Here is a 72,089-nt window from a genome sequence, read left to right on the forward strand (position 1 = left end):
TTTCAACTTGTGGTCTCTGGGCAAGATGGTCACCCTGAGTAATAGAAAAGATAGGAAAGAGAAGGGAGAGAAAGAAAAGCATTGCCTGTGGCAGGGTGGGGAAGGTGAAGAACTCAGGGAGGTAAAGCAAAAGACCCACCCCCTGCAGCCACACTGAATCAAAAGTTCAGATGGGCGCTTTTCAGTTGTGAAGGCATATTTTCCAGCAGTCCCATCAGCTCTCAACTTTCTCGTTTTTGGGGAGAAAAAAGCCCCCCATATCCCACTATCCTGTACATGCCTAATCCTGTCACCCACAGCAAAGGGTGCAAGGCAGATTATTCCAAAGATAATAGCAGTTAACATCCTGTAGTGCCAAACTCATTCTTAGCCAAAAGGGAATTTACTGAGAGGAGCCTCTAACCCCCTAAGTCTTAGAAGGGAACCTAATTTTCCTAAGTTGGGCCTCTAACCCAAGGTTGGTCAAGTGTCCTTGCCTTTTATTAAGAGGGGCCTCTAACCCACTCTGTCTTATGAGAGACTTTAACTCCTCTAAATTGGGCCTCTAACCCAATCGCGTCCTTTACCTGGGTACCCCACCACTTACCCAAAATGGGACAATCAGTGCTGCAGTTTATTTCCTTTTGGTCGGGTTGTTTCTTCAGTATTGTCCCTTCGAGGTTTGTCAAAAAGATGTTACTAGACCCCACCACTTACCCAAAGTTAGTCTTTGGGTTAGGTGTTTCTGCAGTATAGTCCCTTTGGTGGTTGTAAGAAAAAATTCAGGACAAGTCCATAAAGTGAAAGCAAGATATTAGGAAAGTAAAGTAATAAAAGAACGGCTACTCCATAGACAGAGCAGTCCCAAGGGGCACTGGTTGCCCATTTTTATGGTTATTTCTTGATGATATGCTAAACAAGGGGTGGATTATTCATGCATCCCCTGTTTAGACCTTATAGAGTAACTTCCTGACATTGCCATGCCATTTGTAAACTGTCATGGTGCTGGTTGGTGTAGCAGTGAGGGCAACCAGAGGTCACTCTCGTCACCATCTTTGTTTTGGTGAGTTTTAACCGGCTTCTTTAATGCCACCTGTTTTATCAGCAAGGTCTTTATGACCTGTATCTTGTGCTGACCTTGTATCTCATCCTGTAACTTAGAATGCCTTAATTGTCTGGGAATGCAGCCCAGCAGGTCTCAGCCTTATTCTACCCAGCCCCTACTAAAGATGGAGTTGCTCTGGTTCAAATACCTCTGACAGTTCAGGTTTTTCTACCTAGGTAATGGCTCCCATGGAGGCTTCTGCTCATGGAATTTTGGTCTGGAAACTTGTCATTATCTGTATTTGCCTCTCTCCCCAATTCTGGCAGCAGCTGTGTGTCCTGTGGCCTCACTTCTCTAAAGGAATTAAGACTAATTGTTGATTTTTCAGTTTGTTCAGTTTTTTACTTATTGTTAACATGGAGTGGTGACTTTTAAGCTCCTTATATGTAGGATTGGAAACTGAAAGTCCCCACATTAAGTTTTCATCAATCAAGTCGTTAAATCTTGTTAAATAGAACATTTTGTGATATTTTAAGCCATGATGTGGGAATGGGGAGAAAAGAGCTGCTAGCAGTATGTAGGAGTAAACTTAAGGAGCTCTGGGAAGTAGCAGTGAGCTATGGAAAAAGAGGAAGAAGGGAAAGGTGGAGGAGGAGAAGGGCAGGCAACTTATGAGTGACAGTTTGAGTATTGGAGACTCAGGAGTATGTTTGCAGATACAGGTAACTAGATTGAATTTAGGGCATAAAATGAAACTTATTAAAGGATTTGTTGGGGGCCTGTATTACTTTTTCTTGCTGAGATGGATGGTTAAAAAAATATATGTGTTGGGATCTAGACAAAGGGAATGCTGATGTTTGTGTGAGTATAGTGGAGCTGAGGTGTTAAGACAGAAGCATCTGACAGGCAGTGGAACCTGAAATAGAGTGATGTTTGTATCCCTGCTGTCCAACACAGTTCCTGGCACCGAAAGGCTGCTCAATAAACATTTGTTGAATGAATGTGTGAGTAATAGAGCTTAGTTCACACTTTCTGAAAAGAACCTATAATTAAATGTTTAAAAATTAATTCAACAAAAATAAAAAGTGACCTCCGCTTCCTATGTATGTAAGGGTTTTTTTTTTTTTAAGAATAAAAATGTGAAAAATAAGCAGCCAAAGGTACCTGGGTAGAAACCAGAATCTGAACTGCTGGACTATATAGTGTCAACAAAGAGTCAAACTCTGGAAAACATTTGATGAGATTTATTCTGAGCCAAATAGGAGTGACCATGGCCTGTGATACAGTCCTCAGGAGATCCTGAAAACAAGTGCCCAAGGTGGCTGCGGTGCAGCTTGGTTTTATACATTTTAGGGAGACAAGGGACTTCAGTCAAATACATGTAAGAAATATATGGGTTTGGCCCAGAAAGGTGGGACAACTCGGAGTGGGGGTGGGAGGGGGGCTTCCAGCTTATAGGTAGATTGAAAAAATTTCTGGTTGACAATTGGTTGAGTTTAAAGACCTAGGATCAATAGAAAGGAATGTTTGGGTTAAGATAAGAGGTTGTGGAGACTAAAGTTTAATCATGCAGGAAGCCTGCAGGTTCAGAAAGAATAGAATGTAAATGCTTCTTATCAGATTTAAAGGTCTGTGTTGATGTTAAAGCTGGAGAAATATAATGAGGCATGTTTGACCCCTACTTCCTGTCATGGCCAGAAAGTCACTCAGGATACATTTTTAAAGAGTGCCCTGGCCGAGGAGAAAGCACATTCAAATGGTTGAGGAACCTTGGTATTTTATTTTTGATTTACAATAGGAATGCACTGCACATTGGCCCTATTCACCATTATTTGGAATCTATGCTTATTTGATTTAGTTTCTCAATCCTTTTCCACTACCTTTCTTCCATTCCCTTCCTTCTACCCCTCTTCCTCCTTTTTCCTCTTCTCCTTACCCCTCTATTCCTTCCCTCTTTCCCATCTCCCCACTTCTCCCCCTTTTCTTCTTCATCCCTCCCCTCCCCTTCTTTATCTGTTTCTTCCTCTTCTTACTTCTTGCCTCTTGGCACTTTGAGGCAACTATCAGCAGTTCCTTATGAAGCTTGTGAGGTAGTGAATGTGGGTAGAGAAATATAGCTCGTGAGTTGCTATAGGCCAGATCTTGAAGGTCCTTGTATTGACACACTTTTTCCTTAAGTTATGGGAGGATTTTAAAGTAGAGAAGTAGTCTCCTCCGATTTGTGGTTTAAAAGATTACTCAAGTTGAGGTTGCAGTGAGCCATGATTGTGCCACTGTACTCCAGCTTGGGTCAGAGAGCAAAACCCTGTCTCAAAAACAACAAGAACAACAACAACTACAACGACGATAAAAAGAAATTTGATCGCACCTGTAATCCCAGCACCTTGGGAGGCCAAGGTGGGCAGATCCCTTGAGGCCAGGAGTTTGAGTCTGGCAACAAAGTGAGACCCAGTCTCAACAAAAACTAGTTAATTAATTAATTAAAATAAAGGATCACTTGAGCAGCTTTTAGAGAGGATGGATGGTTTGAAGGAGGGGGAAAAGGATACCAGCAGCAACAGGGAGACAGTATTTTTTTTTTGCTTGCTTTGTCGCCCAGGTTGGAGTGCAGTGGTGCGATCTTGGCTCACTGCAACCTCCGCCTCCTGAGTTCAAGCAATTCTCCTGCCTCAGCCTCCCGAGTAGCTGGGATTATAGGCGCGTGCCACCACACCTGGCTAATTTTTGTAGTTTTAGTACAGATGAGGTTTCACTATGTTGGCCAGGCTGGTATCGAACTCCTGACCTCAGGTGATTCGCCCACTTTGGCCTCCCAAAGTGCTGGGATTACAGGTGTAAGCCACTGCACCTGGCCGAGACAGTACATTTTTATAAAAGAGTGGTTTAAGGGGCCAATTTGGCTGGTGAAGCCCGGGGGCAGTAGGTGTTGGAAGACATATTTGAAAGCTGCCTTTAGAAAGCAAGCACATATTAATTACGTCAAATGTTTTGGGGGATGAGATGACTAATGAAGATCAACTCACTCACTCCCAACCCCTTTGGAGCTGCCACTGTGGGAAAATCACTTAGTAGGCTATTGTGGATATCTAGGCCAGAGATTATGATAGCTGGAACAAAAAGAGTGGCAGTAAGAATAAGAGCAGGCAGGTAGTAGAAAATAGACTGATCATGACCTGGTCTCATTGACACGTATGGAGGGCAGTGAATCTAAGGTGACTTCCTGGTTTGGGACTCAGGATCTTTCATCAGACAAGGAAAGCCAGAATGGAAGCTTGTTTGGGGGTAGTTGGTTGGAAGGAGACAAAAGATTAGCTAGTGATAGAGCGAAGGATCACTAATCAGAGTAGAATAACTTTTTTCTTGAGGCAAGGCAGTTGTGGAGAAAAGGAATCACACAGGACCTCAAGTGGAAAGTGTGGGAGCAGACAGTGTAACTGCCCAACGGGTTCACCTTGCCTGCTGCCTAGACAGAGCTGATTTATCAAGACAGGGGAATTGCAATGGAGAAAGAGTAATTCATGCAGAGCCAGCTGTGGGTGAGACTGCAGTTTTATTACTCAAATCAGTTTCGGGGGATTGAAATTTTTAACAATAATTTGGTGGGTAGGGGCTTGGGAAGTGGGGAGTGTTGACTGGTCAAGTTGGATATGGAATCATAGGGGGCTCTAAGTGAGTTTTTCTTGCTATCTTCTGTTCCTGGGTGGGATCGCAGAACTGGCTGGGCCAGATTACTGGTCTGGGTGCTGTAAGTGAAACGAGGGAAGTTCCCCTATCCCCCTTGCAGGGCATGCCACAGCGGGAGTGGCTCACTGCTTCACAACCTCTAGGGGGAGCATGCAGAGGGGCAGGCTGTGGGGCTCCGACCCCATGGCAACCTCTAGGGGTGAATATAACATTTGGGTGGGAAGGCAGGAGTGCCTATCCTCACCTAGGTCCATGGGCACAGGCCCCAGGGTGGAGCCCTAGCCACGGACCCGCCTTTCTCTGCCCAGCACTTTCCTGCCCCGCTCCTGTATCATAAGCTGGTGCATCTGAATGCAGGGTCTGCAAAACATATCAAACAGTGATCTTAGGTTTTAAAACAGTGATGTTATTCCTGGGAGCAATTTGGGGAGGTTCAGACTCTTGCAGCTGGAGGCTGCATGGCCCCTGAATTGTAATTTCTAATCTTGTAATCTTGTGGCTAATTTGTTAGTCCTGCAAAGGCCGACTGGTTCCCAGGTAAGAAGGTTTTTTTGTTTTTTTGTTTTTTTTTAGTGGGGGGCAGCGGGAGGGAGAAAGGGCTATTATCAATTTTGTATCAGAGTTAAACTATAAACTAAATTCCTTCCCAAGGTTAGTTCGGCCTACGCCCAGGAATGAACAAGGACACCTTAAAGGTTAGATGTAAGATGGAGTCGGTGAGGTCTGATCTCTTTCACTGTCATAATTTCCTCAGTTACAGTTTTTGCAAAGGCAGTTTCAATAATAGTACTCTGTTTCCTGCAGTTTCTCTTCCTTCCTTCCCTTTTTTTCTTATCAAAGTAATATATGTACACACTTACGTGTAAATAATACATGTAGTATATCATATATTAATTATAAATAATATAATTAAACTACACATTTATTTAAAATAACATATTTATAACATATTATTTAAGTATTAGTTGATTATATTAAATATAATTAAATGTCATATTAATCTTATTATTATATATCATTTATACATTATAGAAATATATATAGCACAGAAGGGCTTCAGATAAAAAATAATAGTCCCCTGACATATCACGTCCTATCCCCTACCCCATTCTCCAGAAGGAACATCTTTGAACCCCTCTGGGCATTTTTCCTGGTGTGCATATCCCTACCAGTAGTCTTTCTGTTCTCAATTCTAGACTTCACTTATTTACAGATGGGGTCTCGCTATGTTGGCCAGGTTGGTCTTGAACTCCTGGCCTCAAGTGATCCTCCCTCCCCAGCCTCCCAAAGTGCTGGGATTAAAGGCATGACCCACCACTCCCAGCCCTAGACTTTATTTATTGACTTCTTACTATGGTACTTCCTTCACTTCCTGTTTTAAACAAGTGGGAAGATGAATGTGTGTGTTAAAATTCCTGATGAATCCCTGGTTTCAGCAATAACGATAATTTATACAGTATTTGCTATGTGGAAGACACAGTTCTAAGCGCTTTGGATGTATTAATCATTTAATTACAAACTCGATTGCAAGAATTAACAATAAAAAGCAGGAAGGCAAAGACAATGCTCGGTCTTCCCAGTCAAAAACCATTACCGGTAACCAGCAGTAAAAAAGAGAAGCTCAGAGGCACTGAAATTGCAACCGGCTCCTTTAATTCTCCATAGCGGATGGGTGGGGCCAGGCCCACCCACATTAGAGAGGCTGAAGGCTCCCAGCGCCCTACCCCGCCCGAGGGGCGGAGCCTGAGCCAAGGCCACGTGATGATGACAGACGGCACTCTGGCTTTCCTGGAGCTGTCTCTATGGTATTCTTCCCAGCCCACCCGTCCCTTTGGTAGCGGCAGTCACGTGACAGACTCCGGGGTAAGGCAGATGCCCACGTGATCCTGGCCTGCAGTTGGGTGGCTGCGGTGAGATACCTGGGTTCCTGAAGGGCGGGTGGTTAGGTCGTAACTACTGCCCCCGCCGGCTGACTCTCCGAGCGGCCGGGCTCGGAAGCCACGAGCCAGCTGAGGCGTTCTCCGCTTAGTGCCTACGGCATGGGTCAGCTCTTTCTGCCACCTCCGCCTTCGCGGTCCTCACCTCTTTGCGGGTGAAGTTACCTTTGGGTTTCCAGACCTTGGGGGCCTGAGGCCCAAACTCGGGACGAACCCCTAACCCACCTCTCTTTTCCTGTCATTCTCCAACTCTTACTTTGTACCACGGAATCACTTGGCCTTAAAGCTAGCCAGCTCGGCCGTGCCTTGAGGCCAGGTTCGAGAGATAAAGGTAACCGTGGGGAAAGCGGCCCCCCAGTGGACAAAGGCGGAGGCAAGAATAGAGCAGGCCTGAGGGCCATAGGCGATGAGAATAGGCAGTTGAGGGGTGAAAAAGAAAACAAACAAACAACAACAACAAACCCTGAAGAGTACTGAAGATTTAGAAGGGACTGGAAAGGACTTGTTGCGCAATGGAAGAATCTGACTCTGAGAAAACGACGGAGAAAGAAAATCTGGGGCCGAGAATGGATCCACCACTAGGGGAACCGGAAGGATCGCTTGGGTGGGTGAAGGGTATTTGTGAAACCTGGAAGTGGGGGTGTTCAAATTGAAGAGAGTATTGTGAATTAGAACACTTCTCCCCACCCCGCACCATGATAAATTGCTTTGATTTACCAGTAATGTTGATTGGGATTATGCTTTGGACGACAGGATAAACTGGAAAGCGAATTGGTGCTAACTGATCAGAAACAACCCTTGGGAAGGGGCTGATATTCCTGGTGGTGGTGCTGGGGGAGTGTTCTAATTAAAGCAGTTATGAGTTGCTTTGAATTATCAGTAAAGGAGATTTGCTGTCACCAGGTTGGGGATGGAAAGACTAGAAAGAAGATTTGCATTTCCAGGTCAGAGCTTGAGGGTGTTTTCTGTGCCAATTTGTACCTGAATTTGAGACTTACATCTACTTTGTGTCTGTGATGAGTGAAATAGGGCTTGGAAGGACAGCTGAAGGACTAAAAAGATACTTCCAGATTTTAAAATTAGGAGGCTGAATGTTTTTTATACATAGAAGATATTCAATACTCAGTCCTCAAGTAGAGGATATCAATATATTCTGTTTTTTTAGAAATAGAAGATATTGTTTGATTAAAGCAGCTGTGTTGCTTTGATTAAGATGATGAAAAATTGAATCTTGAATTTTAATGGCTCATTTGTATTCCTAAATAAATCTTCCTAGGAGTTCTCTCTTGAACTTCTAATTAGGAGATAGAGAGTATACACACAGTTTTATAATTTAGGAAAATGGGACCTCTATTCATCTGAGGTCCCACACACACAGCTGTACTCAGCCGTTGTACTAAACATGCTCTTTTGTACCTCCATGTTTATTTATACTTCATTAATTTCAATTTCTAAGGGAATTGGATCATGGAAACTGTTTTTTGGTTTATATCTGCAGGTGGGTGCTACCAAATACAGCCATGAAGAAAAAGGTAAGACGTGTTAGATACGTCAAAACCATGAAGGTAAAGGTAAGAAGTTGATATTCAGGAACTTTGTGACATATATACACCATCTTTTCTGGACTATTGCAGGAGCCTTCTGTGTGGTCTGTCTGACTCTCTTCTCCTTGTATGCTATCAGATTTAATTTTTCTAATATGAAAATCCGACTGAGTCATCTACATACTTAAGAACCTTTAGTAACTTCTTTAAGCCCATGGAATAAAATCCAAATGATTTCATGGCCCTTTAAAATCTGTTCCTGACCAAACCCTGTGCCACACTTATGCACCCTATCACAGCCCTACAGAATTTATTGTTCTCCAGATTTACAAATTAATTTGCACTTTGTGTAAGCCATATACACACACCATACAGGCCTCTGTCTGCACATTTATTTTTAACCTAACTCAAGTGTTACCACTATAAGGTCTTATTGAGTTCTTCAGATAGAATTGGACACACCTTCCTTTGTGCTCTCATAGTACTGTGCCCTACGTTGGGGTTTAGGCAGAATTGCTAAGAGTGCAGCTCAAGCTAATTTCTTAACCTTTTGGGGCTTCAGTTTCCTCATTTGTAAAATGGTAGTAATAATATTAACTGTATCGTAAGATTGTTGTGACGTTTAAATTAGTAAATGCCTGTAGAACACTTAGATCAGTACCTAACATGATTAGCCTTGGTAAGTCTTTCATAGGCAATTGAAAGAGGTACACTGTATAAATTAATAACCGAAGGAAATGTACCATATTTAGCCTTAGCTTCATCTAATAATTCAGTTCTGTAACTACAGTTTGCTAAGAGAATGTTCTTGATGAGCCTGTCTGAAGTTGCTTTCATTGAGAATGCCTAAAAGTACAGAAATTTCTACATGATTAAGAACAAAAATTAGCTTGATTTAATCATTCTGCATTGTATACATATATCAAACATTGCATTGTACCTCCTAAATATAAAGAGTTATTGTTTTTCAATTAAAATTTTAAAGTACAAAAGCAAACTTTTTGTAGCAACTTTAGACTGGCTCAGCAGTGGCATTTCCTTAGTGAGATAAAGTTATATAGCTACATTTTTAGATTAAATCAAGTCTGAGTGTAGTATATTTTCATCAATACTTCTTATATTAGTAATTAGAAATTTGTATAAAATATCTTGGGATTGAAGGTAGAACATAGGTTCCCTTCATTTGAAAAGCAAGTTAAGGCTGGGCACGGTGGCTCATGCCTGTAATCCCAGCACTGTGGGAGGCTGAGGCAGGTGCATCACTTGAGGCCAGGAGTTCAAGATCAGCCTGGCCAACATGGCAAAACCCTGTCTGTACTAAATATACCAAAAAAAAAAAAAAAATAGCCGGACATGATGGTGCATGCCTGTAATCCCAGGCATGGGATGGCTGAGGTGGGGGGCTCAGGTGGGGTGGCTGAGGCATGAGAATCACTTGAACCCGGGAGGCGGAGGTTGCAGTGAGCTGAGATCATGCCACAGCCCTCCAGCCTGGATGATAGAGTGAGACTTGGTCTCAAAAAAAATAAAATAAAAAAGAAAGAACGAAAAGGAAAGCAAGGTAATTGGAACTATATTTCATAAATTCTAGATTTGAAAGGACTCTCAAAAGTCACTTTACTAAATTCCCTTTTAGTACGAGAGTATAGAACATCATTGACGAGTGCTCTCTGTGTGACATGCTGACATTGACAGGAAGGCTGCTTACCTTCATGAGGCTACCTTTTCCCTTGGACAGTTCTCACTGTCAGATACTCTCTTGCTTTCTATATTTGTTTTGATAACTTGCTTGTTCTTTTGATGTACATACTTTGAGCATCTGTTGTATGTTAGGCACTGGAGGTATGAGGGGACTTTCTCTCCCCTTCCAGAGCACAGAGTCTTCTGAGAGAGAAGGACAGACCCCCCAAAATAAGTAACTGCAATGCATTATAGTCTTTGCAATGAAATAACAGTGCCATGGGAGGACAGAGGTAAGACACTTAAGTCAGCCTAGAGCATTAGACTCAGAATATCTTCTTGCAAAAATGATTACTGAACCAAGTCTTGAAGGATAACTGCAATTTAGCTGAAGGAAGAAAAGAGAATGGATAGTTTACTGGCAGAGAGTACTGCGTGAAACAATGGCACAGATGCAGGACCTCCCAGACGGCTGGGAACAATCAGAGGGACTACCAGCAGTTCAATTAAGTGTGGCTGTAAGCTAAAAGTTTCAGGCCAGGAGGGACAGGAGATGAGGGATGAGAAGTAAATAGACTAGATCAAGGAGGGTCTTATATGTAGTCTAAGGACTTCATCCTGCAGGCCATGGGAAGCTTTTGAAAAGAAAAAGGAGGGACAGTAATAAATGGAATAAGAGCATAGAGGTAAGTAGAAGGGATGAGATCAAAGGCAGAGGTGGAAAGATTGACCTTGATCAGAAGGAGGAAGAACTTTCAGTTATGTTGCAATCCTCTACTAGGTAATTCAGTTAACAAAACATTGGGTTATGATAGAACAGGGTTTAGTTTCCTCTAAACTTGGTATTTTTCTAACCTGTTTCTGAACATATTAATGGTGCATCTTAATAGCATAAATTCAGTGTAATTCTGTCACCTAAAGGATGTATGTCCTGTGACAGGTAAGTACCTGGCTCCTGGAATTCTAAGTATCTCTGCATTCACCCTTCGTTGGGAAGAGTTTAGTTAGTTGTGAGTATGCGCACCAGGTTGTTGGTACTGTCAGTTCAGGAAAATATCAAATCCAGGAGAGAAATAGATCCCTTTAGACTTGATTTGCTCTAGATTGCTAACTTTTTTCCTTTCCTTTTCCCTACTTTGTCCTTAGGTGCTGTTGATGGGTAAAAGTGGGTCTGGTAAGACCAGCATGAGGTCTATTATCTTTGCAAATTATATTGCCAGAGACACACGTCGCCTTGGCGCAACAAGTAAGATGTTTTATCTTATTGTAAAGTCAGGTGATCTTAACTATTAATAATCTGCATAACACACTTGGTTTCAGTACCTTGGGGATGCAGAGAGGTTGGGGAATTTGTTATGGAGCATGTTTACCCTTTTTGCATTCGTTTTCAAAGAGGTGTGGCCTAATACCAGTTACTACTGCTTGCTGTCTTGGGGGAGGTTCTTTTCTTTCTAGGTTGTTTATGAAGTGGATTGCCCTTGTCCAACTTTTTGTTTATTCTGCTATTTCTTAAACAAGCATTGTTTGTTCGTCTTGTGGGGAGAGTGTTTTTAACTCTTATACAAAGGGAAATCCATAGGTATTAACAAGCATAACAGTAAAATATGCTAAGATTTTTTAAAGCAGTAGTTACACCTTGTCTTCGTTGAAAGGTAAATTACGGTGGTGGGAAGGAAAGAAGTTAACTTGATCTGTACTCTGCTACTTCTTTTCCTGGATACACATAGATGATCTCATTAGAGTTTTGGTTCTGACTTAGGGAATATGTTGTTGCCTTTTATAGTTTGAGTGTTAGTATATACTAATTGGGCTGCCATGGACAGTGAATGTAGGATCCTGGGAGAGCCCTTCTGTCTCTGGGTTGTACTGCCATTTCATTCTGCAGCATTCAAGCATTTCTGGATTCTGCTTGGTCCTTGATTTTTAGGGAAAGGCCACCCACTACTCTACACATTTCCTGAAGTTTCAAGAACAACATTTTAAAAACACAGTATGTTTCAGACCCTAGGAAATAAAGGAGAAGGAAACCTCATTTCTGTTATTATCGTGCTTGGAGTGTAAGTGTAGACTCTCATAATTGGGGCAGCTTTGTTGTCTAGAAAGCTGTTTCTTGAATGTATATATATGTATTTTTTGAGATGGAGTCTTGCGCTCTGTTGCCCATTTTGGAGTGCAGTGGTGCAGTCTTATCTCCTGGGTTCAAGTGATTCTTGTGCCTCAGCCTCACGAGTAGCTGGAATTACAGGCACCCACAACGACGCCCAGCTAATTTTTGTATTTTTACCAGAGATGAGGTTTCACCATGTTGGCCAGGCTGATCTCTAACTCCTGACCTCAAGTGATCTGCCCGCCTCGGCTTCTCAAAGTGCTGGGATTACAGGTGTGAGCCACCGTGCCTGGCCTATTTCTTTTTTTTTTTTTCTGTTAGCTTGTTCTCTTTCTGTTCTCTTAAGCCTCTACAAATATTTGAGGATAGTCAGTGTCTCAGTTTGTCCTAGCGATCTCTTGCCTCACAAATCTTTTTTTTTTCTTTTTGGAGACGGAGTCTTGCTCTGTCATCCAGGCTGGAGTGCAGTGGCATGATCTCAGCTCACTGCAGCCTCCACCTCCTGGTTCAAGGGATTCTCCTGGCTCAGCCTCCCAAGTAGCTGGGACTACAGGTGTGTACCACCACATCCAGCTAATTTTTTTTATTTTTAGTAGAGATGGAGTTTCACCATGTTGGCCAAACTGGCCTCGAACTCCTGACCTCAGGTGATCCGCCTGCCTCGGCCTCCCAAAGTACTGGGACTGCAGGTATGAGCCACCATGCCCGGCCATCTTGCCTCACAAATCATGTCTTCCTTAAGTTAAAAATGTCCAGCTCTTCCATCTATTTCTCATTTGACATATTTTGAAACATTTTTGGGGACTTGTTCAAACTTGTTTACATTTTTCTTATGGTATTGAGAGTTAGATGCAGGTGGAGTCTGATCAGGGCAGAGTGGGCCTATCACATCTCTTATTCAGGACATTACATTGCTGTTAGCACAGTCTAACATGTATCCTCCTTTTTTGGAGTAACTTTCGTTATGAGGAGACTTACTAAAAAACTCTTTCAAATAGTTCAAATTCCCTTTCAGATATGTTGTTATTAAAACACATACCCTTCTGGCTCTTGTGCAGTTAATATTTTGAACCAAAGAATAAATGCTTACTTCTATTAAATCATTTAGTTTTGTTTGTTTTAGCCCATGATATGTTCCTGTACCCTTTGTTTGTTAACTGTGAAATCCAGAACAAGTCCAATCCCTTTTTCCTCATCCATAAAAAAAGGGATTGGATCCTATTTTCATTTTAGCTACTTATTCTCTTATCTGATATATTAGTTATCTTTCCTAACTCTAATATCTGATACATTAGCTATCTTTCCTAACTCCATGGAGTTTGTACATTTGATGAATATCTCATCTAGTTTTCATCTAAGTCATTGACCAAAAGTTTTGGTCAGGATAGTGTCCTATGGCCTGTCATGCCTCTATAATTGACATCTGTAGCTCTGGCCTCTGGAATGTCTACCTGTCCAAACTTCTCTCTGCTTGATTTGATAGATTAAAACTTTTTTTTTCTTTCAAGTTAAATATCTGGGCCTAATTACCCTTATGATTTCAGTAGATTAGAGGAAGCTAATGGTTATTGAACAACTGTTATTTGTCAGACTTTTGTTTACTGTTTTATTTACTTTAGTTCTCATGTTAACTTCATTTTTATAGAGAATAAAGAAGGAGGTACAACTTAGAAATTAATATTACTCAGCTAGGAAGTATCAGAGCTGGAATGTCAATCTATGCTCTTGCTTTATTCCTTATGCCACATTCTATCTAGCTTACCCTCTGCTAACGATTCCTGGCAGACTTATTTTTATTTCTGTTTTAAATTCTGAACACTTTTGTTGAAGCATCTTTTTCTAGTCCAATTGCTGTTGCTGTTTTTATATAGCTGATCAGAGTTGACTTATTACCCTGAATCCAGAGAACAGTCTTGCAACCAGCATTTCAGAGTTATTCAAACTGCTTGAAATAGTTTTGACATAACCTAGCAGCCTTATTGTGAACAGAATTTTGCAAATTATATGAACCCCATACATTAAGGCAAACCATTTATTCAGCAAGTACTTTTCTGAAACTTTTTATGTAGCAGGCACAGAGAACGGGACAGAGCTCTTGCCCTTAAGAATATCTCAAGCAGGACCTTTATTACTAATACTTTGTTAGTAATCACTGTATCTCCTTACAGGTAGTGAAAGTATACTTTAAAATATTATGTTGGTCTTAAGGCTTTAGGATATCATCATTAGCTAGTTTGTCATTGCTAAAGAAATACCTGCGTTCTATTGCTAAACTTATAGACAAGTTCAAAATGCATATATAGTGCTCTGCTTTTTATTTGATAGTCCTCTTTATGTAGTTGCTGATTTTCTTTAAAAGTAGTAAGAGTACTTTTAAAATATTGCATTGATTTTAATGTTTTAGTGTTTTTCTAGTTTCTCATTGCTGAAAATAGTCCAGTTTTATTTTGTTAAACTTAGAGCCTGCTGTGTTTTGAAATTTGAAGTAAGAATACATGATGGTGATATTATTAACTTATTAGGGGGCTGCTAAAATGTATTTGTTGGAACAGTAAACTTGTCAATAAAAATGATTATGAAGTATTTTAGTCTCAAACACTGTTGACGGCTCCAAGATTTCCTACCTTCTCAAAATTCTCTGTTCCCTTGGCTTTTATTTAATGCTCTATTACCCTGGTTTTCTTCCATTATCTTTAATTATCCCATCCCTCTTTAAAAAAAAATCTTTATCATAGTATTTTCTTCTTTCTGCCCCGTAAGTGTGTGTCATTCCCCAAAGCTCTGTTCTTGGTTCTTTTTAGTTGTTCTTGTGATAATAGGGTAGGAAGACTAGGAGAGCTAGAGATCCATATATGGAAGACATGAGACTAAAGAGGGAAGCAGGAAGTGGGTGGTTAGATCATAAAATGTCTTGTAAGCCAAGTTAGATAGTAGGAACTGAGGGTAAAGAGAGTTTTAAACAGAAGAGCGATATTTTACAGGTCCCAGGGATTAAGGAAAATGTTAAAAAAAAAAAGAAAAGCAACATGAGCTGATTTATATTTTATTGTTTTTAATTTTCAGTTTTAATTACAAAAGTAGTACTTGTGAAAAATTCAAACATTACAGACGTGTAAAAAGCCTCTTTTCTCCCTCACTCTCAGGCCTGCTTCCTAGGGACAACCACAATTAGTAGTTTTGAGGTTATCCTTCTGGCCCTTTCTTTTCTGGGTGTATACAATCGTGCATATGCGGAGAGACATGGTTTTTTTCTGTTTAAAGAAGAATAAAAATCTGCATTTTGGAGAGAGATCACTCTGTCTGTAATATGGAGGATAGATTGGAGGGAGGGAAGGCTAGAAACAGGTTGGTAAGTTAGGAAACTATTTTAATAGACCAGGTGAGAGATGATGGGGGCTTGATTTGGGCTAGGGTGATGATAGTGGATATGGTGAGAAGCAAATGGATTTGAGATCTATTTAAGAGATAGAGTCAGCCGGACTTTCTGGTAGATTTGGGGAGAATGATGAGGAAAAAAGTGGACTGAAGGATGAAACTGAGGTTTTGGCTTAGGCAACTGGTTGAATTCACTAAGATAAGACTGAAAGAGGAATAGATTTTGTAGGAAGAAAGGGGGAGATGATGAGTTACATATACTTGGATACGTTGAGTTTTGGATACTTGTGGTTCATTCAAATGGAGATTTGTAATATATGTCAGAAAGGTAGAGAAATCTGTTCTAGAGATACCTGTTTCTGAGTCGTCAGTGTCCAAATGGCAAATAAAATAATAAGAATAGACTAGCTTGCCTTGGGGAAGGTGGCCAAGGATGGAGTCCTGAAGAGCTCCAACATTTAAGGGACAGAAAGAAGAATAGGAATTGTAAGGGAGGATCTGCCAGAGAAGTTGTAGGTATGATATCAGAGACCAAGAGAAGAGAATTTTTTGAGAAGAGAGTAGTCAACAGTGTCATGCTGCAGAAAGTAAGACAAGGACTAAAAAGTCCACTGGATTTGGTTATGGGGCCATTGGTCACTTGATGAGAATAATTTCTATGATATGGGAGTAGAAACCTGATTTCTATCCCATGTGCCCCATGTCTAAACAGTCACTGACTCCTGTCACTTCTTTTGTTATTGTCTTTCCCTTTCTCAGTAGCACTTCTTTCCATTTTTTTTTAGTACTAGACCGTATACATAGTCTTCAAATTAATAGCAGTTTGAGCACCTACTCTCTCGTAGACTCTGTTGGAAATACAAAGACATGTAAGATATGATTCCTTTTCCAAGGAGGGGGAAGTAAAGGGGAGAAGGGAAGTAGTTTGAGCACCTACTATGTGCCAGGCACTTTATGTATGATAATTCATTGAATCCTCATAGTAATCCTGTGAGGTCAGTGCTATGCCCCGCCCCCCCGCTTTCTTTTTTAATAGAAGCGGAAACTAATACCCAGAGCTTAAGTGACTTGCCCAAGGTCACATAGAGAGGTAGAGCTGATATTTGAATGAAGATTTGTTCGATTCCAAAGCCTGTGCTTTTTAAAATAATGCTCTGCTGCTTGTGATGTAGTTTATAAGAAGATAAAATTGCACAAAAGTTAGATAGCAGTCAATTTAAGCAACAGCTTTGAGATAGTCATAGGAGAGATATCACTGTGTGATTGATTATCACAAATTGTATAGATGATAATTCCTAGACTTTGATAAATTTTCAGGATAAAATCTTTCATTATTACTCCTTGGGGTTTTTAGTGCCTGGCAGAGAGTAGATGCTTAATGAGTGTTTGAATGAATTCAGAGGGAGAGATGATGGTAAGTAGGGGTAGCTAGGCAGGGCTTTTAGAGGAGGTGGGATTTAGGCTGGCTCTTAAAAGATGAATATATTTTGAAAGAAAGATGGGGAGGGATTTCCAGGCAGATGAACAGAGTAGGTGAAGAATAGAGGGGAGGGAAGTGTAACTCAGAGGTCGCAAACAGGCAGCCTATATCCTGGATAAGGCCTGTAGATGTGTTTTGTTTGGCCCATGTGATGTTTTCTAAAAATGGGAATTAGTTATCAGCATGTAAAAGTTTTCATAAAAATATGGATTTCCCACTACTGCTGAAAAACTTAAAGATCTGGTAACCCAGAGTCCCCATTCCTGCATGGCAAATGAACCAGAGCTGAGTAACTGCTGCTCACTCTACTATCTCATTGGGTAGATGTTTACACTCCATATGTGGCCAACTTTGCTCATGTACGGTTACTGGCCTGGCCCCTGTTAGCAAGTTTGCGACCCCTGGTGTAAAGTATTTTGGGGGTTGGGGAGGCAGTGGGGTTTGGGAGGACTGTGAATAAACCAAATTGGGCTGGAGTGAAAGGCTTTATTAATGTGGATCATTGGGGAATGTATAGGTAGATTGGAAGCCAAATTGTGAAGGACCTTGAATGCCTCCCCATAGGCATGGAGGAGCCATTGAAAGTGTTTTGAATGGGGAGTGACATGTTCAAAGTAGTGTTAAGAAGATGAGCCTGGCAGTAGCCTGTCGGATGAAGTAAAATTGAGTAAGGCTTTTTGGTGGGGAGGTGAGTTATGGAGCTATTGTAGTAGTGTAGACATGAGATGATAAGGGGCTTCCTTAATGTTTGTGGTAGGTTATAAAATAAGGAATGGATTTGAGAGAGATTACAAAGGATTAGCAATGTATTGAATGTGGATAGAGGAGTCAAAAGTGGGAAAAAGTTAGGGTCATTAACTGGAAAGGAAATCAATAGCAGGAGTTCATTTGGTTATTGTTTTATGTTTGTTTTTTGTTACTTTTTTTTTTAATTTTTGTGTGTATGTGAGGTTGGTGGGGGCAAGTGGGACAGGGAAGACTGATTATATGGTATATATCTATTACATGTTGAAATTTTAACAGTATTATAGTTGGAGATTGTTTCTGCTCTAAGTATTAAACTACTAAAAAGTGAAATGACTTAACATGAGAGCCAGTTCTATAGCCCAGGGTAGTTTAGGTGCCTACCTTGCCACTAAACCACACTACTCAGCTGAAAATCACCTTCTTGTTGTGGCTTTGAGCATTTCACTCCACTTTGGTCCTTCTAAATTTCATGGGTTAGTGCTTTGCTTATTTTGAATTTCACTTCACCTGTTATAATTACTAGATTTGTCATATTTGTCTTCCAGTTGATGTAGAACATTCTCATGTTCGATTTCTGGGAAACCTGGTATTGAACCTGTGGGATTGTGGTGGGTAAGTACCATCTGCTTACTTGTTTGTGAAGCCGATGTCAGTAATCGTGGCATCTAGTATATCAGCATGGCGAATACACCTAGAGTAACTATCATTTGTAATAGATTGGATAGAATTACTTTAAAATTGACACTTGAGTCAATAAACATCTCTGACTTTTATGGAATTGTGAAAATGCCCTCTGTATGTGACATGTTTAAATAGCGCTAATCCAAGCTCCATCTAGGTATCTGTAGTTTGGGATAGATTATCCCCTTTCGTGGAGGAATAAATTAGGTTTCTGTCTCAGGCAGCCTGACACCAGTGCTGAGCTCTTAGCTGTCACACCATACTACTTTGTTCTTAGTTATAATACGTCAATAATTTTCTCCAGGCAGTCTCAATACTGTAGATCAGACACTGAGCACACATTCTCTAGCTAAGTTACCTACTTTTTGGAAGAGTAGGAGTTAGCTCTTCCTCTTATGAGCAAAATATTCACCACATATTCCATCACAAATGTACACACACTGTGGATGTATGCTGGCTATGGTGCATCTCTGTGCTGAAGGAACAGTGTGCACTGCACAGTGGATAGGAGCATAGGTTTTGGAGTCAGATTGGGGTTTGTACCTCAGCTCTGTTAGCTGTGTTATCTTGGGTAAATCATTTAAACTCTCTGAGCCACAGTTTCTTCATCTGTACAGTAGTGAAGGCAATGGTACCAGCTCATAGGGTTGTTTTGATGATTAAGTAAGATAATTTATACAAAGTTGCATAGCAGAGTGCCTCACAAAATACATAGATATTGTTAGCTCAGTGTATCTCGCTCTTAGCATAGAGCCAGCCATAGAGTGGGTGCTCAGTGAATATTTGTTGAAAGAATAATGCAATAGCTAAATACTCTTTAAGAAAATGACTCCATTCCTGCTAGCAGATGGATCACTTAACATCCTAGCACATATCTCCATACAAATCCTTCCTCATTATCATTGGTTCTAATTTTCTAATCTGTGTTAAGACATTAGTCCCAAGTCCCTTGCTTTTAGGCACTAAGATGTGATGATCTTCATTTTTAGAGATAAGGCAACTGAGGTCCAGGGAGATTATCATTCTGCTGAGTTCACACAGCTAATTAATAGCAAAGTGCAGGACTAGAACCTAGGTTCCTGATTTTTTTCTCCTACTACCGGATGCTACTGTTTTCTGCTGGCCAAGTGGTAATTGAGAACTTCCTGGAAAGCAGCACTTAGCCTAACGAGCAAAGAGCAACATTCTGTTAAAAAGTTACCATTGGAGTCATTTTAATGTAGTTTAGAATATTTGACTATTGAGTTATTCATTCAGCAAATTTTCATTGAGTACTTAACACTCCATTAGAAGCTGGGAAACAATGAAGGATAGTAACAGACATGGAACTTGCTGTCTAGGGAAGTGAATGGTGTTAATGAAAAACTCACAAACAAGTGTAATAACTTGTGGTAAATGTTAGAAGTAAGAGGAATGTATTGATATAAGAGCCTATGCTTAGTGGATTGACCTGTCAGGAGGCCATGGGTAGTTTCTGTGAGGAAATATGGATTGAACTGAAATCTAAAGAGACAAGCAGGAGTTAACTAGATGAGGAGGTGGGGGGTAGCATCTGAGACAGAGTGAACAGCATGTGTAAAGGCCACATAGTGGATAAACCATGTGCCACTTGAGGAATTGAGAAAAAGTCAGTGTGTTTAGAACATAAGGAGAGGGGCAGAGAAATGGATCTGGTACAGGAGAATCAATGAGACCGGGTAAGAAACAGAAAAGGGGCTGCACCAAATGATTGACACGCTCTGCAAACTTCTTTTGTTGGCTCAAGTTGTGGCTCAAGAGGTGAGAAGGTAAGGCCAGACTTATTTGTTATGATTTGCCCTTTAAATTGAAGCCTTAAGATTATCTTTCACATTGATCAAGCCAACAAAAATAGGCTATAAGTAGGAGTGATTGAATTGAGGATTTGCTTACTATATATATATTTTTTCTATCAGGCAAGACACCTTCATGGAAAATTATTTCACTAGCCAACGGGACAACATCTTCCGAAATGTGGAGGTTCTGATTTATGTCTTTGATGTGGAGAGCCGCGAACTGGAAAAGGACATGCACTATTACCAATCATGCCTGGAGGCCATTCTGCAGAATTCTCCAGATGCCAAAATATTTTGCTTGGTACACAAAATGGATCTGGTACAGGAGGATCAACGGGACCTGGTAAGAAACAGAAGAAGTGCTGCACCAAATGCTCGACATGCTTTGCAAACTTATTTTGTAGAGGTATAGGTAAATTTGTACCATTTTTTCAGGAATAAAAAGTCAGCAGAAGTTTTGAAAGTAAAGTTTTGTCATTTACTTTAACTAAACACTCTTTTAAACACATTTTCAATAAGGGAAAGATTTATTAGTAAATAATTTTCAGAATTAGGCAAGGATTCTGTCCAAGTGATCTCACTAAGCAGCATTTATTTATTTTTAAAATATATTTGCTGCCCCAGTTTTATTGTCCTTCAAAGCAGGGAGATAGTGTCAAGGTTAAGACCCACTAGGAGTGAGATGAAGAGAGGTTGCTGCTTTCATTAGATTGACTTAGGAAACTGGTATGCACCAGTTCAAGTGCTAACCACAGTGTGTTAGGCACTATGCCAGGTCCCTCATAATTTCACTGATTTACTAGATTTCTCTTTTCTGACATGGGAGTTAGTACACACAAATTTAAACCAGAGAAGGCACAGTAGCGGTGATGTCACCAAGATAGTGGAGTAGGAGATAACCAGTCTTCATTCCCCTACAAAAAAACAAATATAGATAGCTATCCACAAACCAAAATAGCCCTGAGAAGGCTCCGAGGCCCATTATAGAAAGACGTAGTAAAATGGGTAAACTCCTGCTTAGCTGTGAGACTCCAGGATTGGCAAGTCATATAGTCTAGCTGCAATATAGTCTGTCTAGTTTGCTCAGTATAAAATAAGAGGATTGGATTTTAAGGTCTATGCTAAAAGAGAAGATCCTCCTCTATTTCTAAGGGTATAAAACTAAGGAAAGCAGTTTTAGGATATGCTGGTCATATAGAGGAATACAGTTTCTCTTTGAGTTGGAGTATAAGAATCTAAGGAAATCCTTTAATGAAAGGATTTTTTGGTAATTGCTGTGGTAAGGAATACTTTTTTATATGACTAGTTACAGGATTGCCTCCACTGTTTTCTAGTGTTTTGGTATTTATAGGTTAGCTTATAGGCTTTCAAAAACCATTTGAAGGGTTCCATATTTGACTCAGAAAACTGCTTTTGATTATTTAGTAGTCTTTTTAGCTCTTTCTCCCTCAACTTCTGTCATGAAGTATTAATTACTGTTTAATACCTAATAATTAATATGGTTTTACTTCAGCAGAAAATCATGTACGCAGCTTGGGTCTTGAGTTTGTGAGGGCCTTGTTATTGCTCTTGCTGTTTTATTCTCGTTTCCTTTAAAAATCACTTTATTTCCTATCCAAAATTGCAGTAGAAAAACTTACAGCATTCCAATAAATGAGCTCCTTTAAACATTTAGAAGTGTTTTATTCACTTGTAATTTTGTGGGGTTTTTTTTTAGTATTTTAATTTATTTTATTATTTCAGTAACTTTATGGTTATATGTGGTTTTTGATTACATGGATGAATTGTACTATGGTCACGTCTGGGCTTTTAGTGCATTCATCACTTAAATAGTGTACATTATACCCAATAGGTAATTTTTCTTCCCTCACCCCCCACAACCTCCCCGTTTCTGTGTCTCCAGTGTCCATTATACCACTCTGTATGCTTTTATGTACCCATAGCTTAGCTCCTACTTACAAGCGAGAATGTGCAGTATTGGGTTTTCCATTCCAGAGTTATAAACAAGAGATAGTTTGACTTCCTTTTTTCAGTTTGGATCCCCTTTATTTCTTTCTCATGCCTAATTACTCTGGCTAGGACTTCTAGTACTATGTTGAATAGACGTGTTGAAAGTGGATATAATTGTCTTTTTCCAGTTCTTAGGGGAATGCTTTAAACTTATCTCCATTCATTTTGATGTTGGCTGTGGGTTTCTCATAAAGGGCTCTTACTATTTTGAGGTATGTTTCTTCTGTGCCTAGTTTGTTGGAGGTTTTTTTATCATAAAGGGATGCTGGGTTTTATTGAATGCTTTTTCTGCATCTATTAAGATGATCATATGGTTTTTGTTTCTAATTCTGTTTATATAGCAAATCACATTTATTGACTTGTGTATATTGAACCATACTTGCATCCCTGGGATGAAGCCCACTTGATCTTGGTGAATGATCTCTTTGATGTGCTGGTAGATTAGGTTTGCTAATATTTAGTTGAAGATTTTTGCATTTATGTTCATTGAGTATATTGATTTGTAGCTTTCTTTTTTTATGTCCTTTCGTGGCTTTGGTATTAGGATGACACTGGCTTTGTAGAATGAGTTAAGGAGGATTCCCTCATTCTCAATCTTTTGGGACAGTTTCAGTTGGATTGGCATCAGTTCTTTGACTGTCTCATAGAACTTGGCTATGAATCTATCTGGTCCTGGGGTTTTTTTTTTTGGTTGGGAAATTTTGAGTTTTTGTTTCTTTTTTTTTTTTGAGACGGAGTCTCGCTCTTTCACCCAGGCTGGAGTGCAGTGGCGTGGTCTCGTCTCACTGCAAGCTCTGCCTCCCAGGTTCACGCCATTCTCCTGCCTCAGCCTCCCGAGTAGCTGGGACCACAGGTGCCCGCCACCACACCCAGCTAATTTTTTGTATTTTTAGTAGAGACGGGGTTTCACCATGTTAGCCAGGATGGTCTCAATCTCCTGACCTCATGATCCGCCTGCCTCGGCCTCCCAAAGTGCTGGGATTACAGGCTTGAGCCACCGTGCCCGGCTGGGTTTTTTTTTTTTTTTATTACTGATTACGTCTCACTAATTGTTAGTGCTCTGTTCAGGATTTCTATTTCTTTTCCTGATTGAAGCTTGTGTGGTTGTATATTTCCAAGAATTTATCCATTTCCTTTAGATTTTGTACTTTGAGTGCATAGAAGTGTTCATAGTAGTCTCAGTCATCCTTTGTATTTCTGTGTTTATCAGTATGATGTTTCCATTTTCATTTCTGATAGAGCTTATTGGAATCTTCTTTTCTTGCTTTATCTAGCTAGTGGTTTATTAATTTAGTTTATCTTTTCAAAGAACCAACTTTTTGTTTCATTGACCATTGTATTTTTTTAATTTATTTTCAATTTTCTTGAGTTCTACTCTAATCTTTGTTATTTCTTATTTCTTTTCTTCTGCTAGCTTTGGGTTTGGCTTGTTCTTGTTTCTCCAGTTCCTTGAGGTGTGATGTTAGGTTGTAAATTTGTGATCTTTTTGTCCTTTTGATGTAGGCATTTAGTGCAATAAACTTTGATCTTAGCACTGCTTTTGCTATATCCCAGAGATTTTGATAACTTGTGTCAGTATTTTAATTCATTTCAAAAAATTTTTCCATCTTGATTTTATTTTTGACCCAAAGATCATTGAAGAATAGACTATTTAATTTCCATATATTTGTATGGTTTTGAGAATTCCTCTTGGAATTGATTTCTGGTTTTATTCTGCTTTGGGCTGATTTGATACTTGATATGATTTTGATTTTTTAAAATTTATTAAGACTTCTTTTGTGGCCTGATATATAGTCTATCTTGAAAAAGTTCCACGTGCTGACAACAAGAATGTATATTCTGCAGTTTTTGGGTAGAATGTTCTGTAAATGTCTGTTAAATCCACTTTTTCTAGAGTCCAGTTTAAGTCCAGTGTTTGTTGACTTTCCGCCACAATGATCTATCCAGTGCTGTCCATGGCGTGTTGTAGTCCTCCACTATAATTGTATTGCTTTCTATCTCTTTTTCTTAGGTCTAGTAGTTTCTGTTTTTATGAATCTGGGAGCTCTGGAGTTAGGTGTGCATAAATTTTGGGTTGTTATATCTTCTTGTTGAATTGATTTCTTTATCATTATATAATGACATTTTTTGTCTTTTTTACTGTTGTTGATTTAAAGTCTGTTTTATCTAAGAATAGTTATTCCCACTCACTTTTGGTTTCCATTAACATGGAATATTCTTCCTACCCATCTGCCTTAAGTCTATAAGAATCTTTACAAGTTAACTGGGTCTCTTGAAGACAGCAGATATTTGGTTTGTGTTTTTTTCCATTCTGTCCATCTATTATCTTTTAAGTGGCACATTTAGACCATTTACATTCAATGTTAATATTGACATGTGATGTACTGTTGCAGTCATCATGCTGCTACCTAGTTGCTTGGTTTTCTTCAATGTGTTACAGTTTTATAAGTCCTGTGAATTTTTTGCCTTCAAGTGTTTTTATACTGGTGCATATGACCTTTCATTTAGATATTTAGAACTCCTTTTGCATTTCTTATAGGTCTGGTCTGGTGGAGACAAATTCCATCAGCATTTGCTTGTCTGGGAGAGACTTCATTTCTCTTTCACATATGCAATTTAGTTTTGATAGATACAGAATTCTTGGCTGACAGTTATTCCGTTTGAGGAGACTAAAGATAGGACTCAATCCCTTTTGGCTTGTAAGGTTTCTGCTGAGAAGTCTGCTATTAGTCTGATAGGTTTTCCTTTGTAAGTTATCCAATGCTTTTGTCTCACTCTTCTTAGAATTCTTTCCTTCATGTTGACTTTAGATAGCCTGATGACTTGGTAATGTCTTTTTTTATAATGAATCTCCTAGGAGTTCTTTGAGCTTCTTGTATTTGGATGTCTAAATTTCTAGCAAGACCAGGAAAGTTTTCCTCAAATATTTCCTCAAATGGGTTTTCCAAGCTTTTTGCTTTTTCTTCTCCCTCAGGAACACCTGTGATTCTTAGATTTGGATGTTTTATACCTAAACCCATATTTACTGGAGACTTTGTTCATTTCTTTTAATTCCTTTTTTAAAATTTTTATCTGATTGTGTTAATTTGAAAGCCTTGTCTTCAAGCTCTGAAATTCTTCTTCTACTTGGTCCAGTTATTTCTTTATGTTGGTTTCTAACTTTCTCTTGGATATCATTTAGCAACCTAATAATTAACATTTTGAATTCTTTATCTGATATTTCAAAGATTTCATTTTGATTTGGATCCATCACTGGAGAGTTAGTGTGATCTTTTTGGGGGTGTTGTAGAACTCTGTTTTTGCATGTTGCCAGAATCATTTTTCTGGTTCCTTCTCATCTGGGTGGACAATTTCGTCTTATTATTTTTGAATTTATTTCTGATTTTACTGGGTTTTTAAATGTTTTTCTCCCCTTGAGTATGTGACTTTAATGTGTGTAGTGTATGGTCACCTAGCTTTGGCTCTGGGTGCTTTCAGTGGCAAAGACTGTGTATGAGCTCTTTGGTTGTAGAGAATCTTTGTGCAGTGGCTTTCTTAGCTGCTGGTTGTAGTAGCAGTGTGCTGGGTGTGTGAGAAGGCTCACTGTCTCCCATGGGCCAGAATGGCAGAGGTCTCATGAAGCATATCTCATTTCCCCGTGGTGTATATTTTGTTATTTTTGTGAAAAATATACTGGGGAAAAAAATAACAAAGTGCATACCACTGGGGAATGAGATAAGCTTCATGAGACCTCTGCCATTGAATAGTTCAGCCTTCATGCTAGTACAGGCACCCACAGGTAAAAACCAGCTGCAGCTGAAGTAGGTGGGTATATGCAGTACCCCATTTGTGGGCAGAAGGCCCAGCCTTGACTGAGCTGGCTGGGGGAGCTCTCAGTGAAATGTACTGAGGTCTTTACAGGGGGACAGAAGGGAGCCACCTCAGCTCCTCTCCCAGGCCAGCAGGAAAGCCATCTGCTTCCCCATCATGCTTTTGTCCCAGTGTTCTGGATATTCAGATCAGACAAGCACCTCTGTCCATCTGCAGGAATGCTGACATTCCATGTAAAGAGGGGTTGTGACTTTACTTCTTGTGCAAGCCTGAACCCAGAGGGCACTCCTCCTGTGGAGATGTAGTCACCCTGAAGTGCTCCAGAAAGACTGTCTATAGGCACACTCATGCTGAGTTCCTGGAAGAGAAGCCCCAGCTGTATCTGCAAGTGGTGGGCAAGGGAGAGAAGTTTCCTTCTCTGGGTCCCTTCATGAGCACTGGAGCTGCCTGACTGCTGGGGTAGAACTGCAGTTTTTCACCACTGAGCATGGCCTTGCACCTGTGTCTCTGCTGAAGGAAACTTCCCACAAGTGGAAACTTCTGGGACTCAAGGCCTGCAGTCTGGTTTCTTTTGTCCCACAGGGTGCTCCCTTGATGTGGTGCACTCCCTGTTCCCATAGGTGTGGCAGTCCCTCAGGGCCAGACTACTGCAAATCCTGCTGCGCATCTGGTCTAGCCGCCTTGTGGGGCTTCCACACTCTAAGCTGGTGCTGGGGGAATATGTGCAAGGCATCCAGTGATGTGAAGACACAAGGATTGAAGGTCCCTGAGCAAAACAAAGTCTCACAATGGGTGCACATCCAGCATGGCACCCACTGCTATAGCTCAGGTCCAGGGGGAACTTGTGAAGGGACCTTGTGCGAGCAAGGTAATGCCCTTGAGGAGTCCCTAAATCGCAGCCCACTCTGGTACTTGTGCTCGTGAGTGCAAAGAAGTCGTCTTTGAGCTTGGATACCAGCAGTCTGCTGCAAGGGCCAGAGAGGCCAAGAGCACTCCCACCTCCTCTGTCCGCAGATTATTAAGTCTCTGAGGGTTTGATCTCTGCCAGCTTCTTGTTACTTTCTTTTTTCTTTTTTGGTGTGTCACAGATTCTTCCACTGAACTCTCTGATAAGCTCCAGCACTCTCCGCTTAACATTCCATTTGGGCTATGATTATTCACCTGTAATTTTGGTTCTTCCCTCTGAGGAGAATTGGTCACTGATGCTTCTTATCAGCCAAGTGGAGAAGCTCTCTGATGCCAAAGGCTGTGGGACAGGTCTGCAGGATGTGCAGTGTCTTAGGCTCTGCTCTGAGCTTCAGAGGGGGACAATGTTGAGTGGATCTGGACCAAGCTGTCCTGCCCTCTGGTCTCCCAGCAGGTGTAAGCACAAGCTATGATAAGGGTAGCAGGAGAGTGACATAGACTCTGAAAGATTTCCCTGGCTAAAAATAGCCTTAGTGTGATGGCTTTCTCAAATCCCAGCTATAGTAGTAATGTACTAGGCACATGAGTAGGCTCAAGACCTCCCGATTAGCTGGGATGGTGTGGGTAAATGATGTTAGCTGAGATCACGCAGAAGTTTTCTCCTTCTCAAGTGGTGTGTTATTGTGTCAGCAGATGTTGTAATGGGCTGCACCAGTTGCCCTCTAGCCAGGAGGTGGCGTTTGTAGGAGACAGCCAGTTGTGATGGTGGCCATGGGATTTGTGCCTGGCTTATGATACTCAGGGGAAGAACTTGTGTCTCAGGCGATGGGCAAGGCCATGGAACTCCCAAAAGTCCCTGTCTGTTGTGTTATGCTACCAGGGCAGGTGGAGGGGCAAACCGGGTTTGGGCTGGGTCAAACAGATTTGCACTCTGGCTCCCCATGTGTAAGCACAAGCAGTGGTCCCAGTGGGGCTTGGAGGGCAGTTCCCTGGCCACTAGGGTAATGTTCCAGGGAGAAGCACAACTGACTCTGCTGCACAAAAGAATCCACATTGGGAGAAGGAGTAGCAGGTGTCAGTGAGACCCACCCAACTCCCACAGCTTTGACAAGGTAGGTATCACATCCACAGTCTTCTGCTAGCAGCAGCTAGCTGGATCCCAGGCAGTCTTTGTTAAGAATGCAAAACCGCCCCAGGCCATAAGCCTTCCTGCTGCCTGAGACAGAAACTATGCCTTTCAGGCCTCACCTCTCCCTGTTTGTTCACGAAGCTGGGGCACTTGGCTGCTGCTCCTGTGGCAAGAGCGTACTTCCCACTTGCCCCTCAGTTCTGGCCAAGGGAGTTTGTCCTCACTCGAGAGATTAGACTGCAGATCTCAGTTGGGAGCTTCTCCCATCCTGTGACCACTGCCTGAGTTAGCTGTGAGGTTCCTCTTATCAGGAATGGTTTCCTTCTGTCCCCACTGGGGTTTCAGGGTACATGCAAAGTACTTCTCAATACCGCTCTTTTTCATATACTTCCCACTGCTCACCAAATCAACTGCAGTGCTGGGTAGGGTTAAGGTGCTCCCCTGTGGCCTGGCTTGCTCAGCTTCTCAGTGGGAATGTGTATCAAGGAGACATTGTCTCCCCCTTTCATGCTCTGGAGACTCACAGTGGTCTGCCTGGCTCATGGTGTAGGTTGCTGCCCACCACTTCTTTCAAAGTGTCTGAAGCTTCTTTCAGTTTTTCTGTTGAGTTCCTGTGTTCCTTCTTGGATAAAAATTTACACTGTGAATCTCTACACACCACTCTGCTGTTTCCAAGCAGGTGAGGTCTGCTAACAAAGCCTTCAGTCTACCATCTTGGAAAAAAAAAATCACTTTTGATTAATCATCTTATTATTTTCTAAATGCGTATATAAAGATTTCCAAAGATAGATTAATATTCTTCAAGATACTTTAAGCTTAGTTAAGAAAAGTATATTCTTTATTTTATTAAAAATGTACTTAGAAGTTTTAAGGTAAAATGGTTAGTGTACTTCCCTAAATATCCATTTCAGCTAAGACTGGTGCAAAAATAATTGTGATTTTGCCGGGCGCGGTGGCTCACGCCTGTAATCCCAGCAACTTTGGGAGGCCGTGGCGGGCGGATCACAAGGTCAGGAGATCGAGACCATCCTGGCTAATACGGTGAAACCCCGTCTCTACTAAAAAATACAAAAAATTAGCTGGGCGCAGTGGCGGGCGCCTGTAGTCCCAGCTACTCGGGAGGCTGAGGCAGGAGAATGGCGTGAACCCAGGAGGCGGAGCTTGCAGTGAGCCCAGATAGCGCCACTGCAGTCTGGCCTGGGCAAAAGAGCAAGACTCCATCTCAAAAAAAAAAAAATCATTGTGATTTTGAACCATGAATTTTAAATCATTATGACTAGGCTCAAACACATCTTTTGGAATGAAAATAGGAACCATTACAGTCAACACATTTTTGTCAACAAGAAACAAATTTGTTTATTCCTGTAGCACAAAAATCCGTGCTTTGGGATTCAACAAACTCTTGGAAAGAATTTTCTGCATCCTGCTGGCTGTGGAAGTGTTTTCCCTGCAAAAGGTTGTCGAGATGCTTGAAGTGGTAGTTGGTTGGCAAGAGGTAAGGTGAATATGGTGGATGAGGCAAAACTTCATAGCCCAATTTCTTCTACTTTTGAAGTGTTGGTTGTGCAATGTGCGGTCGGGTGTTGTCATGGAGAATTGGGCCCTTTCTGTGACCAGTGCTGGCTGCAGGCGTTGCAGTTTTTGGTGCGTCTCGTTGATTTGCTGAGCATATTTATCATATGTAATGGTTCCCCCGGGATTCAGAAAGCTGTAGTGGATCAGACCAGCAGCAGACCAACAAACAGTGACTATGACTTTTTTTGTGCAAGTTTGGCTTTGGGAAGTACTTTAGAGTTCTTCTTAGTCCATCCTCTGAGCCAGTTGTCACCAGTTGTCATATAAAATCCACTTTTTGGTGCACATCCCAATCCAATTGAGAGATCATTTGTTGTTGCATAGGATAAGAGAAGACAACACTTCAAAATGATTTTTTTTTTTTTTTTTTGCTCAGCTCGTGAGCAAACCTTTTGAGCTTTTTCACCTTTCCAATTTGCTTCAAATGCTGAACAACTGTAGAATGGTCGACGTTGATTTCTTTGGCAACTTCTCATGTAGTTGTAAGAGGATCAGCTTTGATGATTGCTCTCAATTGATCATTGTCAGCTTCTGATGGCTAGCCACTATGCTCTTCATCTTGAAGTCTTGTGTCTCCTTTGCAAAACATCTTGAAACACCACTGCACCATACGTTCGTTAGCAGTTCCTGAGCCAAATGCGTTGTTGATGTTGTGAGTTGTCTCCACTGCTTTACGACCCATTTTGAACTCGAATAAGAAAATCGCTCAAATTTGCTTTTTGTCTAACATCATTTCCATATTCTAAAATAAATATAAAATAAACAGCAAGTAATAAGTCATTAGCAAAAAAACATAAAGCGAGAAATGGACATTAAAATGATGTCTAACATAACCACATTTACTTAAGAATGTATTCCAAAATCAAATGGCAAATTGCAACAATACAAAAACCGCACCTAGTTATTTTCTTCTATGTGTGTATCTTAGGGTTCTCCAGGGAAGCAGAACTAACTAATCATGTGTGTGTGTATGTGCGCGTGCATAGAAAGACAGGAAGAGACACACACACGCAGAGAGAGGGGTATTTATTTTAAGGCCTCCAACTGATTAAATAAGACTCACTTATATTATAGAGGGTAATCTTTACCCAGAGTCTCCTGGTTTAAATGTTAATCTCATCTGAAAACTACCTTCACAGTGATATCTGGACTGCTGTTTGACTAAATGTCAGGATACTGTGGCCTAGTCAAGTTAACACATAAAACTAAATATTACAGTCATACCCCTTGTCAACTTGGCACTCATACACATCTACTGAAACCATACCTAATCTTCAAATAAAAACAATAACAAGGTCATACTTCCATTTAACATGATACAGTAATCCTGCGTACAACCAAAAATGCAATAATCATTTTCCCAGAAGAGGATGTAAAGTTATTGACTGTTTACTCTTCTTTTACATTATAATGTAAAGTTAACAATACTTAAATATTATGATATATCATATGATATGTTCATGATAAGGGATTAAAAGGGAAAAAACAGACATTTACTTTATATACATATATACATATTCATAACAAAATCAAGATGAAGTACTCATGACAATTGCAATTCTCATTTGTATAACTGGTCACGTGATTTTTAACTGGTCTTTATAACTGCCTTATTCAGTTCCAGATTACCTTTGCCCACAGCACTCACCTCAGCTTGTTGTATATTCTCTGGTGGGGTGACCCAAAGACCATTAGTGGACCTTCCTGAATTGGGCATTGTCGTTTTCCATTGAGTTTAATCACAGAGCATGGTATTACTAAGAGACATCCTAAGAGCTCTCCTATATTCCAGAAATACTCTTCTTCCTTATATCTATTTTGGAGGAGCAATCCAGTTTCCCCATAGTAGTCAGGATCAGTCAGTCCAGTCAGCATAGTAACTTCCTTCTTTGCCTGTTGATTCAGAGGCTTGAGGGACCCAAGGTGGCTGGTTGGCAGTCTTAACTTCCAGTTCAGTGGAATCACTATGTTTCCTGGTAGACACATTTCTGCCTTTGGAACTGAGACCTCTAGGCCAGCAGAGCATAAGGTCACAGGGGCAAGAAACAAAAATTTTGCTAGTGGGTCACTGGAGTGAGTGGTGGCACTCCAGTTTCCACCCCATGAATCCTCACTATAAAATTAAAAGCACCATTTATTGGACGCTGACTCAGAGCACATACAGCCTCCTAGAGAACCTTGCCTAGCTCTGCAAAGTATTGCAACTATCTAACATAGTTGGCACTGTAAATGGGTCTTCAAAAGGCCATTCTAACCAGGTATGATGACTCATGCTTGTAGTTCTACCTCCTTGTGGGAGGGTAAGGCAAGAGGGTTGCCTAGCCTCGTTGAAATCCAGCCTAGGAACATAGTGAGATGCATCTCTAATTAAAACAAAACAAAAGGCCATTCTGCCATTCTGTCAAGCCAGCTGCTTTAGGATGGTGGGGAACATGGTAAGACCAGTGAATTTCATGAGGATGAGCCCATTGCCTCACTTTATTTGCTGTGAAGTGAGTTCCTTGATCAGAAGCAATGCTGTGTACAATACTGTGATGGTGGATGAGGCATTCTGTAAATCCATGTATGGTAGTTTTGGCAGAAGAAATGGATGCAGGGAAGGCAAATCCATATCCAGAATGTGTAATTCAGTAATCATGTCCCTTCCATGATGGAAGCAGATGAGTGTAATCAACCTGCCACCAGGTACTTAGCTGATCACCCTGGGGGATAGTGCCATATCAGGGACTCAGTGTTGGTCTCTGTTGCTAACAGATTGAACACTCAGTCATGGCTGTAGTCAGATCAGCCTCGGTGAGTGGAAGTCCATGATGCTGAGCCCATATATAACAACCCTGCCACCATGGCCACTTTATTCATGAGCTCATTGGGCAGTTACCTGCATGGTTGGAGAAAGGGGCTGAACAGGTCATCCTATCTACTTGGTTATTAAAATCCTCTTCTGCTGAAGTCATTCTTTGGTGGCATTCATATGAGACACAAATATCCTCACATTTTTCACCCATTCAGAAAGATCTGTGTATATACCTCTTCCACAGACCGTTTTGTCACCAATTTTCCAGTCATGTTCCTTCCAAGTCCCTGACCATCCAGCAAACCAGTGGCCATAGCTCATGAATTGATAACTAATTGTACATCTAACCATTTCTTCTTCCTAGTAAAGTGAACAACCAGGTGGTCAAAGTTCTGCCCATTGGGAGGATTTCCCTTTACCACTTTCTTTCAGGGCTGTCCCATAACTTTCTTTCTGTAAAGAAAGTTACCACTTTCTTACAGGGCTGCTGTAGTATTGCAGTTGTCCACTTCCAGATGGCACCTGCGTATCATGCAGAACTATCTGTAAACCAGTCCTGAGTTTTCTTTCTCTGTCAGCTGATTGTGGGAAACTCCCCATAAGGCCATAGTTGCAGGCTAAAAAAGAGAGGGTAGTATAGGCCGGACATGGTGGCTCATGCCTGTAATCCCAGCTCTTTGGGAGGCTGAGGTGGGCAAATCACTTGAGGTCAGAAATTCAAGACCAGCCTGGCCAACATGGCAAAACCCCATCTCTACTAAAAATACAATAATTAGTCAGGCGTGGTGGTGTGTGCCATGCGCCTGTAGTCCGAGCTACTCAGGAGGCTGAGGCACAAGAATTGCTTGAACCCGGGAGGTGGAAGTTGCAGTGAGCCGAGACTGCGCCACTGCACTCCAGCTTGGGTGACAGAGTGAGCCAAAAAAAAAAAAAAAAAGTAGTATAGCAGGAATGGGGACTGTGGCCATGTTCCTTACTTGTTCATCCAAGGCCTACTTGAGCCTGATCTCATATATACCGCTTTAATTTGGTGATGGAGTCCTACTGCATATGCACAACTTTATGGCTTGGTAGGTCAAATAATACCCAGTTCATGATGGGTAGCTCAGGTCTCATGGTTACTTAGTGGCCCATGATTAAGTGTTCAGTCTATACTAAGACCTAATAGCAAACCAAGAACTGTTTCCCAAAAGGGGTATAGTTATCTGTGAACAGCAGCTGGGCTTTGCTTCAATATGCTGAAGGCATGTGCTGCAGTTCACATATGGGAGCTTGCCAGTGACTCCAAATGGCATCCCTGTCTGCCATTGACACTTCAAGCACCATTGGATATGCTGGATCATATGACCCAAGTGGAAAGCAGCTTGAGTTGCAGCCTGAACCTTCTGTTCTGGGACCTACTCAAAACTGTCAGGTTTTTGGGTCACTTGGTAAATGGGCCAGAGTAACACAGCCAAATGAAGACTGTGTTGCCTCCAAAATTCAGAGGCTTGCTAGATGTTGTGCTTCTTTCTGGGTTGTAGGAGGGGCCAGATGCAACAACTTATCCTTCACCTTAGAAGGGGTATCTCTCCATACCACTGCACCCCTCAAAACTTCACTGAGGTAGAAGACCCCTGAGTTTTTGTCAGATTTCCCATCCTCTGACATGCAGCTATCTTACCAGTAAGTCTAATGTAGTTGTTGCTTCTCGCTCATTAGGTCCAATCAGCATAATGTCATCAATGTAATGGATCTGCCTAATATCTTGTAAAAGGGTGGTCAAGATTCTTGTGAAGGTGGTCAAGATTCTTGTGAAGCAAATTATGACATAGGACTAGAGAGCTGATATACCCCTGCAGCAGGACAGTGAAGTGTATTGCTGGCCTTGCCTGCTGAAAGCAAACAACTTACAGTGTACTTATGGTGGGCCTTAATAAAGACAGGTATGGAGAAAAGAGCGTTTGTTAGAAAACTAGCTGCATACAGGTACCAGGGGATATGTTAATTTGCTCAAGCAATGAAACCACATTTGGCACAGCAGCTACAATTGTAGTCACCATCTAGTTAAGTTTATGACAGTCCACTGTCCAGGAGCCATCTTTCTTCTACACAGGCTGAATAGGAGATTTGAAGGAGGATGTGGTGGTAATCACCAACTCTGCATCTTTCAAGTCTGATGGTGGCACTAACCTCTGCAATCCTTCCAGGAATATGCAATATTGCTTTTGGTTACCATTTTCCTAGGTAGAGGTCATTCTAATGGGTTCCACCTGGCTTTTCCACCACAACAGCCTGCACTCCACAGGTCAAGAGACCAATGAGGGATTCTGCCAGTTGTTGAGCATGTCTGTTTCAATTTTGTACTCTGGAACAGGGAAAATAACCCACAAGAAGGTTGCAAGGACCCACTGGGCCTACATGAGACAGACCTGAGCTAAAACTCCATTGATTACTTAACCTTTATAAGGCCCTACTTTGACTGGTGGACCACAGTTACATTTTAGGTCTCACTGGAATTAGGGTCATTTCAGAGCTAATGCTCAGTAGTAGATTATTTCCTTTTCTGTAACGCACAGTCACCCTGCTAAAAGGCCACATAGGTCCATTTGGAGGAGGCTGGGAGGAAGATTAACAGTATAAATACTTGGCAGTGTCCTTCCTCAAGGGGACCCAGGCTCCCCTTCATTCAAGGGGTCTGGTTTTGTAAACTGGTACAAGTCTGGGTATTGATTGAGAAGCCGTGAGTCTCCAATTTAATAATTCAAATTAAATTTTTTATCACTTGACCTAGAATTCTTCCACATATACAGATCAAGTAAAAAATTAGTAGACTTCCCATCCATTTCACTTCTAGGAACATCATGATAACTAGCCAACACCATAGGTCTCTACGAGTCAGACTATTCTGATTAATGCTTTGACTCTGCTTCAGTTATGGTACTATGACCACCTTGTCTTTGGTGATTAAGTGCCCCCACTTGGTTCCTGCCATTCTAGGATCCAACTACTCCCGTCGCATTTAGGTTTCCCAATTCAGTGGCAGCAGTTCCCACTGAAAGTTCTAGCCTACAGAGAAGAATGATCACATAATTGAGGAAAGAAGCTGGGGCTGCCCTTACAAATTTATTTTTCATAGTCATGATGAAAGAAAGGTGTGTCTTCTGGAACCTCGCAGGTTTGGTGAGTAGGCCTTAAATGAATCTGTTAATACTTGAACATTACAATGTCCCTAAAGCCTCTTTTTCTATGGATCTCTTCTTCTAGAGTATACCAAGGCAGTTCTGGCATTTCAACTTCATGTCGTTTAGGCCACCTTTTGGTCCATGTTTCATCCAACCATCCAAACAAACTGTTAAAAGCTCTTTCTTACCCCATGGGCTGCAACATTAAGTGTGGAACCTCTGCTTAATGAGCTCCTATCGGTAAATTTAGCCTGATCCAACTTTATATTTTTTCCACTATTATCCTATACCTTTAATATCTATTCCCATACATATTTCCTTGGTTTTTGTCTGTAAATTGGAGAAATTATGTAGTTCTTTGGAGTATAGCATAATTCCTCATGGGTCATACTTCACACGTCACCTTTAGGAGTCTGCTGAGACTTGAACTAGTTATAGGTGTAGAAGCAAAGAGGGGTAGTGGGAGTGAATCAGGAGTGTCTTGCATGGCAGATACCTCAGAGGAGACCATTGCAGTTTTCTCAGGCCAAATAGAGTTAATATCAGATATGGATGGAGTGGCTGCTTCTACTGGCAAAGAAGACTGAGAATTTAAGGTTTCAATTTTGCCAGCTTCATCAGGATCTTCCCAAATAACCTCCATTCCAAATTTTAGAATCCTACTTCTTCTTGGCCAATGCCCTCACTTTATTAGCAGATGCCCTGTGAGGTTGTGAATTCAGTTCGCATTGTAATTCATCCACTTAAAGGATGAGATTCTGAATTTGGTTTCATCAGTCTCAGCTCTGCAGCTATAGGGGGTAAGAGTTTTTTTTCAGGGCAGTCATAGAAACTTTGTGGTCGTTTATAAAGTATTTATACTGATAATTCAGATCTCTGAGCTCATCCTTTCTCTACTTTGTTCAGCACAATTAGGATCAGCCAGCCAATCTCATATTTGTTATTTTGACAAAAATGTTCGAAATTATGTATGTGGTCACGTGGTACCTTGCCTCTTAAAAGTATTTTATTAGGAATATCCAGTGGTGGTATTTTGTGTATCTCTGCTGCCACATCACACTATAGATTATCAGTACTGTCTTTTCTACTGGAAAGTGAGTCATTAGGGCCTTTAAATCTAATCAGATTAGAGAACCAACCCCAGAACCAATTTAGAAAACTCATCCTTAAGATTATTCTCGCTCCCTCTCCCTCTCCCTCTCCCTCTCCCTCTCCCCACGGTCTCCCTCTCCCTCTTTCCACGGTCTCCCTCTCCCTCTCTTTCCACGGTCTCCCCCTGATGCCGAGCCGAAGCTGGACTGTACTGCTGCCATCTCGGCTCACTGCAACCTCCCTGCCTGATTCTCCTGCCTCAGCCTGCCGAGTGCCTGCCATTGCAGGCGGGCGCCGCCACACCTGACTGGTTTTCGTATTTTTTTGGTGGAGACAGGGTTTCGCTGTGTTGGCGGGGCTGGTCTCCAGCTCCTAACCCCGAGTGATCCGCCAGCCTCGGCCTCCGGAGGTGCCGGGATTGCAGAGGGAGTCTCGTTCACTCAATGCTCAATGGTGCCCAGGCTGGAGTGCAGTGGCGTGATCTCGGCTTGCTACAACCTCCACCTCCTAGCTGCCTGCCTTGGCCTCCCAAAGAGCCGAGATTGCAGCCTCTGCCTGCCCGCCACCCCGTCTGGGAAGTGAGGAGCGTCTCTGCCTGGCCACCTATCCTCTGGGATGTGAGGAGCCCCTCTGCCTGGCTGCCCAGTCTGGAAAGTGAGGAGCGTCTCTGCCCGGCCGCCATCCCATCTAGGAAGTGAGGAGTGCCTCTTCCCGGCCGCCATCCCATCTAGGAAGCGAGGAGAGTCTCTGCCTGGCCGCCCATCATCTGAGATGTGGGGAGCGCCTCTGCCCCGCCACCCCGTCTGGGATGTGAGGAGCGCCTCTGCTGGGCCGTGACCCCGTCGGGGAGGTGAGGAGCGTCTCTGCCCAGCCGCCCAGTCTGAGAAGTGAGGAGACCCTCCGCCTGGCAACCGCCCCGCCTGAGAAGTGAGGAGCCCCTCCGCCCAGCCAGCCACCCCGTCTGGGAAGTGAGGAGCGTCTCCGCCCGGCAGCCACCCCATCCGGGAGGGAGGTGGGGGTCAGCCCCCACCAGGCCAGCCGCCCCATCTGGGAGGGAGGTGGGGGGGTCAGCCCCCCGCCTGGCCAGCTGCCCCGTCCGGGAGGTGAGGGGTGCCTCTGCCCAGCCGCCCCCACTGGGAAGTGAGGAGCCCCTCTGCCCGGCCAGCCGCCCCATCCGGGAGGGAGGTGGGGGGGTCAGCCCCCCGCCCGGCCAGCTGCCCCGTCCGGGAGGGAGGTGGGGGAGTCAGCCCCCCCGCCCGGCCGGCCGCCCCATCCGGGAGGGAGGTGGGGGGGTCAGCCTCCCGCCCGGCCAGCCGCCCCGTCTGGGAGGGAGGTGGGGGTGTCAGCCCCCCGCCCGGCCAGCCGCCTCGTCCGGGAGGTGAGTGGTGCCTCTGCCCGGCCACCCCTACTGGGAAGTGAGGAGTCCCTCTGCCCGGCCAGCCGCCCCGTCCGGGAGGGAAGTGGGGGGGGTCAGCCCCCCGCCTGGCCAGCCGCCCCGTCCGGGAGGTGAGGGGCGCCTCTGCCCGGCCGCCCCTACTGGGAAGTGAGGAGCCCCTCTGCCCGGCCAGCCGCCCCGTCCGGGAGGGAGGTGGGGGGGTCAGTCCCCAGCCCGGCCAGCCGCCCCATCCGGGAGGGAGGTGGGGGGGTCAGCCCCCGCCCGGTCAGCCGCCCCGTCCGGGAGGGAGGTGGGGGGGTCAGCCCCCCGCCCGGCCAGCTGCCCCGTCCGGGAGGTGAGGGGCGCCTCTGTCCGGCCGCCCCTACTGGGAAGTGAGGAGCCCCTCTGCCCGGCCACCACCCCATCTGGGAGGTGTACCCAACAGCTCATTGAGAACGGGCCATGATGACAATGGCGGTTTTGTGGAATAGAAAGGGGTGAAAGGTGGGGAAAAGATTGAGAAATCGGATGGTTGCTGTGTCTGTGTGGAAAGAAGTAGACATGGGAGACTTTTCATTTTGTTCTGTACTAAGAAAAATTCTTCTGCCTTGGGATCCTGTTGATCTGTGACCTTACCCCCAAACCTGTGCTCTCTGAAACATGTGCTGTGTCCACTCAGGGTTAAATGGATTAAGGGCGGTGCAAGATGTGCTTTGTTAAACAGATGCTTGAAGGCAGCATGCTCGTTAAGAGTCATCACCACTCCCTAATCTCAAGTACCCAGGGACACAAACACTGCGGAAGGCTGCAGGGTCCTCTGCCTAGGAAAACCAGAGACCTTTGTTCACTTGTTTCTTTGTTCACTTGTTTATCTGCTGACCTTCCCTCCACTATTGTCCTATGACCCTGCCAAATCCCCCTCTGCGAGAAACACCCAAGAATGATCAATTAAAAAAAAAAAAAAAAAAAAAAAAAAAAAAGGTTATTCTCTAGAATCACTCTCAGTACTGAAGTCTGTGTTAGGGTTCTCCAGAATAACAGAATTAATAGAATATGTGAATATACATATACATACATACATACGTATGTGTGTGTGTGTGTGTGTGTGTGTGTGTGTGTGTGTTTAGAGAGAGAGAGATTGAGAAAGATTGAGATTGATTTTAAGGAACTTTCTCAAGTAATTGTAGAGACTAGCAAGTCCAAAATTTGCAGGGCAGGCTGACAGACTGGAGACCCATGGAAGAGTTAATGTGGAGTTAATTTTGTGGTTCGGGTCAGAAAGCAATCTGGAGGCAAAATTCTTTTTTCTTGGGGAAATGACAGGCTTTTTCTCTTAAGGCCTTCTACTGATTAGATGAGGCCCACCCACATTATACAGAATAATACTCAGAGTCTACTGTTTCAAATGTTAATCTTAACTAAAAAAATGCCTTTGCAACAACATACAGATTGGTGTTTAACCAAATGTCTGGGTATCATGGCCTAGCTAACTTGACACATAAAATTAACCATAACAGTGTGTATGTACATATTTAACAACAATCCACTGACTCCTGGGAAAATATCTGTGTATATATATTTATATAGATATTTTTCCATATCTATATATGTGTCTGAGAAAGATATATACAAGGGTTAAAATATTTTCATTTATATATTCTTGGTATGTGTATAACTATCTTAAAATGACCCAGATTTGGTGCTTTGGAGTGTTTGATGTATTTTATTAAGACTCCTCTGTATGATAAGCTTTATTTATAAACATAGTGCTCGTAGTGAGTATTCAGCATAAGCAGGATAGGCCTGAAGAATTCTAACTATTGTGCTTTTAGACCTGACCAGAAACAGTTTCTGCCATCCTAGTTTGTGAAATAGACATACTTAAAATTCCTCTTAGAAAGGAACAAAAGCTCCTGGTTAAAATATGATAAAATAACTACATCTTAGCTTGAAAGATGGGAACTATTATATGCTGATCAGTATGTTGGGCTTTTTAATTTAGATTTTTAAAGAGCGAGAAGAAGATTTGAGGCGTTTGTCTCGCCCATTGGAATGTTCTTGTTTCCGAACATCTATCTGGGATGAAACCCTCTATAAGGTGTGTATGTCTCCCTGAGTTCCCTCATTTTAAGAGCATGAAAAAAAACCTAGAAGGATATTAACAAACCTAAAAGATTTTAAACTATTTCATAGCCATCTAGATTTGTTGTACTAAAAAGAAAAATAATCTGCAACAAATTGTTTGAAGAATATCAAACTTAACATTAAGAGACTTGGGTTTTGATCTTATATTGGGTTGACATAGCTACCAAGTCACACTGAATTAGCCAGTTTGGTCATGATTAATTTGATACTGGTCTTTGTAATAGCAGAGGTTTCACTTACTGGCCATCATCCATTTTGACCTGTTGTGGTCTCAATGCTGATTGGAGTTGTATCTAGTATTCAGGTACTTCTACATGATATAAGCTAGTCTGCCTAAGTTTGGATGGCAATAAAATGAAAATATTTAGGGAAGAGATTGGAGAAGGAGTCTTAGAATCAGACATGTTATGCCTAGCATATGGTATAATAGCTTCAACTTTCATGCCAAATTGGAGACAAGCATTCTTTCAACCAGAAGTACTGTTCCCATTGCTGGAATGGATACCACACTGCTTACACTAATTATGGAGGTTACAACAATAGCTTTGTTATGGATGAAGCTGAAATTACCTTATTGGCACATAGGCTCCTTATTCTGATTCCTCCCTTTCTCCTACTGATCTAGTTATTTGAAGGACTAGGTCCTTTTGGATCCTTCTGTAGTTAGCCCTTCCCTTCAGACTGCTTCTGGTATCCATTGACAAGTCTGACTCTGGGTAGGAAAGCACCCTTCTCTGTCACTGGTAGCTACAGCCTCAGTATCAACAGCATCTGACAAGTATCTACAACCAGAAGCACAGAAACCTGATGTGGCAAGGAGAAAAACCATTGGACTTTTAAATAGCCATTGCTTTTTTTTTTTTTAACTAATTCATTTTCCCCAATATTATGTTGACCCAGCCTCACTCTAATAACAGATCATTTTGAGATACCTGTCTAGGAAATACTGTTCTAGATTAATATGGGCCGAATTTCTCTCAAAGCCTTATTCCCATAGAACAGGTAACCGTGAATAAGGATGGACATGACGCACTGATAAGAACCAACTGCGGTGTGAAGGATGGCAATACATAACACGACCAAAGACAATTGGCTAATCACAACACTGCTGTGAGTGACAATGTCTCTGCTGTGGTTAGCTTTGGTGCCTTCTCCAAGGTAAATTCAGCAGTGACATTAACACCGACCTGGGAACTTGGAACCTGAACCCTCATGCCTAAGTAATAAAACTAATTGGAACAGAGACATGGCACTTCTGTCTCTTACATCAATGTTGCATAGAGCTAACTTAAATTTTTATATTAAGTTTTATTCAACAAGCACTCTTTACATACCTGCTTGATGCTGTTGGATACACAAATGACTAAGACCAGGTTCCTGCCCTCTTGTAGGGGAGAGAAGAACAAAGTACACCTTACCAGACAAATTGGAGTGAGAGTGAAGGAAGTATTATAATGAAAATACAAATAAAAGAGCCTACAAGAATAGAGGGAGAGTGTGGTTAATTTCAACTGCTTACATTAGTCATACTCCTGGATGAAGTCAGTTTTAGGCAAAAACACAGTAGACCATTTTGAATTCAATTGGATCAATAATTTATATGGATAACAACAAACCTTTGGGAATGATAATGCCACTAGTTTCTCTTTTAATGGTATATTATTCTATTGAGGGGAGGGGCCATTTGTCTATGTGGCTCTGCTACTTTCATAAAATTGATTCTTAGGTATATGTTAAATATAGCATAATTAGGTTCTGATCTTTAGAGAAATCTACACTGTTGGACTTAAATATTTGTGACTAGATTAGGAGCTTTTTAACAAAGTAGATCATATTTTTCAACTTTTTTCCTAAGGCAACATGATGGCATTAAATATTTGTTTGCTTTCAATTATCAATGGAAAGAAGTTTCTCCAGCATTTTACAAAAGTGTTTGAACTTAAAAAAAATTCAACTCAAGGGTAAAAATCAGATGCTAGCTTCATTTTCTCATTTCATTTGTGTTATATCATATTTAATGTCAGTATTTGTTTGGGACTGGATTATCATCATATTTTGCTGTCCACATATTATAGTGTACTTACTAATTTCAAAGGTCTGGGACTGACTAGCTGTTAATAATAGTACACTGTGTTTCTGTTCTGTTAGGCTTGGTCCAGCATAGTTTATCAGCTGATTCCCAATGTTCAGCAGCTGGAAATGAACCTAAGGAATTTTGCTGAAATTATCGAAGCTGATGAAGTACTTCTTTTTGAGAGAGCTACTTTTCTGGTAAGAACTTTCTGCTTTGCAGATGTACTTCACACTGTACGTTCTTTGTTTTCAGCAACAGAGAACAGCATGTCACTACTTTCAGGAAGAACCTTTTTCCCTCTTGTCAACTTTAGCATGTACAGACTTATTTATAAAATAGTATTGTCAGCAAGTGACCTGAAAGAAGCCCTTTGGTGTGTAGCTCTTTGGAAGTTAGTGAAACTTAGATTTTTCCAGGTATGTATTATTAGAGAGTTCAGATTGTTGGCTGGGCATGGGGGCTCACGCCTGTAATCCCAGCACTTTGGGAGGCCGAGGCGGGTGGATCACCTGAGGTCGGGAGTTAGAGACCAGCCTGACCAACATGGAGAAACCCCGTCTCTACCAAAAAATACAAAATTAGCCAGGTGTGGTGACGCATGCCTATAATCCCAGCTACTTGGGAGGCTGAGGCAGGAGAATCGCTTGAACTCGGGAGGCGGAGGTTGGGGTGAGCTGAGATCATGCCATTGCACTCCAGCCTGGGCAACAAGAGCGAAACTCCATCTCAAAAAAAAAGAGAGTTCAGATTATTTATGCTAGTAACTGTTCATTTATGTTAAAGGATTCCTATTTCCTGTGGACTTTTATTATGAAATGTGGGATATTTTCCTTTTGAGAAAACTCACATCCTATCCTTTTCTCTAAAAGACTCATTGAAAACTTTTAATGTAGAAGAGATGTTATGGTCATCTCAGTGACATAGGAGTTCACATGAAGAAGTGGAGAGGGAAAGAGGCATGTTGGTATTTTTATTTTTCTTGTAAATTGAACTTAGCAACTATATTAGAGCCTATTGTTTGTATAACCCTGAAAGGGGGATGCAAAAACCAGTATTGTATTTGTAAATACATTTTAAAAATAGCAATAATAGAAACTAAGGTGTCACAACACACTGCATAAGTAATTGCTAATTAGCCTTGGTAAATGTAACTCTAAGAGCAGTTCCCAGTAAATAATTTGTTTCTGAGCCCTGCCAATGCTTGGTGATTTTAGAAACAATTCTTAATCTCTAGGGGCTTGTTTTCCTTCTACAAATATCTATATCATAGATTTATTGTGCAGATGAAAATGGGACACAGGAACATTGAGCACCCAGCAAGCCTTGGCATTTAGTTGACAAACTATTAAATATTGATTCCTTTTGCTACTATAGCAACAGGGCAGAGAATCCAAAGTACAATTTTTCCCTCTTCCTTTGTGGAAATATTATTTGTAACCCCAGAGGTATTTGGGAGCCATCTTTCTAGCTGGTATAGATGGGGCAAGGAGTCCTAATTAGAGTATCTTTCTGTCTCAGCCCACTGGCAGAGGTCACTTGCTTGGAATTGTGCTACCCTGAGCCTGTTTTTCCTGCTAGTGTGAGTAACAATGAGCAAGAAAGCTATTCTGTCTTGATGTACGTGGCAGGACCGAAACCTGCTTCAGCAGTATTCCCCTACTATGTCTGCCACACATGGTTGTAGAGGTTAACCTAATATAAGCTCCCTGTTCCTTACTAATAGTAACAGGTAGTTTTTGTTTCTCTTGAGACCAAGTTTAGATGTGACTGAACATTTTCACTGAGCGGGGTGAAGTCAAGCAAGGGGGATTTGTTCTTCCACTGGTATAGAAATTATGTTTTGAAATTTTCACATTGTCTCATGGAATTTCCCTGTGAGTTTTCTTCTGGTGAGTGACTCAGTTTTGCTTCCTACTAGACACTCTGCATCTGTATATTCAGCCTATAGGTAATACTTGTGTGGTTTTATTAAAATCTGAAAAAGTTAGAAAAAGTATTTTCAGCTGGTGTGGGTGTCCATCCTGAATAAGTTCATTTGTAAATATTCCTCAGGGATTGGAATCAAACAGTTAAGCTTTTAAAATACAATTCCAAAAGCTATTTGGTTAGCTTGGCCTTTATTAAAATTAAACACATGAAGTATACCTCAAGAACAGCTAGGAATTTTTATTTGTTTTTCTTTTTGATTGATACTTTTTAAAAATCGAAGACCATCATGCGAAATATTGAAATAAAATGAATATTTAGTGATTAAAGTTAGAAAAAATAGCAGTGAACCAAAATAGGCAATACGTAAATGATTTAATTATAACCAAATGGTACTAGATGGGCCATCTGAATGGACGTTGAAACCACACAGAATGTTGATAATATATAGGACAGAGGAAAAGAGACAATAAGCCAGGTGCCAAGTCTACCCTAAAAACCAGTGACCAAGGGACTGACAAATGTCTGCTTTGAGGAGTAGCAGAGGATGATGTAACTATTTTGCATGGATTCAAAGGACAATATTCTTTTTCATAGGTAATTTCTCACTATCAGTGTAAAGAGCAGCGTGATGCCCATAGATTTGAGAAAATAAGCAACATTATTAAGCAGTTCAAGCTGAGCTGCAGGTAAGAGATCTAGTAGGAATGATCTGTTTATCTCTTGAAAAAATTATTGTCATTTTTTAGAAGTTCAAATAACTATAGTTAACTGTACTTCTATATTCAGAATAGTTCCTTCAATCAAAGACAAAGCTAAATTCTAAGGGGCCTCCAGTTGACTGAAATGCAGGTCGTTGTCCTTTAATGCAAACTCAGCTGGTACAGAAGTGTATGAAAAATATCCAAACAGAATATCCTTTTGAGATGATTGATACTATTTGCGAAGAAATAAATAGAATATCCAAGGGAGTTTTGAAAAAGAAGGAGGAAGGAGAATTTGCCTTACTGAATACCAAAATTTACTCTAAAACTACTACTTTAAGTATTTACTATTTGACTTTAAAATAGTGAGGTACTGATTCAGAAATGGTACAGAATGGAGAGTCTAGAAATGTTTAATCACATTGTGTCAGCTATTGTTAAATAAAGTTTGAATCATAGCATTGTGAATCTAGGAAAAAGGAATGGCCGAACATCATAATTTAGCAAAGATTTAATAATCAAAATCCTTACCCTGATAACAGTTTGATTCCAGAACAGCAGGAATAAGTTTACTCTCTTTATGCCTTAGCACACTTTGAGACTTTCTGGAATGTTTATGCTAACATTTTGAAGAAGAAATAGCCAATGACAAGCAAATATAGTTGCCTTGTTTGTTTTCAAAGAAAAAAAGATCATTTCTTGAATTTAAATGTAACTGAAAAGTTATATTAATCTCAATGATAAGGAAATTTCAACTTAAGATGCTTATTAAATATTGAAGAAGTCTTCTGAAACATGATTTTAAACATGGATCTAGGTCTAAGCCAATTTTCATTTCACAGTCAGTTTCAAGTGCTTTAGCCAGATGTGGTGGCATGCACCTCTGTAGTCCCAGCTACTTGGGAGGCTTAGGCAGGAGGATCACTTGAGCCAGGATTTCAAGGCTGCAATGAGCCATGATGGCACCACTGCACTCCAGCCTGGGTGACAGAGCGAAACTCTTGACTCATAAAAAAATAAATTGAAATTTAAAAAATTTTAAAAGTCAAGTCCTAGCCCACTTTTGTCCCAGTTACTTTTCAAAACATGTTAAATTCAGTATAAGAGTTTCCTTGGAAAAAGTAGAGTTAGTGATTAACAATCTTAATGAAGTGGTGAATTGAGGTATAGTGCTATACCTCAATCATCAAAAGATGTTTAACATAAATAAGAGCTTGTTGTAGTGTTATTATTTCATTCTTTAACCTCTCTTCTTCATTTTCCTATAGCAAGCTGGCTGCCTCTTTCCAGAGTATGGAAGTCAGGAACTCTAACTTCGCTGCTTTCATTGACATCTTTACATCCAACACTTATGTGATGGTTGTGATGTCTGATCCGTCCATTCGTAAGTTTAAACTTAGCTGACCTAGGTTCAAAGCCACATACTCTTTAAACAATTGTCCCAGAGGTAGTACTTTATTAGATACTTAAAAGCTATTTTATAGTGGGGATGGTTACATAACAATGTGAGGGCACTTAATCCCAATGAACTGTATGCTTAAAAATAATTTAAATGATAAACTTTGTGTTATGTATACTTTACCACAATAAGAAAAAGTATTTTAGTACTAGTGGTAAATAGTTTTTATTTAATAGACTTATATTTTAAAGCTTAAAAATAATTTAGCTTCTAGGGTATTACGTTTTTCTTCATGGGAACTTCAAAAAGCAAGTCACTAAATCCAAGAATTTTAAAGAAAAAACCCAAATACATGATTTATGCTGCATCTGGTATAGATTTTTAAAAGACTAGTCAATCTAAGCTCTAAACTATTAAATGACAAACCATTTCATATGTCATTGCATATTCCTATGTACCACATTCTCATATTTCTGTTATGGGCATGAAGGGGTGTTTGATGCTTCCATGCCATAATAACCATGACTATCACAACCATTGAAATAAAGGTTCTTGCAGTATTTTCAGGATGGTCCCAGAAATTTAAATTAATCTCTCATCCATTGGCTTTTGCTACTTTAGGTTAATATTAAAATATAACATACATTTTTGGGGTTTATGCTGTTAGCTCCAAACCAAAAGATTTTGGAAATTTATTTTGGAAATTTTGTGTTTAGAATATGAATAAATCTGCTTATTCAGAAAAATTAAACCTTGATAACTTGGGACCTCCTATTCCTGTATGTTCTCTGACATACATTGAGGGATTTGGCTCTCTTTTGTTTATTTGTTTTACTAGTCAGACATTCCTTTGGCTGCCCATACTTAATTCTGTTGGGTGTTTCCGCCCCCGCCCTCAGCTTCTGCAGCTACTCTGATCAACATCCGCAATGCCAGGAAACACTTTGAAAAGCTGGAAAGAGTGGATGGACCAAAGCAGTGTCTTCTCATGCGCTAAACATTGATGAATATTGTTTCACACAAAAATTAAAAGTTTCCTAATTAATGTTGTATTCATATATGTAGGCTCTGAAATGTTGTGATGCTTATTGCTTCTGTATTTCTTCTCTACTCCCTAGTCTTAATGTTTAACCTTGAATGCTATTAACTTAAATAGCCATTGAGGAGTTAGAAGATGAATTGTTCATGAAGTCGGTGTTACATAAAAGTAGGTGATATGTAAGTTTTCTGATAACAAGGTTCTAATAGTGTTTAAATGTACTGGTAACCTGGTTCCAATAGTTGTGTTTGCCCAAGCCTTTCTCGGCATCATCTTGTATTCCTTATCAGATAGTAAGTAACCTGTAAGTTTGGAGTATTACTGTTTTCTCAGCATGCATTAAAAATATTCCTTAACTTCAATTGTAAATAAACTTTTGGTGTTAGGGATTTCAGTGTCTATTTTTCTTTTCCTTGTTTCTTCAACTTTGTCCTAAGAAAGAGTAAAGGAATTTCACAGTTATCCTAGGTGAAGGGGACCTTCTGGTTGGGAAGGCACAAAATAAAATTGGATGGGAAGAATGTAGCCAGATTATGGCCTTAAAGCGAGGCAGAAGAATTCAGATATAAGACATCTAAATGCGATAGGATATAGGAAAGCATTGTGGGCCTTTGAGCAAGGGAATTATGTGAAAGCAATTTTGAAAGAAAGTTAAGTTAGACCATATGTACTGACTGATAGCAGCTGGGGAAACTCTGGTAGTAATCCATGCCTGAAGTATATTTAAAGTCTATTCAGGATGCAACTGGAGAAGGAATGCATAAAAAGTGGAGGGAAAATAGGATTTATGAGGTCCAGGAGTGGTTAATTAGGTGTAATTCCATAACACCTAATGAGATGCACCTTCATTATTCTATCAAGCAGTATTAAAACCTTTTTCAAGCTGGCAGTTGTCTTTAATTTTGTCCTCTAAGGAAAAAATGAAGCACTGTGAACTGTGAGAAACGGAGTTTGATAACACAAAGCCCTAACATTTTCAGTTTCCATTTGCAGGAAAAGAGAAGACAGAACCATTTAGGGAATCTATAGCACAGTAGACAGTAGACTCATCTCATTTCTTCTTCTGCATGTCATTAAGGAACTTCTTCTAAACCACTGGTCTCTCACCTTTTCTCATCTTAGTTTAATAGTCCTAGTTGAGGGATAAGTAGAGTTTTCACTGAGCAGCAAAAAACATGTTTTTTTGCTACGTGACCTATGTTATGTAGACTAAAACTCTCAACTTGTAAAACAATTTTATGGGAATATTTCTATCAACAGCTGTGTTAATCTTCTGCAGAAGGAGAGATTTAAGTGTTCCAGAGTCTTTATCCTATTAGCATCTAGGAAAATGAAAAGAGTTCAGGAAGGTGAAGAGTCATTGAACAGGGGTGTATTCTGTGACTAGTAATGAGTCATTATTTGGCATGTTATTATTTTCAATATCTGGGGTGGGATTTAGAAGTGGGATTCACTTCTAAATCAGACATTCACACTACTTGAATGTGTTCTTTATAAGGTGGATAGATATTGATACATATAGAGACATTAAATTAGATGAGCCCAGAAAAATCATAAGGTTATGTCTTTATCCTATTTGCCCTTAGTTCATTCAGTCCTTGCTCAGATTATAGTTATAACTTGGACATAGATGTTTTGAAAGGTTAGACAAATGAGGTTCTGATTAGACTTAATCCTTCTTATGGTGATGGCCAGATAGCTGTCTTTGTCACTGAAGACAAAAGAGTTTTGAGATATATATTTATCCAAAGATGCAGTCACTTAGAAACAGAAGTGGAATCAGGTGGATGGTGAAGTCATGCACACAGAAACAGATGGAGAAAAGAAATCAAAATTAGAGATGAAATGATACAATGAAATAATGCTTTTTATAGGCCGTGTTACCTATGTCAGTAGGATAGGGGCCAGTGGGTCTCAAACTTGAGCATGCCTCAGAATCACTGGGAGGGGGGCTTATTAAAACAGATTGCTGCCCCACCCCAAAAGTGTCAGATTCAGCAGGTTTGGGGTGAGGCTCATGAATCTGCACTTCTAACATGTTCCCAGATGATGCTGATCCTGCTGGTCCAGGGACTACACTTTGGAAACCACTGCTTTAGGGAAGAGAAGACGAAATGTAGACAGGAAACAAGTATGGGAAAAGCATGTGTTCACCACTTTGGCAATACTGAAGTGAAGGCATTATACCAAGTACAATATATATGTTTTAAACCACTAATTCTCAAAGTGATCTATAAGTTTGAGAAGCACTGTTGTAGACAAAAGCAATGCCTGGGAAGCTTGTGTTTCATAAGTAATATGTTCAAATGGAAACCCTTGCTAGTATAAAGAGACTGTGGGTACTGATTTGTATTGGGACGACCTAGCTTGTTCCAGTTTCATCCAGCTTTATTTGCTAACTCAATAGGATACCAAGAAAAGTTAGGTAGATTGCCAAATGAAAATGGTGCTATCCTTTAGTTGAGTACTTACCAAGTATCAGTGCTTTATAAGGATTATCTAAGTTAATCTTCACAAGAACTACATGGCATAAGTACTATCACTGTCTCCATTTTGAAGATGGGGAAACTGGGCTCAGAGAAGATAAGAAACTTGCTAATAGTTATTGTGGTAATGGCAAAGCTGGGATTTGAATTCGGTCTAACTGGAGCTCATGTACTTATTCTTAACCTTGAAGTTATATGGCCTTCCTGAATGTAAGGGCCTATTCAGGGTGGAGAGTATGAGGTGCACCCAGGTGTGGTACCTCACTGTGAGACTACCACTATTTGGCTACTATGAAATAGTAAAGCAAACACTCGTGAACCTGTCTTACTCCTGGTTTTACTGGAGCATAGGAAGCCTTACCACAGTAGGCAGTACAAAGCAGTCACCAGGAAAACAAAGCAAAAATCCCTCCAGCTTGAAGGATTTAGGTCAAACCTAAACAGTCTTTTAATATTTAGAAGTTTTGTCCCTGAATTGGGTTACTGTAAGCAGTTATAGCCTCCACTTCTCTGGGGCCATTTGTTAATAAAAATAAGAGGGAGAAAGTGTGTAACTTTGTAACTTTTTTAGGTCTCTCACAACAGTGCTTTGCATAGGCCAGTTTAATATTTCCCGCTCAAATTCCTAACTCTTCATTATAAAGCAAGAAGTAGTTAGGGCCCTCCTGTAGCTCTCACTGACAAAATTTCTGGCCTCATTAGTTAGTTTAGTCAAAAGATATTTTTTCAATACTTACTATGTTTCAGACACTGTTTTTGAAGCCCAGGATATGAGAGTGAACAAAATAAAGCCCTTGTACTCATGGAGTTTATATTCTAGGAAGAGGAGACAGACAACCAATTAAGTAAACATAATATATTAGGAAAGACAGGTATATGAAGAAAATTTAAGCAGTAATGTGGGAAGGGGCTGGGGGCAGGCAGAGTAATGGCCCCATAGAGGATTACATCCTAATCCCTGGACCTATAAATATGTTTTGTTGCATGGCAATGAGGAAGTAAGTTTGCAGATGGAATTTAGGCTACTAATCAGCTGCCCCCAAGATAAGGAGATCATCCGGGTTTATCCAAATGGCCTAATGTAATCATAAGGGTCCTTTAAATGTGGAAGAGGGAGGTAGGAGAGTCAGTGTCAGAATGACTTGCCATGAGAAAGACTCAATTTGCTGTTCTTTGTTTTGAAGATGGAGGCAGGGGGCCATGAGCCAAGAAATGTGAGCAGCCTAGAAGCTGGAAAAGGCAAGGAAACTGATTCTTTCCTAGAGCCTCAAGAAAGAAACAGAGCCCTGCTGACGTCTGGATTTTAGCCCAGTGAAACCCACATCAGACTTCTGACATCAAGAACTATAATATAATAAATTTTTATTGTTTTAAGACACTAAGTTTGTGGTAATTTGTTAGAGAAGTAATAGGAAACTATATTAATCAGGGTTCTCCAGAGAGGCCGAGAAATCCAAAGATCTGCAGTCGGCAAGTTAAAGACCCAGGAGAGCCAATGATGTAGTTAAGTCTGAGTCCAACGGCCAGAGAACCAGGAGAACTGATAATATAAGTTCCAGTTCAAAAGCTGGCAGGCTTGAGACTCAGAAAGAACCAGTGTTTCAGTTCAAGTCTGAATGCAGGAAAAGACTGATGTCCTGGCTCAAGGCAGTCAGGCAGGAGAAGTTCCCTCTTACTAATGGGAGAGTCAGTCTTTTTGTTTATTCAGGCCTTCAACTGATTGGATGAGGCCTACCCACATTAGAGAGGGCAATTGCTTTACTCGGTCTACCCATTCAAATGTTAGTCTCATCTAAAAACACCCTGACAGACACACCTAAAATAATATTTCACTAAATATCTGGGCACCTTGCAGCCTAGTCAAGTCAACATGTAAAATTAACCAAGGATTTATTTAATTAGGGAGATCAGAGATAGCCTCTAACATGAGATGACATCTGAACAAAGAACTGAATAAAGTGTGAGAGAGAGCCATGTGTATAGCACGTTAAAAAAAAAGACATTTTAGGCAGAGAAAACAGCAAGTACAAAGTCCCTGATGTGGGAGGGTTCTCGGAATATTAGAGAGGCAGCAGCAAGGCCAATGTGGCAGGACTGGAGGCAAGAGTGGTAAGAAGAATAGGAGACTGAGGTGAGGAATTAGATAAAGATGGGGTGGAAGAGAAGACTGTGTAGGGCCCTGTAAGCCATTGTAAGGATGTTTGTGTTTACTACCAGTAAGATGGGAAAGCCACTAGAAAGTTTTGAGCAGAGGGGTGATGTGATCAGACTTACTTTTTAAAAAAGATCACAGCTAAAGAATAGACAATTTGGAGATAAGAGTAAAAGCAGGGAGACCAGTGAAGAAGCCACTGTGATACGTAATATTAGGTATCAACTTGACTGGATTGAGGGATGCCTAGATACCTGGTAAAGTATTGTTTCTGGGTGTGTCTGTAAGGGTGTTGCCAGGGGAGATTGACACTTGAGTCAGTGGACTGGGAGAGGAAGACACCTTCATTGTGGGTGGGCACCATCCAGTCAGCTGCCAGTACTGCTGGAACAAAGCAGGCGGAAGAAGGGGGATAAAAGCAGCTTGTTTACTGAGTCTGCTTGTTCTTTCTTCACATGCTATGCCCGATGCTTGGCTTCCTTTCCTTCTGCCCTGGGACATCAGACTCCAGGTTCTTTGGCCTTTAGACTCTAGAACTTGCACCAGCAGCTTCCCAGGGGCTCTTGGCCCTTTGGCCTCAGGCTGAGGGCTGCATTGTCAGCTTCCCTGGTTTTGAGGCTTTCAGACTTAGACTGAGCCATGCTACTGGCTTCTCTCTTTCCCCACCTTGCAGATGGCCTATTGTGGGGCTTCACCTTGTAACTGTGTGAGCCAATTTTCCCTAACGTGCTCCCCCGTGTATGTGGGGAGCATATATACACACATGAGGGAGCACATGTGTGTGTGTATACGCATACACACATATACACAGGGGAGTACCTGTGTATATGTGTGTGTATCTCCTGTTGTTTCTGTCCCTCTGGAGAACCTTGACTAATACAACTATTAAAGTAATAAGTGAGAGATGATGGTGACTTGGCTTGGGTTAGAATGGTACCAGAGGAAGTGATGAGAAATGGTAGGATTCTTGCTAAGTTTCTAATGTCAGGCCAACAGGGTTTCTTAATGAAGTGTGTAGGAGAAAGAGGAATCAGATAACTTCAAAGTTTTTGGCTTGAGCAACTGGATTAATGAAGCTGCCTGAAACTGAGAATGTTGAGGGAGAACCTGGCTTGAAGAAGAAAACAAGGGTTGGGAGTTTTGCACATGGTATGGTAAGCTTGAGATACCTGTAATACACAAATGGAGTTGCTGAGTATGAGTATGAATATGAGTATGATGCATAAGTGTCAAACTCAGAGGAGAGGTTGAGCTACAGATTCAAATTTCATTTTGACATTGGATGAGATCAACTCAATGGCAAGTGTAGATAAAGAAAATAATTAAGTAATTATTTAAAATTTATAAAGAAAGGAGGAAATAGCTTGCCACAAGCATTAGAATAGATAGCTGATGTTGTAGAATCTCAGACTCTTGTATATATACGGTCGTGCGCCACATAATGACATTTTGGTTAATGACAGACCACATATATGATGGAAGCTTCATAATATTATAATGGAGCTGAAAAATTCCTATTGCCTAGTAGCATTGTAGCCATCTAACATTGTAGCATGACACATTACCTTTTCTATATTTAGATACACAAATGCCATTGTGTTACAATTGCCTACAGTATTCAGTACAGTCACATGCTGTACAGGTTTGTAGCCTAGGGGTGATAGGCTATATTATATAGTCTAGGTGTATACTAGGCTATACCACCTAGGTTTGTGTACGTATACTCTATGATGTTTGCACAATAACAGAATTGTCTAACGATCCATTTCCCAGAACATATCATCATTAAGCAATGCAAAACTATATTGTCATTTTCTGAAAAACTGTGGGATTGAAATGGATAACTCCTTAAGCTTACTTTCAGGCCTGTATATGTCCTTAATATTGATTGGCTGAATGCCTACAACAAGAATAGCAAATAATATTTACTGATCTGTTAAGACGTGCCAGGCATAGGATCTAATTGTTTTTACATGTATTCACTTACTTAACTGTCACAGCAGCCTTATGAAATGGGTATTGTTATTTCTTTATTTTGTAGGAAGAGACCAATTTGTACTTTAATCAAAAATCCCTCTAAACTTATAATTCTGTCTTGTGAATATATTTTGTAGTTCTCACATTAGTTTCTCATACATTGTCTTTTTTGTTCTTCCCAACAATCTTGTGAAATGGATAGGAAAGGTAGTAGCACAGTTTTATAGATAAGGCAAGTGAGCATCAACAAGGTTGTGATTTATCCAGTATCACAAATTAGTGAAGAGTGTAGTTGGCACTTAAACCCCAGTTCTGATTCCAAGCCAACCTCACCTATACATGCCATACAAACTTGCTCTAAGACAGCACTGTCCAATAGAGGTCTCTGTGATGATGGAAATGGAAATTTTCTAATCTGTGCTGTTCAGTATGGTAGCCACTCAGCACATGTGGCTATTGAACACTTGAAATGTGGCTAACATATGTATACATGTGCCATGCTGGTGCGCTGCACCCACTAACTTGTCATCTAGCATTAGGTATATCTCCCAATACTATCCCTCCCCCCTCCCCCCGACCCCACAACAGTCCCCAGAGTGTGATGTTCCCCTTCCTGTGTCCATGTGATCTCATTGTATGTAACTAACCTGCACAATGTGCACATGTACCTAAAACTTAAAGTATAATAATAAAAGAAAAAAAAAACTTAAAAAAAGAGTGAACATAAAATAAAAAAAAAAAGAAATGTGGCTAACAAAACTAAGCAAGTAATTTTTTATTTAATTTTAATTAAATTTAAATGAATATAGCCAGATGTGACTAGTGGCTGCCATGTTGGACATTGCAGCTGAAGAATATGAATAATCATTAGCAAATGAAGATTATATGAAAATGTTACTATGGAATTCCACATCTCTTTGTGTCACAAATAGACCCTGGTGAATTTTTTCCAACTGTTTCAAGAAGAGTTAATCCTGTATTGTACTATTTCAAAATACAGAAAAGGATGCTATGCTGTCTAGCTTGATGAGACAAATAAGGTTTTGATCCCCAAACCCCAAAATAACTTTACCACAAATGAAAATTTCAGGCTGATCATAACTTATGAACATCAGTCATTCTAAATAGGCTTGGCAAACCACACATTGCAAGTATTCCACATGATCATCAAGTAGAAATTTCAGCTTAAAATTGTTATAACAGAGTGGTTATTTAAAATTATAATAAATATATTTATTAAAATAAATATAAATTTAGCTATATAGAAAAAAACACCAAAAGGACAAATAATGTGTGACACAAGTAAAAGTTAGAGTAGGTAAACAATCTAAATGGTCACTCTGTTTAATATCCAAATTTTACTTGACAGTTTACAAATTAAACAAATGCTTACTCCAGGACCCTCAGTAGTTGTGATAGGCAGTCTCCATGCATTTGTGTTATCCCTTCCCCTTAAGTGTAGACTGGATATAGTGACTCTCTTCTAACAAACAGAATTTTGCAAAAATAATGAGATGTCGCTTAGATTAGGTTACAAAAAGACTCGCTTCTGTCTTGCTTGCCTTTTCTTGCATGTTTAGCATTAAGAACTGAGGAACTGAGGATGGCCTCTGGCCAAAAACTAGCAAGAAGCTGAGGCCCTCAGTCCAATAGCTCACAAGGTTGTTGAATTCTTCCAACAACCACATAAGTGAGCTTGGAAGCAGATCCTCCCTCAGTATAACCTTCAGATGAGACCAGAGCCCCAGCCAACACCTTGATTGCCAGATTGTAAGAGATCTTGAATCCTTGAGGCAGAGACACTCAGCTAAGCCTCACCTAGTTTCTTGACCTGCAGAAACTGAAATGATAAATGCTTATTGTTTTAAGCCATTCAGTTTTAGTGTAATTTGTTACACAGAAATAAAATCTAATATACTAGGGAAATCAAAGATGCACTGGCTTTGCTTCAGCCTCATTAGGGAGCTTCCTTTCAAGTAGGGGAGAATGCATGAGGTGATACACAAAGTAGATCCTGAAGTAGAAAAAAATGCATTGCCTATGTAGCCATCAAAAATACATTTTTAAGGTACCATTATGTACCATTCAAATGCAAAAAATGACAGGGCTATTGTCAGCATATTGCTGAAATATACTTTGTATATTGCTGAAAGCTCCTAATCGGTCCTTTCTGACAGGGGATCTGGCAAAAATAATATTACAAAATTTTTCTTACCCTTTGATGTGGTGATGATTCCTTTTTGGCAAGATATCCTAAGAAAATATCCAAAGTATATGTGGTTTTAGAGGGAAAATTTTTTAAATATGACTAATGCTGCACTATAAATAATAGCAAACAATAGGAACATTTCAAATACCTAACAGTGGATTAAAGATGTACATCTGATGCAGCAACTTAATGGAATACAGTAGAGTATCATATTGTCTAGGATTATGTTTGGCTACAGATAACCAAAAAACCCAAAATGGAGTATCTTAAATAAGACTTTATTTTTTTCTCAAATAATAGAAGTTTGGAGATAGATCCTCTAAGATTTGGCTGTATGGTAAAATCAGAGACTCAGGCTCCTTCTAGTTGTTGCTTTGTTATCTTTTAAATGTTATCTCATGGTCCGATATGGCTATTTAAACTCCAGCCATCACATCTACATTTCAGCCAGCAGAATATTTTAGCAGACTTCCTGAAAACCACATACAGCACTCATTCATATCTCACTGTCCAGAATCTAGTCACACGATCATATGTACCTACAAGGGAGATTCAGAAATGTCATCTTTTATTTCATTTATTTATTTATTGAGACAGAGTCTCACTCTGTCGCCCAGGCTGGAGTGCAGTGGCGAAATCTCGGCTCACTGCAACCTTCGCCTCCTGGGTTCAAGCGATTCTCATGCCTCAGCCTCTGAAGTAGCTGGGACTACAGGCACACACCACCACACCCAGCTAATTTTTGTATTTTAGTAGACGTGGCGTTTCACTGTGTTGGCCAGGCTGGTCTCAAACTCCTGACCTCAAGTGATCCACCTGCCTCGGCCTCCCAAAGTATTAGGATTACAGGAGTGAGCCACTGTGCCCAGCTGCCATCTTTTAGTTAGGTACATTGCCTCCCCAAATGAAACAATGTTTTGTTACTAAGGAGCAAGGGAAGAATGGATGTTGTGGTAGGAAAATAGATTTTGCCACAAGCTGCTACTTATAGTTATGTCTATGGATTGAGTTGATAAGTGGAGATATGCATAGCCGACTCTTGGCATTTATGAGGGGGTATCATCAGAGATCTTAAAAATTCTAGATCTGTAAAAGTGAAAATGTTGATTTAAGTGCCTGGCTTTTTTCTGGAATCATTTCTGTTGAGTTATGTATTTCCTATGCTTTGTCTCACAACACAAGTTAATCCCTTTCAATTTCGTTAAGTTTCCTCGATAACTATTTTTCAGAAAGAATTATTTTTCTCGCTTGATAAGAGTGCTGCCTATATAACAACAAGTACAGAGGAAAAAAAAGAATTAGGGATGCTGGTTATTTTTAACAGGGGAGGGTGACTTGCTTTTGTATAATTCAAATTTGTACCAGAGGAAAATGACCAATTACTAAGTCTTAGACTTTCAGGGAGTTGAAAATACTAATTACACAAGTATGTACATTGAAAAAGATCAAAACATGACTTGAATAATTATTTTTAAAAGCCATCATTATTAAGTTGCTAACTTATTTTTAGTTTTATTAAAAAGCAATTCTTTCCTCAACTCTCATTCATTCCTCTACTTACTCCATTCTGGCGTCTGTCCTCACCATTCCACCAAAATAGCTCTTGTTAAGGACACCAGTGCCATCCATGCCATGGAATTCAATGGACACGTTTTAGTATTCATCTTATTTGACTATTAAAGCAATATCTGGCTCTGGTGAGCACTCACTTCTTTTTTTTAAATTTTTTTTATACTTTAAGTTGTAGGGTACATGTGCACAATGTGCAAGTTTGTTACATATGTATACATGTGCCATGCTGGTTTGCTGTACTCATTAATTCATCATTTACATTAGGTATTTCTCCTAATGCTATCCCTCCCCCATCACCCCAACCCACGACAGGCCCTGGTGTGTGATGTTCCCCGCCCTGTGTCCAAGTGTTCTCATTGTTCAATTCCCACCTATGAGTGAGAATGTGTGGTGTTTGGTTTTCTGTCCTTGTGATAGTTTGCTGAGAATGATGGTTTCCAGCTTCATCCATGTCCCTACAAAGGACATGAACTCATCCTTTTTTATGGCTGCATAGTATTCCATGGTGTATATGTGCCACATTTTCTTAATCCAGTCTATCATTGATGGACATTTGGGTTGGTTCCAAGTCTTTACTATTGTGAATAGTGCCGCAATAAACATACGTGTGCATGTGTCTTTATAGTAGCATGATTTATAATCCTTTGGGTATATACACAGTAATGGGATTGCTGGGTCAAATGGTATTTCTAGTTGTAGATACTTGAGGAATTGCCACACAATGGTTGAACTAGTTTCCAGTCCCACCAAGAGTGTAAAAGTGTTCCTATTTCTCCACATCCTCTCCAGCACCTGTTGTTTCCTGACTTTTTAATGATCGCCATTCTAACTGGTGTGAGATGGTATCTCATTGTGGTTTTGACTTGCATTTCTCTGATGGCCAGTGATGATGAGCATTTTTTCATGTGTCTGTTGGCTGCATAAATGTCTTCTTTTGAAAAGTGTCTGTTCATATCCTTTGCCCAATTTTTGATAGGGTTGTTTGATTTTTTCTTGTAAATGTGTTTGAGTTCTTTGTAGATTCTGTATATTAGCCCTTTGTCAGATGGGTAGATTGCAAAAACTATCTCCCATTCTGTAGGTTGCCTGTTCACTCTGATGACAGTTTCTTTTGCTGTGCAGAAGCTCTTAAGTTTAATTAGATCTCATTTGTCTATTTTGGCTTTTGTTGCCATTGCTTTTGGTGTTTTAGTCATGAAGTCCTTGCCCATGCCTGTGTCCTAAATGGTATTGCCTAGGTTTTCTTCTAGGGTTTTTATGGTTTCAGGTCTAATATTTAAGTCTTTAATCCATCTTGAATTAATTTTTGTATAAGGTGTAAGGAAGGGATCCAGTTTCAGCTTTCTACATATGGCTAGCCAGTTTTCCCAGCACCATTTATTAAATAGGGAATCCTTTCCCCATTTCTTGTTTTTGTCAGGTTTGTCAAAGACTAGATGGTTGTAGATATGTGGTATTATTTCTGAGGCCTCTGTTCTGTTCCATTTGTCTATATCTCTGTTTTGGTATCAGTACCATGCTGTTTTGGTTACTGTAGCCTTGTAGTATAGTTTGAAGTCAGGTACTGTGATGCCTCCAGCTTTATTCTTTTTGTTTAGGATTGTCTTGGCAATGTGGGTTCTTTTTTGGTTCCATATGAACTTTAAAATAGTTTTTTTCAATTCAGTGAAGAAAGTCATTGGTGGCTTGATGGGGATGGCATTGAATTTATAAATTATCTTGGGCAGTATGGCCATTTTCCCGATACTGACTCTCCCTATCCATGAGCATGGAATGTTCTTCCATTTCTTTGTGCCCCCTTTTATTTCATTGAGCAGTGGTTTGTAGTTCTCCTTGAAGATGTCCTTCACATCCATGGTAAGTTGGATTCCTAGGTATTTTATTCTCTTTGAAGCAATTGTGAATGGGAGTTCACTCATGATTTGGCTCTCTGTCTGTTATTGGTGTATAGGAATGCTTGTGATTTTTGCATATTGATTTTGTATCCTGAGACTTTGCTGAAGTTGCTTATCAGCTTACGGAGATTTTGGGCTGAGATGATGGGGTTTTCTAAATATACAATCATGTCATCTGCAAACAGGGACAATTTGACTTCCTCTTTTCCTAATTGAATATCCTTTATTTCTTTCTTCTGCCCGATTGCTGTGGCCAGAACTTCCAACAGTATAGGAGTGGTGAGAGAGGGCATCACTGTCTTGTGCCAATTTACAAAGGGAATGCTTCCAGTTTTTGCCCATTCAGTATGATATTGGCTGTGGGTTTGCCATAGATAGCTCTTATTATTTTGAGATACGTTCCATCCATACCTAGTTTATTGAGAGTTTTTAGCATGAAGGGCTGTTGAATTTTGTTGAAGGCCTTTTCTGCATCTATTGAGATAATCATGTGGTTTTTGTCATTGGTTCTGTTTATGTGATGTGTTACGTTTATTGATTTGCATATGTTGAACCAGCCTTGCATCCCAGGGATGAACCCAACTTGATCGTGGTGGATATGCTTTTTGATGTGCTGCTGAATTCGGTTTGCGAGTATTTTATTGAGGATTTTTGGATCAATGTTCATCAGGGATATTGGTCTATAATTCTCTTTTTTTGTTGTGTCTCTGCCAGGCTTTGGTATCAGGATGATGCTGGCCTCATAAAATGAGTTAGGGAGGATTCCCTCTTTTTTTATTGATTGGAATAGTTTCAGAAGGAATGGTACCAGCTCCTCTTCGTACCTCTGGTAGAATTCTTCTGAATCCATCTGGTCCTGGCCTTTTTTTGGTTGGTAGGCTATTAATTATTGCCTCAATTTCAGAGCCTTTTATTGGTCTATTCAGGGATTCAACTTCTTCCTGTTTAGTCTTGGGTGGGTGTATGTGTCTGGGAATTTATCTATTTCTTCTAGATTTTCTAGTTTATTTGCATAGAGGTGTTTGTAGTATTCTCTGATGGTAGTTTGTATTTCTGTGGGATCATTGGTGATATCCCCTTTATCATTTTTTATTGCATCTATTTGATTCTTCTCTCTTTTCTTCTTTATTAGTCTTGCTGGTAGTCTGTTTTCTTGATGTTTTCAAAAAACCAGCTCCTGGATTCATTGATTGTTTGAAGGGTTTTTTGTGTCTCTTTCTCCTTCAGTTCTGCTCTTAGTTATTTCTTGCCTTCTTCTAGCTTTTGAATTTGTTTGCTCTTACTTCTCTAGTTCTTTTAATTGTGATGTTAGGGTGTCAATTTTAGATCTTTCCTGCTTTCTCTTGTGGGCATTAAGTGCTATAAATTTCCCTCTACACACTGCTTTAAATGTGTCCCCAAGATTCTGGTACATTGTGTCTTTGTTCTCATTGGTTTCAAAGAATGTCTTTATTTCAGCCTTCATTTCGTTATTTACCCAGTAGTCATTCAGGAGCAGATTGTTCAGTTTCCATGTAGTTGTGTGCAGTTTTGAGTGAGTTTCTTAATCCTGAGTTCTAATTTGATTGCACTGTGGTCTGAGAGACAGTTGGTTGTGATTTCTGTTCTTTTACATTTGCTGAGGAGTGCTTTACTTCCAACTATGTGGTCAGTTTTGTAATAAGTGCGATGTGGTGCTGAGAAGAATGTATATATTCTGTTGATTTGAGATGGAGACTTCTGTAGATGTCTACTAGGTCTGCTTGGTGCAGAGCTGAGTTCAAGTCCTGGATATCCTTCTTAACCTTCTGTCTCATTGATCTGTCTAATGTTGACAGTGGGGTGTTAAAGTCTCCCATTATTATTGTGTGGGAGTCTAAGTCTCTTTGGAGGTATCCAAGGACTTCCTTTATGAATCTGGGTGCTCCTGTATTGGGTGCATATATATTTATGATAGCTCTTCTTGTTGAATTGGTCCCTTTACCATTATGTAATGGCCTTTTTTGTCTCTTTTGATCTTTGTTGGTTTAAAGTCTGTTTTATCAGAGACTAGGATTGCAACCCCTGCTTTTTTTTCGCTTTCCGTTTTCTTGGTAGATCTTCCTCCATCCCTTTATTTTGAGCCTATGTGTGTCTCTGCATATGAGATGGGTCTCCTGAATAGAGCACACTGATGGGTCTTCACTCTTTATCCAATTTGCCAGTCTGTGTCTTTCAATTGGGGCATTTAGCCCATTTACATTTAAGGTTCATATTGTTATGTGTGAATTTGATCCTGTCATTATGATGTTAGCTGGTTATTTTGCCCGTTAGTTGATGCAGTTTCTTCCTAGCCTTGATGGTCTTTACAGTTTGGCAAGTTTTTGCAGTGGCTGGTACCGCTTGTCCCTTTCCGTGTTTAGTGCTTCCTTCAGGAGCTCTTGTAAGGCAGGCCTGGTGGTGACAAAATCTCTCAGCATTTGGTTGTCTGTAAAGGATTTTATTTCTCCTTTACTTATGAAGCTTAGTTTGGCTGGATATGAAATTCTGGGTTGAAAATTCTTTCCTTTAAGAGTGTTGAATATTGGCCCCCACTCTTTTCTGGCTTGTAGAGTTTCTGCCGAGAGATCCACTGTTAGTCTGATGGGCTTCCCTTTGTGGGTAACCCAGCCTTTCTCTCTGGCTGCCCTTAACATTTTTTCCTTCATTTCAACTTTGGTGAATCTGAGAATTACATGTCTTGGGGTTGCTCTTCTCGAGGAGTATCTTTGTGGTATTCTCTGTATTTCCTGAATTTGAATGTTGGCCTGCCTTGCTAGGTTGGGCAAGTTCTCCTGGATAATATCCTGAAGAGTGTTTTCCAGCTTGGTTCCATTCTCCCCGTCACTTTCAGGTACACCAATCAGACGTAGATTTGGTCTTTTGACATCTTCCCATATTTCTTGGAGGCTTTGTCTGTTTCTTTTTACTCTTTTTTCTCTAAACTTCTCTTCGCACTTCATTTCATTAATTTGATCTGCAATCACTGATACCCTTTCTTCCACTTAATTGAATCAGCTACTGAAGCTTGTGCATGCGTCATGTAATTCTCGTGCTATGGTTTTCAGCTCCATCAGGTCATGTAAGGTCTTCTGTACACTGTTTATTCAGTTAGCCATTCGTCCAACTTTTTTTCAAGGTTTTTAGCTTCCTTGCGATGGGTTTGAACATCCTCCTTTAGCTCAGAGAAGTTTGTTATTACCGACCTTCTGAAGCCTACTTGTGTCAACTCGTCAAAGTCATTCTCTGTCCAGCTTTGTTCCATTGCTGCCGAGGAGCTGTGATTCTTTGGAGGAGAAGACGCACTCTGATTTTTAGAATTTTCAGCTTTTCTGCTCCGGTTTTTCCACATCTTTGTGGTTTTATCTACCTTTGGTCTTTGATGATGGTGACCTACAGATGGGGTTTTGATGTGGATTTCTTTTTTGTTGATGCTGATGCTATTCCTTCATGTTTGTTAGTTTTCCTTCCAACAGTCACGTCCCTCAGCTTCAGGTCTGTTGGAGTTTTCTGGAGGTCCACTCCAGACCTTGTTTGCCTGAGTATCACCAGCAGAGGCTGCAGAACAGCAAATATTGCTGCCTGATCCTTCCTCTGGAAGCTTTGTCTCAGAGTGGCACCCGGTTGTATGAGGTGTCTGTCAGCCCCTACTTGGAGGTGTCTCCCAGTTAGGCTACATGAGGGTCAGGAACCCACTTGAGGAGGCAGTCTGTCCGTTCTCAGAGCTCAAACACCGTGCTGGGAGAACCACTGCTCTCTTCAGAGCTGTCATGCCGGGACATTTAAGTCTGCAGAAGTTTCTCCTGCCTTTTATTCAGCTATGCTGTGCCCCCAGAGGTGGAGTCTACAGAGGCAGGCAGGCCTCACTGAGCTGCGGTGGGCTCCACCCAGTTCGAGCTTCCTAGCCACTTTGTTTACCTACTCAAGCTTCAGCAATGTCAGACGCCCTTCCCCCACCCAGGCTGCCACCTCGCAGTTTGATCTTGGACTGCTGCACTAGCAGTGAGCAAGGCTCCGTGGGTGTGGGAGCCAGTAAACCAGGCACAGGAAATAATCTCCTGGTGTGCCATTTGTTAAGACCATTGGAAAAGCACAGTATTAAGGCAGGAGTGTCCTGAGTGTCCTGATTGTCCCAGTACAGTCTGTGACATCTTCCCTTGTCTAGGAAAGGGAAATCCCCTGACCCCTTGCGCTTCCCGGATGAAACGATGCCCCTCTCTGCTTTGGCTTGCCCTTCGTGGGCTGCACCCACTGTCCTACCGGTCCCAATGAGATGAACCAGGTACCTCAGTTGGAAATGCAGAAATCACCCGTCTTCTGCATTGATCACGCTGGGAGCTGCAGACCAGAGCTGTTCCTATTCGGCCAACTGAGCACTCACTTGTTTTTGGAACACTCTGTTCCCTTATCTTTCTTAATAGCATAGTTGTCCCCACCTCTTTGGCTGCTCTTGTCAGCATCCTTTGCAAAAAAGTAAAGGCCTCTCTCAGCTATACTATTTACCTAGACAAGTTTATATGCTTCAAATTCCATTATATGCTAAGCCTTCCAAATGCCTATATGATCTCTACAACTGCCTATGTAATATGTGCAAATGCTTACATGATATCTCCACTAGGATTATCTTCAGCACACCTCAAATTTTCTAAGTCTGGAAACAAATCCATGAGCATTCCCTAAAATGTTAATATCAAGTGATCATACAGGTTTACCATTATGGAACAGAGTCTAGCAGGGGCTTTGTTAATGTGCATTAGGAGGCTGAATTAATTAATTAAAGGTGTATTATGCCTTTAGGCAATGCTGAAGAAGTAAAGAGAGCATGGGAATGTAGATGCGGTGCATTACTAATTATTTGTGTTGATGTTCCTACCATTCTGATAGGATGGGGCATGGGATGGGATGCTCAAAGTCATATTTATTTTGATTTAAAGAAAATAAAAGATATATGACATTTCTTACATATCTAATTTTGTGGAATAAGATTCATACCTGTGACATAATTATATATTCATTAGTGTGATTATTTGATTAAAATCTATCTCTTACATTTAACTGTATGCTTGATAAGTACAGGAATTATGCCTGTTTTGCTTACTGTTGTATCTTTAGTACTAACATAGTGCCTAGCAAGTAGTAGGCTTTCAGTAAGTGTTCAACGCACAATTAGTGGTCTGTATTTTCTTCTGTGTGTTCTATTATGCACTCAAGTGTAGTCTGATTTACCCTTATTCTTTGTCCAAACATATATGCCTCCATGACTTAAAAAAGTGAAATTAGGCAAACCTGGCCAGAGAATAAGTAATACCAGACATATTCTCAGACTACTTTGTGAAGCATGGGGCATGCTGAACCTGTAGGTAGAAACTGAACCTATTCATTTAGAAGAGCCATTTGTTGCCTAATCTTGTTCTTATGCAGTTTGTCATTCTCAGTTTTGGTTCTGTCCTGGTTTTTGTGTTCTGTCAGATAGTCAGCTTCAAAAAATTATGTCCAAAATCAGAACAAAAAATGACACATGGAAGTTGTCGAGGCAGGGCCCTAGGAATGCATAAACATTTGACTGTGTGAGGATTGGAGGGTTACTAAAAGCAAGGATTATATGGTTTACTCATGGATAACCTCAGCAAAGTGACTAGAAAAACTGGAGGCACTTTCGAAGTACAGGCGGAAGGCAGAGAATGGACTGAGTACCTGTTAGAAACAGCTGTTGCAATGGACAGCAGTCAGGAAAGGGCTGGGGCCAGGAAATGTGTTGTGATAGACTGACTCTTTATGTCTTTTGGAGTAGATCATGGCTTACTCTTTTTTAAAAAAAAGCACCAGGATCTCTCTATGTTAACATTACTTTGCATTTCAAGGCTTCCAACTGATCTTACAGATAAGTAGTCACCTGTTCTGATCTGGGCCTTCTTTTGGTTCTGTGCTATCCCTTTGGGTTTGCTCAGACAGAGGGAGGTGCTTATGGTCCCAGCTCTTGGAGATTGTGCAGTCCTGGACATTCTGACCAAGTGCTTTGTGCTTTGTGAACCCAGAAAATCTGAGACAGGTGTCAATTAATTTAGAAAGTTTATTTTGCCAAGGTTGAGGATGCACCCATGACACAGCCTCAGGTAGTCCTGAGGCATGTGCCCAAGGTGGTTGGGACACAGCTTGGTTTTCTACATTTTAGAGAGACATGAGACATTAATCAATATATGTAAGAAGTACATTAATTTGGTCTGGAAAGGCGGGACATCTTGAAGCAACGGTAGAAAGACTGGAAGCTGGGAGGGTGCTTCCAGATCACAGGTGAGACACAAATGGTTGCATTCTTTTGAGTTTCTGATTAGCCTTTCCAAAGAAGGCAATCAGATATGCATCTATCTCAGTGAGCAGAGGAGTGACTTTGGATAGAATGGGAGGCAGGTTTGCCCTAAGCAGTTTCCAGCTTGAATTTTCCTTAGTGATTTGGGGGGTGCAAGATATATATCCTTTCACAGCTTCCACTGAAGATTGTCCTTTAAGTCCTTTCAGCATGAATGGAGAAACCTTGCAGCCATTCAAGGGACAGGTAAGTATCACCTGAGAACCTAAGAAAATGCATTTCTGTGTCAGTTCCCAAGCTCAATGTGCCATATGGAGGGCCAAGGCATCATGGTTTCAAATACCAACATTGCTACTTATATGCTGTGGGATTCTGCCTAAATCTTTAGATCTCTCTGCAGTTCAGTAAAACACTTTTCTATAATATGTGAATATTTTTTTCTGGATCCCTAATGACCATGTTCCACTCTCTTTTAGATACTTTTCAGTGTGTCTGGCAAGGTATATAGGGATCAATATTTGGTGTGTATGTGTGTATCTGCATGTAAGAGAGGTCTATAATCCCTTTAGCAAATGCACACAAACACACACATACACACATGTTTGTAATAATTGCATAGTAATTATAGAATTACTATAGTATGTTTAGTAATATCCTGAGGCAAAGTGTTTTAAAAGGCTGTCATCTAATTGACCAAGGAAGTGACTTCCTCTATTCCATTCCCACTGTCTTGGAACAAGGGACCAGCTTCTCACTGCCAAACAGGAAGATCTAGAAAAGCAACTGGAGTGTGGGCTGAGAGGGTGGTGATCAGTCAAGAGTCAGTGTGATTGCCACGTAACACTTCTCATTCCAGACACAAATTTTATGGATTATGCGTTATGTGTGGAGAATGGTGATCTGGCCTCAGCCTCACTCCCCTGGGCAAACAATACAAGGCTCCTGTCTGGAAACCTTGATAGGTTGCTTCAATGGGGCTGTGCTGGGTAATTTAAGAAGGAGCAGTGATGGGAAGGAGAACTAACATTTATTTCATAAGCAAATATTATGTGATTTCATTTTATCTTCACAACAATCCTATGATATAGGGATATTAAATATCTCCCATTTTAAAGATGAGGAAATAGAAGCTCAGAGAGGCAAAGTAACTTTCCCCAGGTCACAGAGCCAGAAAGTGAAATTCCAAACCATATCCTTCCAAATCCAAAACCTGTGTTATTTCTCTTATGCTATTTGGCATAAAAACGCAGGCAGGAAAATGGTTAAGAACAAGGACTCTGGGGATGGATTGCCTAAGGCTGAATAGATGTGTGATGTTGGCAAGTCACTTCCCATCTCTTGGTTTTAGCCTCATTATCTTAAAATGGGGACAGTAACAGTACCTACTTCCTAGGGTAATGTGAAGATTAAAAGAGTTAACACAAGAAAAGTACCTCCAGTGCCTAGAGTAAAATATGCAAGCTATTTATTTTCATCCCACAGTGCTTTGGAGCTCCAGCCCTCAGAGTATACTGGTAGCACAGGGCTCTCACATTCCTGGCTCTTGCCCTCATGTCTATAGCCTGGGGCCTCTTTAGCAGGGATTGTCTACTGCTAAAAGAAATAAGGCATTTTCCTGGTAGACTGCAGTGAACTAACTCTAATTGGCTTTTAGTATTACTCAGTTCAGCTTCTCAAGAGAAGGAGTTTTTAGTGCTGTGGGGTCATTCCCACTTAAGGAGGGGCATGGTAAATGGACAATTTGGACATAAAAGCAGCTTAATTTTTTTTTTTACTTTTATTTTAGGTTCAGGGGTACATGGATGGGTTTGTTATATGAGTAAACTTGTGTCACAGGGGTTGGTTGTACAGATTATTTCATCAACCAGGTACTAAGCCTAGTACTCAATAGTTACGTTTTCTGATCCTCTCCCTCCCCCAACCCTCCATCTTCAAGTAGGCCCCAGTGTCTGTTGTTCCCCTCTTTGTGTCCATGTGTTGTCATCATTTAGCTCCCACTTATGAGTGAGAACATGTGGTATTTGGTTTTCTGTTCCTGCATTAGTTTGCAAAGGGTGATGGCCTCCAGTTCCACCACAGAAATTTAATACACAGAAATGAACATTCCTTGAGCAAAAATCTTTGTTTATCTAACTGTACCTTCTTAGTGCAGATTTCTTGAAGTGAAATGGCTGGATCAAAGGATAGAAACATTTTTAAAGCTCTTTAAATTTAGTATTAAACTGCTTTTTCCAGGCAAATAATATCCACACCAACACATAAGACGGTCATGAACCTGCCTATTCAATGATACCTCCATAAGCCATAGTGTTACTTAAAATGTCTCTTCTGAAAGAAATCATAGATGGCACAAACAAATGGAAACACATCCCATACTCATGGATCAGTAGAATCAATATTGTGAAAATGACCATGCTGCCAAAAGCAATCTACAAATTCAATGCAATCTCCATCAAAATACCACCATCATTCCTCACAAAATTAGAAAAAAAAATTTCTAAAATTCATATGGAACCAAAAAAGAGCCCACATAGCCAAAACAAGACTAAGCAAAAAGAACAAATCTGGAGGCATCACACTACCTGATTTCAAACTATACTATGAGGCCATAGTCACCAAAACAGCGTGGTACTGGTATAAAAATAGGCACATAGACCAATGGAACAGAATAGAGAATCCAGAAATAAACCCAAATACTTACAGCCAACTGATCTTTGACAAAGCAAACAAAAATGTAAAGTGGGGAAAGGACACCCTTTTCAACAAATGGTGCTGGGATAATTGGCTAGCAACACGTAGGAGGATGAAACTGGATGCTCATCTCTCACCTTATGCAAAAGCCAACTCAAGATGGATTAAGTAGTCGAACCTAAGACAGGAAACTATAAAAATTCTAGAAGATAACATTGGAAAAACCCTTCAAGACATTGGCCTAGGCAAGGATTTAATGACCAAGAACCCAAACGCAAATGCAATGAAAACAAAGATAAATAGCTGGGATCTAATTAAACTATAAAGCATTTGCATGGCAAAAGGAACAGTCAGCAAAGTAAACAGACAACTCACAGAGTGGGAGAAAATCTTCACAATCTATACATCTGACAAAGGACTCATATCCAGAATCTACAATGAACTCAAGTCAGTAAGAAAAAACCAAACAATCCCATCAAAAAGTGGGCTAAGAACATGAATAGACAATTCTCAAAAGAAGATATAGAAATGGCCAACAAACATATGGAAAAATGCTCAACATCACTAATGATCAGGGAAATGCAAATCAAAACCACAGTGTGATACCACCTTGCTCCTGCAAGAATGGCCATAATCAAAAACCCAAAAAACACTAGATGTTGGCATGGATGTGGTAATCAGGAAACACTTATACACTGCTGGTGGGAACGTAAACTAGTACAGCCACTATGGAAAATAGTGTGGAGATTCCCTAAAGAACTAAAAGTAGAACTACCATTTGATCCAGCAATCCCACTACTGGGTATCTACCCAGAGGAAAAGAAGTCATTATTTGAAAAAGATATTGCACACACATGTTTATAGCCACACAATTCACAATTGCAAGATCATGGAACCAACCCAAATGCCCATCAATCAACAAGTGGATAAAGAAACCGTGATATATATATATATATATATATGTGTATATACACATATATGTGTACATATATATACACATATGTAGATATGATATATATGTAGATATATGTAGATATATATCCATATATATCATATGATATATGTAGATATATATCCATATATATCATATGATATATGTAGATATATATCCATATATATCATATGATATATGTAGATATATATCCATATATATCATATGATATATGTAGATATATATCCATATATATCATATGATATATGTAGATATATATCCATATATATCATATGATATATGTAGATATATATCCATATATATCATATGATATATGTAGATATATATCCATATATATCATATGATATATGTATGATATATATCATTATATATGATACATATGTCATATATGTATCATATATGTATCGTATGCATCATATATCATATGCATCATGTATCATATGTATCATGTATCATATGTATCATATATATCATATGTATCATATGTATCATATATATCATATGTATCATATATATCATATGTATCATATATATGATGGAATACTACTCAGCCATAAAAAGGAATGAATTAACAGCATTTGCAGTGACCTGGATGAGATTGGAGACTATTATTCTAAGTGAAGTAACTCAGGAATGGAAAACCAAACATGTGTTCTCATTGAAATGTGGGAGCTAAGCTATGAGGACACAAAGGCATAAGAATGATACAATGGACTTTGGGGACTTGGAAGGAAGAGTGATAGTGGGGTGAGGGATAAAAGACTACAAATATGGTGCAGCGTATACTGCTCGGGTGATGGGTGCACCAAAATCTCACAAGTTACCACTGAAGAACTTACTCATGTAACCAAATACCACTTGTACCCCAATAACTTACGGGAAAAAAAAATTCTGTGGTATTTAGTTCCCTTAGTGAAAGTCAAAAGCATGAAGTAACAATTTTAAAATGTCAACATTTATAGCACACCCAAAATTATATCTTTTGCAAGTATTTAAAATTATCTTAAACATTTTTAGATGTCGACCTAAAAATATATGAGGGCCTATATAGTTTGCAAACTTTTTTTGTAATGGTTCTCCTCCTTGGCTTCACATTGGAGTTTCCTGGGGAGCTTCGAAACATGAATGACTGGGTCCCACTTCCAGAGTTTCTGACGGAATTGGTATGTGGTACAGCCTGAGCACCAGAAGTTTTTATAGCTCCCCAGGTAAATCTAATAGCTAAAGTAGAGAGCTCTGGTTTTAGGGTAGGTATGTGAGCAAAAATTTGTAAAGACCATATTTTACAGAAATGCCTTTTTGTCACTTCTCATCCCAACCCCATTCCTGGAGGCAGTCACTCAATGTCAAGATCCTGGCCTCATTAGTCCACTGCAGTTTCCGTCTCCAGGTGCTTCAGGTACTCCCGAACATAATTCTTGAGCCCTTGAACTAGGGTTTTCTCATAGTACTGCCTTTTGTTCTGAAGAGAAGCATCAAAGAAGGTCATCATCTGGGCCATTACCTTTCCAAGTTCTTAAGACAGAATCCTTCCCTCAAGCAGAGGAGTGTCTTTTATTTCTTACTTTTCTAACACATCACCTACTACCTATCCTCAATCATGGGCTTTGTACAGTAACTGGCATTGAATATATCCTTATATTTCCCTGGATTCTCCCAAAAGAAATAGGATTTTTTAGTTTAATTTAATTTTAAATTAAAACTTCTTTGCCAAAAATGTCCTGTATGCCCATGCCATAAGAACGAAAATATAATAAAACTAAATTGCTCTCACACATCTGTTCCTAGCAACCCATTTCTTCTTCCAGGAGGCAACTCCTATTAATGGTTTCTTATGTACCCTTCCAGAGACACTTCATACATTTACATTTAATTATGTATAAGTGTCCTTTTTCAACTTTAGTTTTTATTTTTGCACAAATAATATCACACCATACACACTTCCCTGCACCTTATGGATAGTTTCATATCAGCAATAGTCATCGTAGTTTCTTATATGGATCTTAGCATATTAGCTCTGGTCTCTTTTGCACTTCTCACCTCCTCACGATCCAGTTAATGGTTAGCTTCTCTGTCTAATGCCTAAGGCCAACCAATGCGAAATGAAACCCTACAATAAGTGGCTTTTTGTGTCTGGCTCAATGTGAAGTGAGTTTATACTGTGCTGCATCTCTGGTGTTGTGCTGTGGTACATGTGGCCCCACACCTGATTCAGCTGTATGAAGAAGGAGAATGAGACTGAGACCTGTAGTATTCTGAAGCAGATTTTCAAGAACTATTTTCCTGTCCCTCTCTTATGTCCTAGTTGTTGACCTCTTCACACAAGTGAACTTCTAATTGCTCTATTTTTTTCTCTTTATTAGCAGCTATGTGTTTGACTGTTTTCTCTCTGCCAGGTCCTATGCTAAATAATTTGCATGTCATTATGTCATTTTTTTGCATATGTAGCTATGTGAGTTGTGTTAAATTCCATTTCACAGATGGGAAAATTAAGGCAGAAAACAAGTAAATCGCCTTTACTTTGCAACAGCAAGTAAGTGGTAGAACCAGGATTTGAACTGAGAGGGTCTGGCTCCACTCAGACCTTAATCAGGAGCAAAAAGGCAAGAAAACAGTATGCAGTAAGCCAACATAAA

The 72,089-nt window shown here is 40.5% G+C and overlaps 1 protein-coding gene across 16 annotated transcripts, besides 2 other annotated features; it reads left to right on the top strand.

Annotated features, from left to right (window-relative positions):
* Positions 1 to 6,578: 6,578 nt before the first annotated feature.
* Positions 6,579 to 47,604, top strand: RRAGB (Ras related GTP binding B). Of its 16 annotated transcripts, none has more exons than NR_148685.2 (13): positions 6,579 to 7,249; positions 8,144 to 8,177; positions 11,016 to 11,115; positions 16,137 to 16,220; positions 18,124 to 18,190; positions 20,194 to 20,416; positions 39,931 to 40,026; positions 41,057 to 41,231; positions 42,222 to 42,344; positions 43,898 to 44,036; positions 44,671 to 44,762; positions 46,046 to 46,161; positions 47,076 to 47,604. NR_148685.2 is itself a non-coding variant. In NM_016656.4 (11 exons), exons 1-11 carry the CDS (start codon positions 7,158 to 7,160, stop codon positions 47,171 to 47,173), a joined length of 1,125 nt encoding a protein of 374 aa, NP_057740.2. In that variant the 5' UTR covers positions 6,579 to 7,157; the 3' UTR covers positions 47,174 to 47,604. The 16 variants fall into 16 exon arrangements, 6 of the variants coding, with proteins under 6 accessions (NP_057740.2, NP_001340940.1, NP_006055.3 ...); NR_148691.2 differs by having other exon boundaries at positions 41,071 to 41,231; NR_148692.2 differs by having other exon boundaries at positions 41,071 to 41,075.
* Positions 6,708 to 6,907: an enhancer, noted in NCBI's record as "active region_29681". NCBI's record gives its function as "activates an Ori minimal core promoter by ATAC-STARR-seq in GM12878 lymphoblastoid cells {active_cell/tissue: GM12878}" and the evidence as "EXISTENCE:reporter gene assay evidence [ECO:0000049][PMID:35858748]".
* Positions 7,068 to 7,197: an enhancer, noted in NCBI's record as "active region_29682". NCBI's record gives its function as "activates an Ori minimal core promoter by ATAC-STARR-seq in GM12878 lymphoblastoid cells {active_cell/tissue: GM12878}" and the evidence as "EXISTENCE:reporter gene assay evidence [ECO:0000049][PMID:35858748]".
* Positions 47,605 to 72,089: the final 24,485 nt, after the last annotated feature.

This window comes from Homo sapiens, chromosome X, assembly GCF_000001405.40.
Source record: "Homo sapiens chromosome X, GRCh38.p14 Primary Assembly".
Classification (NCBI taxonomy): Eukaryota; Metazoa; Chordata; class Mammalia; order Primates; family Hominidae; genus Homo; species Homo sapiens.

Excerpts from the sequence above, each read along its gene's own strand:
- RRAGB (NM_016656.4), top strand. The coding sequence starts at position 7,158 with ATGGAAGAATCTGACTCTGAGAAAACGACGGAGAAAGAAAATCTGGGG. Across the intron at positions 16,221-18,123 it reads TGTTGGAAATACAAAGACAT|TTGATGTAGAACATTCTCAT; the intron begins GTAAGATATGAT and ends TTTGTCTTCCAG. Across the intron at positions 46,162-47,075 it reads GATGTCTGATCCGTCCATTC|CTTCTGCAGCTACTCTGATC; the intron begins GTAAGTTTAAAC and ends CCCCGCCCTCAG.